The sequence below is a fragment of the Lytechinus variegatus genome, chromosome 17 (assembly GCF_018143015.1).
Source record: "Lytechinus variegatus isolate NC3 chromosome 17, Lvar_3.0, whole genome shotgun sequence".
Classification (NCBI taxonomy): domain Eukaryota; kingdom Metazoa; phylum Echinodermata; class Echinoidea; order Temnopleuroida; family Toxopneustidae; genus Lytechinus; species Lytechinus variegatus.
In genome coordinates this window covers 15,243,100-15,315,188 of record NC_054756.1, presented here as the reverse complement: position 1 = coordinate 15,315,188, position 72,089 = coordinate 15,243,100, and the positions used below count along the sequence as shown (strand labels likewise).

The following is a 72,089-nucleotide window of genomic DNA, read 5'->3' as shown; positions in this document are numbered from 1 at the left end:
CAGCTGAGCTGAGCGCGATATATTGCTCAATCAATTATCATTCACATTACGATATCCATACAATTAATCATTAACCAATCATAATTCATTACATATCCAATATCAGAATATTCCTGAATTTGATCTGAATATAATAATGGTTTATTTTAGCTAGACGGATGCGATGGCCCGGTCTTCTGTCTTCGTTTTCCAGACACCCAACAACAGGTCTGGAAAACGAAGATCGAAGACCGGGGACATGCGTTATGTCAATGGTATAAAATTTTAATGCCAGCTGAGCTGAGCGCGATATATTGCTCAATCAATTATCATTCACATTACGATATCCATACAATTAATCATTAACCAATCATAATTCATTACATATCCAATATCAGAATATTCCTGAATTTGATCTGAATATAATAATGGTTTATTTTAGCTAGACGGATGCGATGGCCCGGTCTTCTGTCTTCGTTTTCCAGACACCCAACAACAGGTCTGGAAAACGAAGATCGAAGACCGGGGACATGCGTTATGTCAATGGTATAAAATTTTAATGCCGGCTGAGCTGAGCGCGATATATTGCTCAATCAATTATCATTCACATTACGATATCCATACAATTAATCATTAACCAATCATAATTCATTACATATCCAATATCAGAATATTCCTGAATTTGGTCTGAATATAATAATGGTTTATTTTAGCTAGACGGATGCGATGGCCCCGGTCTTCTGTCTTCGTTTTCCAGACACCCAACAACAGGTCTGGAAAACGAAGATCGAAGACCGGGGACATGCGTTATGTCAATGGTATAAAATTTTAATGCCAGCTGAGCTGAGCGCGATATATTGCTCAATCAATTATCATTCACATTACGATATCCATACAATTAATCATTAACCAATCATAATTCATTACATATCCAATATCAGAATATTCCTGAATTTGATCTGAATATAATAATGGTTTATTTTAGCTAGACGGATGCGATGGCCCCGGTCTTCTGTCTTCGTTTTCCAGACACCCAACAACAGGTCTGGAAAACGAAGATCGAAGACCGGGGACATGCGTTATGTCAATGGGAGAACATGTGTAGGGGGCAAGGTCGAAGTCCATTCTAACCCGCGCACGTGTTTTGTACACACTTTGCACTGCTTTGTACACGCTTCGTGCATGAACTACAAACGCTTTCACACGAGTGTGATACGTGTCCCCGGTCTTCGTTTTCCAGACACCCTTTAAATTTACGAATTTGGGGGTAAAATTAATAGTATTTTTAACAGTGTGCCCGGAAGGCAAAGGGTTAGAGCATGGACCTACGGATCTACTACCATGACTACTCTACACTGTTAAAAAAACCCTGATTTTACAGAAAAATAAAAGAAGATTTTGCAGAAAGCAATACCAGAATCATTCTTTAAATTCATGAAACAGGAATTTTTCTGCAATTTAACAGAACAGGTCTGTTAGAAAAAGGGGAAAAGAGTGTTTTATTTAAGGAAATTTGTAAGATTACACACACCAAATACCAATTTCCTGTAAGATTACGCAATCTGGTAAGATTACAGGTGTTCTCGAGACTCTGATGCAGGAACTTCTTTTAGTTTCAGGATAAATTTTCTAACAGTGTAGGTCCATGGTTAGAGTTAGGGTTCATTATAATATACACTCCAAAAACAGATAATAAAAGTTTATCCAATATTGGATAGAAAGGGAACATGCATGTTTGAAGGGTAATTTTTCTCCCAATATTGAGCAAAATGTATGTTTGAAGGGAAATTTCAACGCAAAATTGCGTAATATTTGCATAAAATTTGGTATCTTTTTACCCAACAAAATACATAACCCCATTTAACGCTATGATATAGTGTACTATAATAGCGTTCATAAATGCCTTATTTATTATTACTATTATCATCATTATTATTAATATTGGTTAAACTTTTAGAGTGTAGGTTTTTTTGGCTCAGAATAATGTAATAGAAAAGGATTGCGGTTTGTTCAGTTTTGGAGGCTAGGTTTTTTTTGGCTTAGTGCCAGGATTTTTTTCATCGGAGTATTTGTCGCCGGAGCAATAGTCATGGAACCGGCGCTGAAGCACCCCAAGATCTTTCAAGGGGTGCTACAGCACTATTTGAAATCAGGTTGACAAGCAACAGAAAAGAAAAACAGATTACTGCTCCCAACATGCCCAAATGATGGAGATTATATATATATATATATATTTATATATAGTGTGAAGGCAATTGGGTTTTGAAGGCAACACAATTCTTTCACATAATATTCAATAAAAAAGTTGCCAAAGCTGTTGTACATGTATAACTTCACGCATTTGTATACTTTCTCCCATACGTGTACTGTATCAAAGAATAGCTTTGATCCAGCTGAGGCATGGCGGCTTGTCATTGTTCAAAACCCAACTTCACCCGACAAAGGAAATTATAATTGGTATGGTGTGGAAAATCTGTCTATCTGACGGTCAATCGGATCGGGGCCGCCCTAGCCATTAACCCGTCTCTGTGGTCTAGTGGTTAAGGCACCGGCGTTCAAAGCTGGGGGCACGGGTTCGATTCCCGGCAGAGACATTTTTTCGGCATCACCAGTTTTTCCAAATGGGTAGATAGCTCTGGGGAACCTTGATTTAAGCTACGCCTACCTTTGTTCTCTTCATCCATTTCTTTCACACAATATTTAAAGAAAAGAGTTGCCAAAGGTGTTGTACATGTGTAACTTCACGCATTTATATATTATATATATGTATATATATTTATTCATTTATTTATTTATAAATGAAGGCAGTTGCCTTAAACAAAGACTCTTTTGGGGACTTCTTGAACGATTCAATTATTGTTGGGAGTTGTCTTTATATTGTGAGGGGGGGGGGTTTGTTCGGTTCTATCTCCGGTCTGTTGAAAAAAAAACGGCCAGCACCTCATTTAAAAATCATTTCCAGGACACTGCGTATTGGCATAGTATACAGGGAACAGACGAATGTAGAGAAGAGTTCTTCCCGAAATATTACAATGATAATCTCATGAAGATTTTAACGTGATCCAAATAAAATACGCTCTTGTTAAGGTTTTTTCCATGCCACTTTTAATTACCCAGAATAGATACCATCAGCATCATATTTCAAATCGATTTGTTCATTTACATATTATTATTAATAAACAGATATATAAAAAATGATATTAAAGAATAAAAAATGGAAATTGCATTTTACAGTAAAAATTCGTTCCCGAAAAAAACTATTAATGCCATTCTAGAGGTGAAACAGGTGGAGTAGATCCAAGAAAAACTAATCCAAAAATGAGTGAGTTAACCAGATATTAACAAATGAAATCGCAAATATGGGGGGGGGAATCTCTCCAGACCATTGACTAAACTGTACATCATCTTACCCAAGATCCAAATCTAAAATTTGTTTGATATTATCTTTATCATGCAAGGTGGCATCCAATGTACTCGGGGCTCCAGTCATTTCACACGCTGTGACTTAAAAAAGTGCATTTTTTATTGATCGAAAAACAGGGCTGATTAAAATTGAAATTCCCTTAAAGATAAAAGCCGAATTCTACTTTACCTTCATCGGCAGAGAGTTCGTCATTTCGCAACTCCACTTTGGAATAATCCTCATGGGCCAACACGCCGATCGCAACAGTTAGAAGCAAGGCAACGGGTAGTGCTGATCTAAAACACATGGTTTCGTAAGTGTTTCTCGCGTCGCTTTCAGAAACCTTCAAGAGAAACCAGTTTCAAATTGGAAGTGTTTTTCATGGACCATGTTGCGTATATAGAACCCATTTTTAAACAGGGGACAACTATTATTCTACCATCTTGTCACTGTGTAAAAGGCGATGACAATATATAGATGCTAACCCTAGTATTAAATCTCTACCAGAGATTTTGTGTTATAGGCCCATGGGTAGGTATAAGGAGATTATGTCTCCTTGGTATGTCCAAATAGGTTTTATGTAAGAGGTCCCAGGCCACAAATTTGGTGAGTGGAGATGATAAGGCATGTGTGCCCCTGATTGTGACGTGCCCCTCCCTTTTGTCAGAGTGGAGCATATCTTTTCTCTCCCGTGTTTTCCATCTTAAAAACTAATACGATATGGAACCTCTTTCTTTTTTTTTTACTTTTTTTTTGGGAGGGGGATTCAAAGAATTTTGAGAGAAATGAGTGAAGCACTGCATGACCTTCTTCCCCCTCAACAATAAAAAAAATCGGATCAGCCCATATCAAATAATAATGATTATGAAGAAGATGATGATGATAATTATATTAGATAAATATACCGCTTAATGCTTTGGGTTTCTAATCCCTTTACATTGTAATTATTGCTACCCAGGTCATCGGATCCTTGCATTGCCACTCAGAATGTATAAACTTTCTCCACTCCCTGGGGAGTGGATGAGTTTGGAAGTTTGAATGAGATTAAATGCACCGGGATTGCATTAACATGATCGTAAATACACCATGCACAATGACTACAGTAAATGAATAAATGCGAATACGTTATTGTAAGCAACAGTTGGAAAATATGGGGAAAATTACAAGATTTTCTCCTTACCTATATGAATTTGAGGAATGGTAGCATGTATCTATTACAGCCTGCTCTGGTATGAATGCTGTGAGTTTGTTCGACTTGCTTATCTTATATTGAAAGTTTCCATGTTCAAAATTCTCTACCAGCATCACGAACCATACGATTTCATTTCCTTTCCGGAGGATCAAGGTTAAAACTTGTGAAAATTGATTTTGTTTTTACCCCCCCCTCCACCTCTCTTGCTGTTCTTTTGAAACGCTCAGTTTGTATCATGTAAAAAGACAATCATGTAACAAGACAATGCACACACAACTACTCATCTTTTTTATCTCCCTCCTCTTCTCTTCTTATTCGTATATATATATATATTCCTTAAAAAAAGTTTGGAAATCTGACTTTGATCGATAATCTCTCCTCGGTTTTAGTAAATATCAATGTGTAATTAATAGCAATGTATAGATCATTTATTTCTCTTTAAGATGATTTCCTACATGATATGATTATGGTTCAGACGGAGGTGAAATGCGGGCAAGGTCAAAATTCAAAAAAGTGCAAAATGACACAATATTGAAAGTCACTGTTCTTTTTCCGTGGTGATGTGTGAGTTTCTCAGCGTTTTCTTTTGTTTTTATGCACCTTAACATCAACATTAACATGAAATCAAACATACCTCTGCATAAGCAAACACATAACAAACAAATATGCACATGACTGTATTTCAAACCTAGACTCAAACCATGTTATCTCACAGGCGCGTAGCCAGGGGGGGACGGTGGGGGCGGTCGCCCCCCAAAAAGTCCCCAAAAAGAAAAAAACGAAGGGAAAAAGAGAGGAGAAAAGGAAAAGGGAAGAAAGGTAGCTTTGTGTTTTTTTCCTTTTCATTCTTTTTTTTTCTCAAAAGAGAAACTCCTTCATTCTTTCTCTATATTTTTATATGAATTTTGCTTCCGCGCTGTGCGCGGTTGACAATTTTGAAGTTCTCCATTGTTTCCCCCACCCTTTCTCTTACCCTTTTTTCCACCTAAGCTATATGTGTTTCTTGCCAATTAAAGTTCAAATGTATATAGGGCATGGATTTAGAGTAAGGAAATTAGGCCGAAGTATATGAAGTTATCCTTTTTTTTATCTCGCAACTTCTGGTCGGCTCCGGGCGGGTAAAATCTTTATATCAGTTTCTGCCGTCACCTCCATAAAGTCAACTTCTCCCGCAGCTTTTCAGCTCATTAATAAACAACCATAATTTTTGGGAAACAGGTTCCTAATTTAAAAAGAGGAAGGGATAAAATTCGTGTCGTATTGAATAAAAAAGTACAATATTTTTTTTATCAAATTATATTAAATTTCATTTCATTTCCCTGCACATTCATCTCCTGTCCTGTTTTGCGCCCTCAGTTTCAAATTTTAATGACACGTGTCTTTGATTCAAAATGAAGCGCTTCAGGATAAGTCAAAGAAATTAGGCATCCTTGTTAATATAATTTCAATAAATCAGCGAAGTTTCAACTTTTTGCGCACTTTTTGTAATGAAGTTAAATAATTTTATAAAATCAATTGAATTAGAGCCGATGTGGTACAAGATACCTGCATTTGATGAAACGTCCGCCGTTTGAAATTTCAGAGTTTCATTGCTCTGAGCGGGAAGGAATATCTTCCTCCCGACAAATATATTTCTTTTCCTCTGTTTTGCGAGTTAAAGATATGTACTGTCGCTAAAATCTTTGTAATCAATTCTGATCTTTCCAAGAGAAGTATTCAATATATCTTTGAGAATACCCTTTTCTCGGGACCCTTTCAATGGAAAAAAATTGATAAAACGCTTTAGCTTCCGCACTTCGCGCGGGGTTCTTAGTATTTTAATTTCCCCCATTGTATTCCTTGTTTGTGCATTCACAATCACTTTTGAAAACAAGGTTCATGAAAACAAGGTTCAAAATCGCCAACTGAATTGGAGCTGATATAGGTACTAGAGACAAGAGAGATGGCTCCTTTTCATTTTAAATAATGAAACACCAAAAGCTTCGCGCTTCGCAAAGGGAGGGTGAAACTCCCCCTCCTTGCACCCACTCCCTAGGGAGCACGCTTCGCGCGCTCTGTAAGTGTTGGCACGCTTTGCGTGCATTTACCGCCCCCTCCAAAATGAAATCCTGGCTACGCGGTTGTTATCTCACAGAACCATCACTACATAAACCCCCATAAAACCACAACAAAAAATTTAAAAAATGGAGAAGGAGGGGCTTGATTTGAATGGATTTTCATCTCTATTAACACAAACAAAAGAATCATGTTCTGTATTGACCCTTCATAACTATTTTTTATGCTCGTTTTGCAGCTTTTGAATAAGACCTCATCCAACACATTTTTAATCCTGTTCTTTTCGTGATGGTATGATCATAAGAAACATGGTATCATTTTCAAGAGAATTAAATGATCTTTCGAATGACATCAAATACGCGTTGTGTTAAATTGGGAGTTGGGAGAATTTAATGGCCAAACTCAGATTTCCAAACTTATTTTTATCTGAAAATGCTTAGATTATTCCCCATTATACCCCACCAGACACTCTGACGAACTTCACATTCCACTTTACAGAACTTTAATGGCCAAAAGTACATTCCTATTCAACGGTCTTAAATTCTGGAACTCACTCGCTAATAATGTTAAAGACAGTGTCTCCTTGAATTCATTCAAACGTAAACTCAAACTTATCTTGCTTAATTCCTATAATTCTTCGCGACGGAAGTAACACTTCATTATCTTGATTATAATCCTTATATTTTTTCACTTTTATTTCATTTTTTCATCTATATTGTCCAGTCATATCTTTTGTTATTTCACCAGATCAAGCTGGTTCATGGTCAGCCCTTTCCCATTCTTAGTTTTACTCCTTTTTAAAAAATAGTTGTCTTGTACTGTCCTTTCTCTTGTTTTGTCTTGTCTTCTACGTCTTGTCATCCCCTCTCTCTGTTTTTTTTCTTCTGTCTTGCGCAACATATCCTTTACAACGAAGACCTCTTTGTGTGAAAAGCGTTGCATTTGTTCAGTAATTATGTTTCCGTCAATATGATTTCTTTTTCTCTTTTTCTTTCCTGTAATACATGCATGTACGCATAGTAAGTCGACTATAATTTCTTCTTTTCCAAGGGGGATCCACAATTTTACAAGCTTTGCTTTTTAGTGGATCCCCTCATTTCCATTTCCATTTCCATTTATGCTCTATATTATACTGTTGTTTTTTTACGAAGTAAGAATGCCCTTCTGTAAAATCGTATTTGATTTGTATTGTTTTATATTACTTTGTATTATGTTTTGAATGGAAATGAAATAAAAGAATTGAATTGAATTGAATTGAATATCTGAAGTTAAAAAAGAAAATCATATGCCTAAAAAGTTCAATATCTGCTCTTTTATTTAATACCTCAATCACAGAAAATGGTCAAGAAGTAAAAAAAAAGTTCTTTCCCCTCGAATCAATGCTTGTATTTCCATTATCTCGTTAAATAAACTTATTTTCACCGTTTTCCCACAGAAGCTATCGCGCGGCTAACAAAATAGACTGTGGGATGGTCGCTAAAATTGTGACTTTCCGTGGGGGCAGCAAATGCAACCACGGTTCTTGGACATGATAATATGTAAAATATTATGTTTGAATACATGCAACATGTTGCCATCGCTGAATTTTGCTCCTGAACTCAAAATTGAAATAATAATAAGCGAAATCGTACCATCGATTCGACTGGAAATTCCGCCTTCACCCCGTGTATTAAAGTCAAACAAAAGAGGGTTCAAATAAATTATGGCCAAAGCTCATCATTTTGGTAGCAAAGTGCATCATCAACATCGATTTTTAAGATACAGAACTAAGCAAATGAATCGCTTACAACAAACAGAAAAGTTGACACTTTTAAATAATTTTTTTTCAAATGTGTTACTGAAGGTAACATAATTTATCCAGGCGACAGGTTAACAAGTAAACATTATTTTTTTTCTGTCCTTCGGAATTCAATCAAGTTTTTATTTCCTGTCCTTGCTTTTCATATGGTCTGTGGCACAGCTTCATGAATATGTGATTTATTCTATTTATTTGTATTCATCATGCAGGCGCAGATTCAGGGGAATAGGGGGCATACGCCCCCTCCCTTTTGCAATATTTCTTCTTTTCTTTTTTTGGCTTGTCACAAAGTTCTATGGGAAAATGATCTCCGTGAGTGAAGTGATAACCTATTGTATTTTTGTTTTCTCTATTTTTTTTTTGATTTTTTTTTTAAAGAACGAAGTGTAGCTCGATCCCAACCCCTCTCTCTGGTAAATTTTTGATCCGCCCTAGTGGCAATGTTAGTGGAATGCAGGCGCGTATCCATGTTTTTGCACCCCGGGGGCCGACCTTATTTTGCCGCCCCTTTGAACTTTTCGGAAAATGGCGCCCCCACGCCAGGCAATAAGTGTCTTGTTGCATGTGCATGTCGATGTCCACTCGATGACCACTTTTTTAAATGTGTTCATTTAAGAAATATCCATGAATATGTTTTATTACCACTTTTTGGAAAAATAAATGCGACCAGAAAGCAAAGAATTTTAAGCACTGGGGTTTCAATTTAGTTTGAATTCTCATCAGAGAGGTAGGCCCTACTAAAATTATGTGTGCGGAAGCTGAAATTTCTTTACCAGGGGCGGATTCTGCTTTCGCCAATAGGGGGGGGGGGGGGTATTTTCATCAATTTGTTTCCACATCGGACATTGTAAACACTTTTTACAACCGTGGACATGATGGGTATAAGTATATCTAACAATTGATGCGAGCGCGAAACGCGAGCTGAAAAATTGATATTCTGACCTCATATTTGGAAAATCTATAGCCCTTTTGGTAAGCAATAACATGACATTCTATGCACATTTTTTAAACATGAATAGGATGGGTATATATCTGTATCTAAACAATTGTTTGTTTTGTTTGTTTGTTTGCATTTATTTCTGCGTCCAAAAACACAATACAAAATTATTTATAATTACAATATACAAAATAATTCACAATATAAATAATGTGGTCATATTACAAAATGAATACAAATAAGGATGTGAGTATGAATTAATCTTTTATAAATGTAAACATATATATATATATATATATGTATAATGTAATAAATGAACGCAGGAGACCGCCATCGTGAGCGGTTAGGCTTAAATTGATGGCGGCCTCATAAAAGATTCGTGACTAAGATTGATATTTACTGGCCAAGTGTGTGAATTGCAAGTGCAGGTGCTGGTGCTGTGTATAGCAGTTGAGTAAAATCAGAATATTAAATAGCGAATGTCGATATTTGAGTGAATGTTTTAATTTGGAGCGTGGGGTTGATAAGATTGAATGATAGTTTTCTTTTGAGTGGCTTTTAATGAGTATATGGTTGAACAGGTTTTAATATTATTTGGAAGACCATTCCAAATGTCAGGACCATGATGTAAAATTGATTTAGAGGCAATTAACAGTCTGGGGGTTAGAGAGATGAAAGTTTCCGGATAATGCGCTTTGGGTAAGTATGGACAGACCTATTAAATTTGAACATGTTATCAAAAGACGAAGGGAGCAGATGTGAGCGCGAAGCGCCCGCTGAAATTTTGTGACATTCTGTCTTAAAATTTGGACATTCTAAGTATTATTGGTGATCGTGAAGAGGATGTGTATCCAACAAATACCTTTATGCGAGCGCAAAACGCTAGCTTAAAATTTTTGATATTCCAACTCAAATTTGGAATTTCTAAACACATTTTGTAACAAGAAAAGGATGGGCATCTAGTTGGAGCGTTGTGGCCCAGTGGATTAGTCTTTGGACTTCGAAACAGAGTGTCGTGGGTTCGAATCCCACCCATGGCGTAATTTCCTTCAGCAAGAAATTTATCCACATTGTGCTGCAATCGACCCAGGTGAGGTGAATGGTTACCCGGTAGGATTTATTCCTTCAAAGTTTGAGCACCTATTAATATGGCGGCTTAGCTACAGCCGGGGTAATAATATGATACCAAGTATCAAAGCGCAGTTGAGTATATGCACATAGTAACTGCGCTATTTAAATGGACATATTATTATTATTATTTAAACAATTAAGCGAGCGCGAAGCGCTAGCTGAAAAAAAAATTATATTCTGACTTAAAATTTTGACATTCTAAGCACTTTCTGTAATCATGAACAAGGTGGTAATCTAACAAAACATTATTTCAATCAGGGTCAGTGCCTGCAGACCAGTGGCGTACCTAGTGATTTTCCGAGGGTGGGGGCAAATATGTCCGCCAAAAAAGTTGACAAGCAAAAAAAAAGGTCTTAAAAAAAGGGTCTTCAACCGCAAGTAAAAGACATTTTGCACCAGAAAAAAGAAATTGACAAACTCGTGACTTGTAGTCATCGGGGGGGGGGGGGGGGCAGGGATACATCCCTTGCATGAGTTGTGACTCGTCAGGGGGGGCAGTCTACCCACCCCCTCCCCTCTTAGGTACGCTAGTGCTGCAGACTAAGTGGAGGGGGAGGGGAGAGATAGCGAGAGAGATGGTTAGAAAAGCGTAAGTATGATTGTCTATGTCGAAAGGGGGAGACAGGGAAGAGAAAGCGAGAGTGCATGTGGGTCTCAGCCCCCCCCCCCCCGCCTTCACTTTCTATCACCCCCTCCCTCCCTCCCTCTCTTCTCTCTCTCTCCCTCTCCCCCTCTTTCCATCGCAATCACTCACTGTCACTAGTCTGCAGCTGTGGAAACCCTTCACTCGAGTAAAGGGTCTGAATTGCAGCCTATACTCATGCCTTGTGTATTGAAGGCCCCCCAAACAGCAAACTTTGTATGTGCTAGTCTTTGCTTGGAGACACCCTTGTTGATCAAAGTTTCAATCACGGTCTGTGCCTGCAGACTGCATTGTCACTGTCAGACACACTTATTTTCGACACTCTCATCCAACATGCACCCACTCACACGCACGCACACACCCCCCCCCCCTCTCTCTCATATAAAATTCACATTTTCACGATCCCTTACAATGAACGGATGAAGAAATACTAATGTGCGATTATTGTAATATTTCAATTATAATTCCCATATTTATACCAAAATGACATTTTAGCATGGTAATACATGTACATAGTCAGATAGTGGTTGAGAAGTTTACTTTACACAAATTTGTGGAACATGGTAAATTTTTACCATTTATCCTATTGTTGGTCACATTCCTATACCAACAATCGAGCAGATGTTGACTAAATCATTTCTTGTAGTTTATTTATTCATATTATTTATTTTGATAACAAGTCAATTTGACAATGAGAGTTTACTTTTTTAAATTACAGCATTTTAAAGGCTTAGTAACTTGTAAGTTTTTCAAATTCGTCTAGGTATTGATGAAAATGCCTGTAGTTGAATCATTTAAACCAAACTTTTGGCTCGAAACCCAAATAAGTAACTGCCCATGCAGTTATTATGGTATTTTATAGGCACACACTTTTTCGGTAAAAGGTACTTCATTCATTTCATTGTTTATTTTTTCGAAATCATGAGGTATTTTTACGATGTCCTCGTTGTCATCAAGATAGCCTAGCTCCCGTAGCTTACTAAGGGCGAAATCGGTGATGATCCGCTGTTCCTTTAAAACATTAACTCGGTAAGTGAACATGGATGCTTGTCCTGAAATAAAATCATAGGAGAAGTATAAAGAGAATTGATATCGTATGGGGGGGGGGGGGAAGCGACAACTGATAAAAGACGCATGACACTGGGATGTCGAAGAGATGACACGACATTATTGCTCCTGTAGTCAGCGGCGTATAGGATTTTCCAATAGGGGGGCAAATTTTTTGGAGGACATTTCGTCCGCGAAAAAATTTAACAAGCAAAAAAAGAAAAGGGGGAGTCTTCAACCACAAATAAAGGAGATAAAAAAAACTAGGTCTTCGAGTTCAAAAGAGGGTCCAAAAGGCCTGTTTTTATTGCATTTTTACATTTCAAATGATTAATTTCAACTCGTCGGGGGGCGCAGGGGTACGTCGCCTGGATGAGTTGTGACTTGTCAGGGGGCAGCTAGTCTCCCCCCCCCTTAGGTACGCTAGTGCCTGTAGTAATATCTCAGTAGGCAAATAATTAGAGCATGGACCTACTACTCTAGCTCCGTGGTTATAGTTAGTGTTCTGATACACTCTAAAAACAGAGAGTAAAAGTTTACCCCAAAGTGGGTAGAAAGGGACCCGGGAAAGGGAACATGCATGTTTGCTGCATGGGTAATTTTCCCCTCAATATTGGGCAAAATGCATGTTTGAAGGGTAGATTTCAACGCAACAAAATATAATTTACAAAATATTTGGTATCTTTTTACCCAACAAACATGAATGTTCCATTTTACCCAATATTGGGTACACTTTTTAGAGTGTAAGTTTTAGGCTCAGAACAGAGTAAAAGAAAAGGATCAGGGTTTATTCAGCTTTGGCGGCTATGTTTTCATTATGTTTGGCTTAACTCGAGGATTTTCTTCATTGGAGCATTTGTCGCCGGAGCAATAGTCATGGAACCGCTGAAGCACCCCAAGATATTTCAGGGCCTGCAGCATAATTTGAAATCGGGTTGACAAGCAACAAAAAAAAGGGGGGTGGTAATGTTAACAAATGGATCGCCTCTGGCAGTCTCACCTGCATCGCGCGATTTAATATAGCAGCAGTGCTGACTTTGAAGACTACTATTAAATAATTATTCACAAAAACACCATTCATATATATTGATACAATACGTTCATTGACAATAAATGACATTTGACCTTGATCATGCGATCTTAGACTTGTCAGTGATACTCGATTACCACTATATCGACATCGATATATCGACTATATCTATACAATTTGAAAGTTATGACAGCAATCTAATAATTACCTCCAAAATGGCCAAAGTTCAATGACCTTAAATGACCTTTGAGTTTGATCATGTGACCTCAAACTCAAATGAGATGTTTAGTGATACTTGATAACTCCTATGTCCAATTTTCATGAATGAGATCCATAAAATTTCAAAGTTATGATGGCAATTCAACAGATACCCCCAACATGGCCAAAGTTCATCGACCTTTGACCTTGGTCATGTGACCTGAAACTCGCACAGGAAGTTCAGTGATACTTGATTACTCTAATGTCCGAGTTTCATGAATCAGATCTATAAAATTTTAAAGTTATGATAATTCAACAAATACCTCAACTTGGCCAAAATTCGTTGACCCTAAATGACCTTTAACCTTGATCATGTGACTTGAATCTCGCACAGAATGTTCAGTGATACTTAATCACTCTTCTGTCCAAGTTTCATGAATCAGATCCATAAACTTTCAACGTTATGAAGGTAATTCAACAGATAACCCCATGTGACCTGAAACTCAGGCAGGATCTTCAGTAATACTGGTGCTTGATTAACCTTATGTCCATGTTTCATGAACTAGGTCTACATATTTTTTAAGTTATGATGACATTTCATAAACTTAACCTAATAGGTTACGATTTTGATGTTGATTCCCCAACATGGTCTAAGTTCATTGACCTTTAATAACTTTGACCTTAATCCTGTGACCTGAAACTCAAGCAGAATCTTCAGTAATACTTGTTTAAACTAATGTCCAAGTTTCATGAACTAGGTTCATATACTTTCTAAGTATTGCTGTCATTTCAAAAACTTAACCTTTGGTTAAGATTTGGTGTTGACGCCGCCGTCGGAAATGCGGCACGCACAGTCTCTCACTCTGCTTCGCAGGTGAGACAAAAATGATGGAGATTAGGAAGAAATGTATGATTTTTCTTTTTTTATTGTCAATTTATCTAACGACAACAACCCCGGCCAAAAAATAATACCCAATATTTATAGCGTGCTTTTCCCAAATGACCTAAAGCACTCGCAATCTCATCTAATGCATGCATGAACAAATACACAATGACAAACATAATATATAAATGAAGGCAGTTGCCTAAAACACAAAAGTTTTTAGGGAATTTTTGAGTGATTCAAAAAAAATTCCCCCTTCTACAGGGTTCTTTATTAAAAAAAAACACAATTACACTATATAAATAAACATTTACAATTTTTTCAGACAAACAGTAAATAAACATGGTGTATACGCATAGTTCCTAATACATAGACATAATATAGTCAAACTGACTTATCATACAATCATTGAGTTGTCACAGCCAAAGCAAATCATTTAAAGATCGTCTTATCCATGAAAACTTCAGAGATTTAGCATGTATGAAAATATCTATCATTTTAACCCCGCCTTTATCATACAGTCGACACATTTGCCTTCTGCTCATTTTACTTATCAGATTTATTTCCCCATATAAATGCATAAAATAAACGATTCATGATTTTCATTATTGCCTGACTTGGTTCGAGAAGTGAAAGCAATAAATAATTCAGTTTCGGTACCAACAAAGATTTTACTACAGTAATTCTTTCCAGAACGGTAAAAGTTCTTTTAGACCATGAGACAATTTGACGTTTCATTTCTTTATTTTTTTTAAAGTATAGTTATGGTCGACCATTTCTACTAGATTAACAGAGAAGTCTATACCCAAGTACCTAGAGTATAGAGTATTCCTCTGATATCCAATTTAATTTATGCTCAGGAAGAAGTTGCTTTTTACATAATCTATTTTTCCCTATCCATAAGTTTTTGATATATTGACCTTGAGGCCCGACATTTTTTTAAAATGACCTAATTTTTCCAGTGCACCTAGTAAATCTTCTTTTGAACCGTTAAGTGTAAAAATTTTGCCGTCAGCGTATTGTTGTAGTTTACTATATTTTCCTTCTACATGTAAACCGATAATACATTAGCTTAGCCGGGTAATATAGGAGCGCCTTGAGCACCTAACAAGGTGGATATGTGCGCAATAATACTCTATATTATTATTATTATTATTTTCATTGGATATTTCATCTTGTCCAGTAAACACTTCCTTTCCTTTTTCTTATGTTATTACATGAAATCATAATTGTTTAATTTTTACATAAAATTGTGTCTCCTTTATAATGAAATAATGAATATCTCATGCACTTAATCAGTAACCAATCCATTTTTTCAGTTCTTGGTAGAAAAAATATGAATAAACCTAATTTAATATAAGAAAAAAAGGAACAAGTGGGGATATGGCATCATCAATCTTCTCATTGAATATTCATGAATACATACCAAGAACTGTTTCACCGGAATAATACAAAATCTTTAAAATGACATATAACTTTGTTACTCCTTGTCCAATTTTGATCAAATTTTCAGTGTTTTTTTTCTTTCTTTCTTTATCTGTTTAAACCGGAATATTCTCAGCCCGGAGCATCCCTTTAACATGTTTAAGTGATATAAAACAAGATCCAACTCTAAAGTTTGTTTTCAATTGATCATGCATGATGATACCCAACGTATACGTATTTTTTCCTCCTTAAACATGTTAAAGCATGTTTTACTGGCTTCAGTAATTTCATATAGGCCTACTGTGACTTTATCAAAGTGATTTTTTTATGACTGATAGAAAAAGGGCTAAATAAAGTTTTAATCCCCTATTTAGAAATAAACTCAGAATATGATTTACCATCACTCGTGGCATTTGGTTCATTATTTTGCAACTCCACGTAGCCGTAGGAATAACTGAAACCAGTGGCACCCCCATGCGCCAACAAGGTAGTCAGTATCGCAATAGTTAGTGGCAAGGCAACGGGTACTGTTGATCTATAACACATGGTGTAGGTGCTTCTCGTCGCTTCCAAAAACCTTCAAAAGAGAACCAGTTCCAAATTGAAAGTGTTTTTCACGGGCCATATTGCATGGAACTTTTTTTTAATAGGAGACAACTACATGTATTCTCTTACCATTTTGTCACTGTGTTAATGTGGATGACAAAATAGATTCTAGACTTTGACGGGATTTAATCTCTAGCAGTCTTCACCAGATGTTTTGTGTAATAGGTCCATGGGTATAGGCCTAAATAGGCTATAAATCCTATACCACTCACTTGGAGAGTGAAGATGGGCCATGTGGGCCCTGATTGTATTGACGTGCCCCTCCCTTTTGTCAGAGTGGGGGCGTATCTTTTCTCCCCCGTATTTTCCATCTTGAAGGACAAGTCCATCCCAACGAAAAGTTGATTTGAATAAAAAGAGAAAAATCCATTAAGCATCACACTGAAAATTTCATCAAAATCGGATGTAAAATAAGAAAGTTATGACATTTTAAACTTTCGCTTAATTTCACAAAACAGTTAAATGCCAACACCAGTTGGTATGCAAAATAATGAGGGAATTGATGACATCACTTTTGTATTTTATTGTATGGAATGTGAAATATTCAAATTTTCTCCCCATTTTCCTCTGAAGCATAGTATAATTTCTCATGAAAATGTGGTATTACTATTATTATAACATTGTATGGTTCAGTTAAGTTGGTCCATGTTGTCAAATTGGTAGAAAGTGAAATATTGTACCATTCAAACAATAAAAAAACAAAAGAAATAGTGAGTGAGGGACATCATCAATTCTCTCATTTGCACGTGACTATATTGTGCATAATGACTGCATGTTGAAAATAAGCGAAACTTCGTAATGTCATAACTTTCTTATTTTACATTTGATTTTGATGACATTTTCAGCGTTTTGCTAGTTTTATTTTTCTCTATTTATTCAAATTAACAATTTTCTGAGGTGGACTTGACCGTTAAAGACTCTCTTATATGAATTGTCTATACTACGAGGGGGGGGGGTCAAAAAATTAGCGAAAAATAAGCGACCCATTGAATGTCCTCCTTCCCCCTCAACAATAGAAAACTTTGATCAGCCCCTGCATATGTAATGATGATAATGACGATGGTGAAAAATAATAATAATGCTGATGATGATAGTAATAATAATGATGATTATATTAATAATGATAATAATAACAATAATAATATTCATAATAATAACAATAATACTAATAATTACAATAATAATTACGATAAAAATGATAATAAAATAACGAATAAAAATAAAATCAATAGTAATAGATACAGTTAAATATACCGCTTTCTAATCCCTTTACATTGTAATTATTGCTATCCCGTCGTCGGATCCTCGCATTGCCACTTAGAATGTATAAACTTTCTCCACTCCCTGGGAGTGGATGAGTTTGGAAGTTTGAATGAGATTAAATGCATCGGGATCGCATTAACATGATCGTAACACCATGCACAATGACTACAGCTCGTGAATAAATGCGAATACGTTATTGTAAGCAACAGTTGGAAAATATGAGGAAAATACATGCATTGATTCTCTCCTTACCTATATGAATTTGAGGAATGGTAGCATGTATCTATTACAGCCTGCTCTGGTACGAATGCTGTGAGTTTGTAAGACATGCTTATCTTATATTGAACGTTTCCATGTTCAAAATTCTCTACCAGCACCACGAACCAGACGATTTCATTCGTTTCATTTCCGTTCCGGAGGATCAAGGTTAAAACTTGTGAAAATTGATTTTGTTTTTACCCCCCCCCCCTCTCTCTTGTTGTTGTTTTGAAACACTCAGTTTGTATCATGTAAAAAGACAATCATGTAACACGACAATGCACACACACCTACTCCTCATCTTTCTCTCCCTCTTCTTTCTCTCCCTCTTCTTCTTCTTCTCCATCCTTCTCCTCCTCCTCCTCTTCTTCTTCTTGATCAATATTATGATTATTATTATCATTGTTATTCAAATTCTTATTCTTCTCTTCCCCTCTTCCCTTTTTCCCTCATTTTTGGGGTAACTCATTGAGAAAAAAATACTTATATGACTTTAAACATTAACTTGATGTTTTGCATGATTTCATTAATTTCTTTAAGTTGTATACAAAAATCAAATTCATTTTGAATTCATTTTATAGTGGATGGTATGGGTTCTTTTTTAAGTCAACTTGTAGACTGGATAAAGATGTTCTTAAAATTTATCCACATGTGCTGCACTCGACCCAGGTGAGGTAAACGGGTATACCGGCAGGAAGTAATTCCTCAAAAAGCTGTGCGCACCAGAATCGGTAGACTATAGCTTAGCCGGGGTAATAGGAGCGCCTTGAGCACCTAGCAAGGTGGATACGTGCGCTATACAAATCCTATATTATTATTAAAATGAACGATAAACAAACAAGTTTATGTGTTATGTGTTTTAATCATGTTTTTCATCGTGTTGTTGGTGAAGGTGAAAGATCCAGCTAGTTTAACCAAATGAAATTATTCTAATTTTTTTCTGTCCTTCAGATTGAAATTGTATTTCTCGTCCTTGCTAAACATATGGGATACATAGACATAGTATCCTATTTATTTTTGACACGCATACCAGTGTAAAAACAGGGTTACACTTCGTATTTCCGAAAATTCTTTATTCCGAAGGTTCGTTGTTCCGAATGTTCGTTAATCCGAAAACGAGATAAGATTCGTTGTCCCGAAGATTCGATAATCCGAAATAAGGTTCTTTATTTCGAAGGTTTGTTAATCCGAAAAATGAAATAATCGGTGGCGAAGACGGGAAAACCGAAAGGGTAAGCGTGGTGGAGGCAGAGGGGGGGGGGGTACACCGTTACTTTTCAATGATTATGATGATGGATAGGCAAAAAGAGGGCAACGTTTATACGAATTTTCGTTTGGCATGTTTGGGGGCAAAGCCAAAATTGGCACTCGTGTCAAAATGGGAATCTTGGTGAGATTATCATCTGCGTGAAGTCATTGTGTGTTAAGTAGAGCAAAGCCTTTTTGAAGTGATTTCTGATTATGGTTATAGATATTCAGGTTTCTTATTTCGCAAAAGAGTGTAACGAACTCGTTTTTGAATTACTGTCAAAACGGCATTCTTGGGAGGTGTTGCGAGCGTGGATAGCAAACTCAATATTTTAGACATATCAATAAGAAATGAAAATAAAACATTCTGAGCAACTTTTGCAAACATTGCAAAGATGTGCATCTAACTGAAGAATTAACACGAGCGCGAAGTGCGAGCTGAAATATACTGACCAGAAAAGTGACTTGTTTAGGATTGCATTTAGTGACTCATCAATATGATACATCGAATAATGCGAGTGCGAAGCTAGCTCACCATGCTCATGTTGTCTCTCATTGCGCTAGACTTGCAAATATCCATTTTCTCATTCATTTGATTTATCCGGTTTAAACATGATACAAAGGTACAAGGACCAAACTTACATGTTTACAATAATTAAAACCAAAAACAAAATACTGAATATCGAACAAAGAAAATGTAAATTCATTCAACGAGAAAACTACTATTAACGAAATATATGTTTTTAAGTTTAAGGGGTTGTCTGAACAGCGACTTTTTATTCTTATAGACAAGAGAAATGTATCTAATTTTTTTAATGCAAACGCGAGAAGCGAGCTAAAAGTTATAAAAATTTCAGGAATTTTGTCCAAAAACTTTAACATTCCGAGCAATGTTTGTGATAATGAACAAAACGCATATGGAACTAACTACTTCGAGAGAGAAGTGCGAGCTGAAATTTTTGATAAACTGTAATAAAGAGGAATTTTAAGTAGTTTGTTATATAGAATTCATATAGAAGTAGGCCTATATACATACTAATGAAAATGCGAGCACGCAGCGATAGATGATATGTTTTGACGATCTGACCTGAAAAGGAATATTTGGAGAACTTCATGGAAAAAAAGGAATAGAATAAGTACTTCAAACGAACCTTATTTCATTTGCTGATTAACGAAACTTTCTTAGTTTTCGGACTAACGAACCTTCGGAATAACGAACCCTTTGAATATTCGAACCTTGAAGCGTCGGAATTACCATGATTACGAATGTATGCCGAAAAGGGTTTACAGGTGTATCCAGGGTGTCGAGTAGGCATTGTGCCATCTACCTTTTTAATTTTATTGGGGGGGGGGGTGGGGTTTGTCAAAATTTAAAGAGAAAAAACTTCCATCTGTAAAAAAAAAAAGGTGATCATCTTCTGTATTCTCTTTTTATTTTTGCTTGCCGTTTTTTTTTCGGGGGGGGGGGTAAAAAGTGCCCTCCCTAACGTCTCCGTGTGGTAAAATTTACATCCGCCCCCGATGGTATACTTCCCTAAATATTGATTTTATCATTATTTAGTTATACAGAAATCGAATTTGCATGATATCGAGAAATACATTTGGCGCCAATGATTTTATTAGGCCACGAACAAAGTAGTCGAGTGCCACTTGAGAATTTACTACAAAATTTTGTAGATAAAGGGTGAACTTAAATGATTTGACTTGCATTTTAAATTTAAAAAAATCACAACATTACATAACATTATTTTAAAATGTCATCATATTTATTTTCAAAAATTGGTTTATTATTTTGGAAAGTAAAGCGAGAAAATAATTAACAAGGGGGTTTGGTAGAGTGTATTAAAAAAGATAAATCTTGTAGATTAGATAGGGATGCAGATATAAATTACTCTAATTAATAATTGGAACAGAAATAAGAAAGAATATTATTTTAAAGGAAATATGGATGCAAATGAAGGGAAAACAAATCGGTAACACATTTGCTACGGTCTTATTATCTCAGAGGGCATGTGTAATATTGTTCAAGTTTTGGTTCAGAATAATTCAAAGATGAGGATCAAGGTTTTATTTGAAGGTTAGGTTCTAGATTTTTCTTAAAGGGATGGTCCGGGCTGAAAACATTTATAGTTTAATAAATAGAGTAGAATTCACTGAGCAATGTTCAAAAAATTTCATCAAAATCGGATAATAAAATAACAAAATTATTGAATTTTAAAGTTAAGTTTTTGTGAAAACAGTCGTCATGAATATTCATAAGGTGGGCTGATGATGTCACATCCCCACTTGTTCTTTTGTATTTTATTATATGAAATTAGGTTTGTTCAATTTTTTTCCTCCAAGAACTAGAAAAATTGGATTGACAACTGATTTAGTGCATTAGATATTTATTGCTGCAACTTATTTCATTATTATTTTTCACATAAGTATGAAATAATGAAAAAAAATATGATTTGATGTAATAACATAAGAAAACGGAAAGTGGAGATGTGACATCATCAGCCCACCTAATGAATATTCATGCTAAAATTTAAAATTAAATAACTTCGATATTTGTTATCCAATTTTAATGAAATTTTCGGCATTTTGCTCAGTGAATGCTACTCTATGTATCAAGATATAAATATATTCAGCCCGGACCATCCCTTTAACGCGCACATTAATCATCGGGGCAATTGTCGCCGGAGCAAATATCATGGAGCCGAATGTTCATCATGGTCATCATCATCAATTTGATCATTAGCAACTTTAAAATACCACCACCATCGCCGTCAACTTCTTCTCCTTCGTACCCCAGTCATTACCTTCATCACCATCAACATCGGGATCACCATGTTGTAGTAGATGTATGGTCAGGCGCGGATCCAGGAGGGGGCCGAGCCGGCCCCGGCCCCCCGTATTTTTTGACAACCTGCAGAAAAATGTGTACTATTTAACTTGATAGAAACTACGAAAAACAGAAAGGAAAGTAAGAAAGAGGTATTATACCCATGATGTGTAATTTACAGCCTCGTAACGGCCGGCCCGACCCCGAAAGGAAACAAGAAAAGGGTGATGGGAAGAATTGGAAAATATACTTTATTTAAAAATCTTCGCTCGCGCTTCGCGCTCGCATTTCCTGTGTAATGAATCCCATTCAATAGGATTAAAAGACACTTAATATATCCAGTTCTGAAATCAATTTCCACACAATATTTTAGCTCGCACATCAAGCTTTTATTATTTTGTTTGATTTACACAAATTGTTATATCAATTGCGCGCTCGCATTGTTTGATTTGTGAGATACCTATCCTCTTTGGAAATTCTTTCCAAATATTGTCAAAATGCTCCTTTATCATGTCAGTATATCAAAAAATTAAGCTCGTGCTTCGCGCTCGCATGTAATTGTTTAAGACACACAGCTTGTTCTTTATTTAAATAAATACGCGCTTAGACTGTCCAGATTTAAGGTCGGAATATCAAAAATTTTGAGCTCGCGCTTCACACTCTCATTATTTAATTGGTGATTATGTTTCCTCTTCATCAATCACTAAAAACTCCTAATTGAGTCCCTTTTCACGTTACTATAATAAAATTTCGGCTCGCGCTTCGCGCTCGCATTGTTTATTTGGATACTTAAATGATCAGAATCTTCAGTTCTAAGGACATAAAATATCAAAGAATTTTAGCACGCGCTTCGCGCACGCATTATATATTTAGACCACATGAGATACCTTATCTTGTTTATAACAATAAAATCTAACATATACTTCAGTCTTTTGTTAGGACTACCCCTGAAAACCCCCAAAAACAAAAAAAAACATCAGATTATAGCGGCTAATCGAGAAATGTTGATGAAAATATTTTTCGGCCCCCCTATCGGCGAAAGCTTTATCCGCCCCTGATGGTATCACAATCAACATCAGTATCAAGATCATCATCATCATCACCACCACCATCATCATTATCATCATCATCGCCACCACCATCATCATTATCATCATCATCGCCACCATCAACTCCATCATCATCATCATCATCACCACCACCAACATCATTATCATCATCATCATCATCGCCACCACCATCAATTCCATCATCATCATCATCATCGTAACCATCATAATCATCACCACCACCACCATCATTATCATCATCATCATCTTCATCGCCATCAACTTCATCATCATCATCACCACCACCATCACCATCGGTATCACAATTATCACCACCACCACCACCACCATCATTATCATCATCATCACCACCATCAACTCCATCATCATCATCGTCTCCATCATCATCATTAACATCGGTTTTAGTCTCCTTAGTACCCTGGTCATCATCACCACCATCATCATCATCATCACCACCACCACCATCATAATCATCATCATCACCACCACCACAATCAACACCATCGTCGACATCATCATCGCTGTCATTATCATCATCACCACCATCATTATCATTATCATCATTATCATCATCACCGTCATCATCATCATCATCCTCGTTTTCATCATCATCATTAGCATCGGGTTTAATCTCCTTAGTACCCCGGTCATCATCATCACCACTAATATCGGTACCATATACGGTACACTATCATCATCGCCGTTCTCATCATCATATCATTCTCATCATCATCATCACCACCCCCATCACACTGTCATCATCAACAGCACCGCCACCACCACCACCATCATCATCGTCGTCGTCTTCGTCATCATCATCATCACCATCATCATCATCATCAACACATCATCATCATCATCATTCATCGTCATCATCAACATTATCATCATTCTCATCATCACAATTGTCAAAATATTGAAGTTATTATCGAAAAATACTTGTGTTATGCATCTTAATTTCTCATTTCAATTTTCATCTCATTTTATTCATATTTTCTTTTCCTTTTTTTAAGGGGGGGGGGGTTGGGATAAAGAAAAAAAACAAAACAGATCCGATATTCTGCCCCCACCACCCAACGTACCTCCACATCCCGGCCTAGGAAACACAGGTACACTGAGTGTAAGGACATAAATCATTACCATACCAGGAGGGAATCAATATTCATATTTAAAGTATTGTTCCTTTCTTTCACTATATTATGGTTACTGCTAGCTATCTTTCCTAAACTTGATTAATAGATTCTTCAAAATGCTCATTGTTGTAAACATGAGTTGTGTATCATGTTTCATTAACAAAATTAAAACTAATTATGTCGTTATGAATTTCATCAGAATGTGAAAATTTAAAAAAAATGCAATAAAACGTCTAAAATACTGAATTTCAGAATCATTTTACTAGTTATGAATATTCATGATGCGGGTATGTTGTATGTTGCGTTTATGAACGATTTCGTTCGTGCGTAGAATAGTCTGATATTCAATAACTCCAGAGTATCAATCGTACACAGCGCCATGTTTGGTAGTTTCTTCTCGGCTCTACTTTATTGAACCCGGACTTTGAACATGTTGAAAGCATTGATGTATATTTAAAACAAAATGGATAGCGTGCGTATGCATGGTAGGGGACCATACCAACACGTAATTATCCCGCACCCACACACACCGAGTGGTCTAAGGCGCCTTAATTGCTATCGGGGTTCGATCCCCGGCCGCGGCACCTATTCCCGCGACGTGGGCGAAATTATTTTTCCCCCACAAGAGTTCCGGACTCCAGAATGAATATTCATGACTATATATCGAGACTGCTCTTAAATATCCTGCATTCAAATAAATAGAAATGCTATACACATTCTTGGTAACTTGTATGCTTTTCACACTGCATTTCCTTAACCCCATACTATCTTTTTTTTTCGATTCACACTGTCTTTCTTAACCCCATACTATTTGCTTAGCCGGGGTTAACGCCTTAACCCCGGGCAATCACACAGCTCATGAATATTGATGATTTTACCATACAGAGCGCGATTAACATCCAATTTCGGCTTCTGTGATTGGCTATTGCTTAGCCTCACTTTTATAGCCCAGTTTCGTTTCACACTGCATCTCTTAGCACCGCAATTGTGGGTTAAGGGAAAAAAGTTCAATGTGAAAAGCATATTGGTGTGCACTTTAAAAACAAATAGAATGAATAATCAAAGGGGTGGAACTTTGTGACATTTTGAAGTACTTTTGCGTGTTTCTGGTGGTCAAGAGAGCGGTTGTTGCTCTATCAAGATTTTGTTTTTGCAAGGAGCTTCAAACAGTTTGATTTTTGTTATATCCCGGGGGGGCACTTCCATTGACGAGTGGATATCATGCCTCGGAAAGCACCCTAAACACGTTATTTTCCATATTCTGAAAATGCACCCCTTAACAAATATTGGAGAGTGAAACCTACCCTTAAGAAGCAACAAAACAATACTCTAGCTTGCAAGGTATTCCCTGAATTGACCCCCATAAACAAGACAAGTACAGCGATATGTCATGGACGTCGGTCGTCGGTTTTACTTTTACCTACATCTCTCACGTCCCTGCCTACATCATTGGGTTTAGTACAGCCCCACCTCCTACATCTCGCGCAAATCGTACCCTTAACCATGTTAACACATATAGTGTTGACTATTAGGGCAAAAAGTACATCCTTTATAAAACATTTTAGTCTTAATTTTTTACACCCTCGCAAATTTGACCCTAAACACGTAGCTTTCCTAGCAAAAACAGATACCCTTTTTCATTATTTTAGTGTTTTTGACACCCTTATTACGTTACGTACGTAACGTGCCCTATCTTGAAAAAGACATCCTTTTTGGCGTATTTTTTTGGTCGCGCATGGTATCCAATCGCCAATGTAGGTGCCCCCCTCCCGGGGGTTATACCGATGGTTGACTGTTGACATGGGATTCATTGACGAGATAATGACTTGAGTTCCACCCCCATTAGTTCTTGATACGGATGGATCTTGCTTGTGCCTAGCTATTTTCCAGATTTTGAGAGTTGTCAAATATTTTGGATAATAATTCCAGCTCAGTAGCTCCATGATCAAAATTTGCCCATTAAAACGTACATTCAATGACCACCCCCAAAACATATTCATCTGACAAGCCGTCACTTCGGCCAATTTTTCTTGATATTGATTGGCTGAGAATTAGCACAGGTCTGACTGTTACTATGGTAACTGTCTGATGAAACAGAATTTGTCGGTCAAAAAAGTCAATGTAATGAATCGCCCCTGCCCTCGACCCCCGGGAGCGTTTCATCAATATTTTCATCCGACAAGTTGTCAGATCTGACATCTTTCCTTGATTCTGATTGGCTGAGAGGCACTGTTCCTATGGTAACTGTCGGATAAACTGGTACTTGTCGGATAAAATGTCCGACAAATCCTTTCATGAAACGCCCCCCCCCCCCCGGGGGTCCCCTTGTTGCGCCTCCCATGCTTTAACCTGTGGAAACGAACACACCCATCGCGAACTTAATCAACGGAAGAAACTTGAACTTAAGAGTACACAAAGAATGCAAGAAAATTGATCTTTTCATCGATGACCTTAATACATATTAATGCCAACCTACAAAGTCGTCTTGGTTCGGGATGAACGCATTGTTTAGTGTTTACTTTCGAGCTCAGTGGCTAAATATTTACCATTGGCTTTTAACAAAGGTATTTCATGGCTTCCTACTTATTTATCTTTGGTTAGGTTATGAATTGGAAAGAGAACTTGAATATATTAGTACACAATGCCATGTGGAAGGCTGAGATTGAGCTAAAGGTCGAAAATGGGAGACAACATTGACGCTGGAATAATTGTTCTTCGGAACGGAATTTGACTTGTAATTGATAGCAAAACATTAAGAGTCTGACTCATTTTTCCTATGTACAGTTACAAACCAATTTCTCTCTTAAATGTGATCAGTGTAGGACACACACAGGAGAAGTGGTTTTATTGTTCAGCTGATTGTTGAAGACGAAAGGTCAGAAGAATGGAGAGAGGGAGTGAGGGGAAGTGGAGGGAGAAGAGTGAAAAGAAGGTGAAAAAGAAGAGGATATTTGAAAAGGAACCTTTCGAAGTCCAATGGGTTCAGAGAAGATTTGAATAAAGAGGGGGAGGAAGAGGAGGAGAAGAAGACGAAGAAGAAGAGGAAGAAGACGGATACGGAGGAGGAGGAGAGGGAGGGGAAGAGAAAGAAGAGAAGAAGAAGAAAGGGAAAGTAGAAGACAGGAAGAAAGATGAAAAGGAACAAAACGGAAGAAATAAATAAATAAATGAACAAATAAAGCAGCAAGCAAGCAAAGAAAGAAAGAAAGAAAGAAAGAAAGAAAGAAATCAAAGAAATTAAGGATGGGAGGGGTAGATGAGAGGAAAAGGGGAAGAATATTTCAGAACATATTAACACCCCCCAAAAAAAAATAAATAAATAAATAAAAAAAGGTTCAAAATCAGTTCAATTTATGGAAATATAGCACTGAACAATCGAAATGAAGAGGAAATATCACTCAACTCAACTCATAGTTCTTTCCTGTGAATTCGTCAGTCTTTCGACTTATTGTATTTTCTGAACAAAGAAGTCTTTCCCGATCAAGGGCGTTTTGTAATAAAATATTCTTCCATTGAGTAGAAGGGAAAAACCAAGCAATGATTTTTAATTTGTTCATACGCATCGCTTGAAATCCGTGAATGAAGTATTTTTTGTCAATTAAATGAAGAGGTGCTTTGTATTCATATAAAAATCTAGAAGCGCAAGAAATCGCGAGTTTTAACCTTCTAGAATTAATCTCCACAATTCCGGATGACGTCATCATCGGTTTCAATTCAATAAATTACGTGAAAATATGCAATGCTTGTCATAAGGCATTGTTAGATTTCATTAAAGTAACTTATTAAAGCTTGAGCATATTCTTTAAATCGTTATATTACTTTTGACATAACCTTATGAGTCTGTTCTTTGAGTTTACTATTATTGTGATCGAAATGATAACAGAATTGGAGATGAGTATAACAACAATTATAATGTAAGGGTAAAATAATCTGTTTACAAATTTGATAGCTGTACCGTGCGTAATCCAGTGGCAATGTTTTCTCAATTTTTATTTCTGTAAAAATATATACATTTCACTGATTTTGAAATAAATATATTTCATGAAATCTTTTCCTTCTCCTGCGGCGAATGAGTTTGGTCAAGTTTGTTTCTTGGAATCTATCTTTATTTCAACAATTGAATCATGTCTCAGGTTACTGTTGATTGATTATGTCCAATCGTAACAATTCCCTACTAAAACGAACTCTGTAAGCCTGTTCAACAATTTTTTTTAAAGCAGTTGTTTCTTGCTCTGTCGATTTCCGTTATACGTTTCAAATCACACTCATTTGATTTGATTAAAAGAAAATGATTGATAAGGCGGTGGGGGCAAAAAAAATCTGTCAGTATGGGAAGGAAATAAACAAGCAATCATTTATTTCCTCTTTATTCATCAATGGGGGAATTGCTCTATAGGGGGGTTGTGAAAATTTTCATTACATTTTCCATACTTTCTACACGTAATTTTTGCTTGTTTCACACACACACACAAACACCTTTTTTTTTAATAATGTTTTTATTTTGATTTCATGAACAAAAGAGTTACATAACATTTCAATTTAACATTTCAAGTCACATATAATACTTAACATTTCATATTTTCCCTTTTTTCACTAACTTAATAATAATCATGAATCATGTATGTCTTAAAAGAAAACAATGAAATCAGTTATTATAATATTATTATACACACACGAGCGCACACAATATCTCCTCTCTCATCTACCCCCTCTCTTTGTCAGTCTAGGTGTCAGCCCCCCCCCCCTCTTCATTTTCCTTCCACTATTCTGGTGTTTTGGTGTATAATTATATTTTGAAGGTTCATGGATCACTAGATCTTATGAATGAGTGGTTGATTTCTGCGAGGCGGTCTCTCCACTCTCCGAGGTTGAATTAGTTTGCCATGAGTCAACACAAAATAAATGAAGTGAGCCCCAAAGATTGTTTACTTCCATACCTGGCCCATAGACGGAGTTTTGGATTAGACCCTCTTCTTCGGAGCATTATCATAGCATTACTTGGTCTTCTTCAAGCTTTGTGCAAAGCGCTCATGAAGTCGGAATATGCTCGGTAGGCCTATACCACTGGTTATGGTGGGAAATTGAAGCACTAGCGTGGCGGATCAGCGCGAATGTGTCGCATCCGCCACCCTCTTCAAAGATAGGAGTTCACTTTGTGTCCATGGATCAGAACCGAATTCCCCACCACCAAGTCTCCGTTCGAACTGTCCATTTTTACTGGCGTTTTGTTTTGAGTCGGGACAACCTAAACGCTAAACTATTCTTACAACGAAAGGTGACGTGCGGGTATCGTCTATATAGGAATCTACATTATGCAAGGAAAGGGGTACCATGAGCAAATCTTTTTATTTGACAAGATTATGCGAGATGAGACCCGTCCTCTTTCTCCCCCGATTCTTTTATACTTAAACTGACTTTTTAAAAAAAGTTTTGCAAGTCACTGATCATCTTGTGAGTGTAGGTATTGGATCAACGACGAGGAACACTCTTTCGTCACAGCATCCGGATATTCTATTTTATCATTTCATATCAGCTCATTGATAACGCAACATCCTACATCAGTTATTTTTGTACTTTCAAAGGGTAATTATGATGTAACCGGATATATTGGAATAAAAACACAAAGGCGGGTGAAAAAAAATGAACCACTCTTTGGAGTTTGGGCAGCTTGCCGACCTATTTCCCATTTGTATTATGAAGCCAAAGAGTCACACTCTTTTAAACTCGTCTAAGGAATATGATGTGGAACTCAGTTCTGGAAATTAATGTTCTTTCCTTTGTGCGCAACATCTTGGAAGAGAGGCCGTCATCCAAAATGATATCAGCATAAACTTGTTGTTTTCCCCGGTTTTCCTTGTTGGCTAAGAAAACTTATGAATTATCTGCACAAGAGGCAAGCATCTATTAGTGGTTCACATCATTACGTCATTAACTACCTCACTCGGAAACGCTATTTTCTATCGGGCCTCTTCTTAATTAGTGTTAACGAATGAGAACATACAAGTTTAGACTTTTCTTTACCGTAAACATGGTAAAAATCACCACCCGTCTCTGTTACGTCTGATATGCAAACAGATTCTGGCTGAGGACTGGACAAAATATAGGCATTGTGACGACAAACAACAAGCAATTTGCGATTGCTTTTTCTGTCACTCTCCCTCAAAAGAACATAACAATGTCCATATCATTGAGATGTCATAGTTTGTGAATAACGTTTTCTGAAGAGGAATTGGCTACCATTTTGTCGTCATCTCCCAGCCACAAACCAATGAAGGTTCTTTTATGGATATTAAGTCGGATTATCTCTTTACGCTTGATCAGGAGTGGAAGCAGTATCCCTTTAAATTGGACACTTAACTCCTGACTCAGAGTTAAGGAGACAATAAGAACGATACGCTACCAGATAGGAAATGTTGGTTAAGCTCTTTAACGAACAACGACGATTTAATACTTGGAATATATCATACAAACAGCGTAACAGTTATTCGACTGGCATAATACGACAAACTTGCAATTTAAATTTAAAACGTTGCAACTAGAACAAAGATCTTGATGGAAATTTGTGTGTCATCGTTGTGACGTACGTCCTAAAGGCTGGGGCTGTTTTTTGTTGTTTTAAAACGAAGGCCTTGTTTTTTGTGGAGATATGGATCGAGCCAATATCATACACTCCTTCCTGCTGATGGCATCTACCATTTTGATGGTGACACCGGTCCTTGTTACGTCACAATTGAATTCTAGTAAGTACCCATCCCTTCCACTCTCTCCCCTCCCCACACACCCACACACATATTTAAGCACAATTTCTTTTCTTCTTATGAACTCTGTAGAGGTTTAACAGTTTAAACATGTGTTTAAAAGCTTAAACAAGAATTGTTTACATTTAAAGGACAAGTCCACCCCAACAAAAACTTGATTTGAATAAAAAGAGAAAAATTCAACAAGCATAACACTGAAAAATTCATCAGAATCGGATGTAAAATAAGAAATTTATGACATTTTAAAGTTTCGATTCATTTCACAAAACAGGGCCTATTTTTAGGGCCTATATGCACATTTCGGTCAGTGTGCAAATGAGGGAACTGATGACATCACTCACTATTTCTTTTGTATTTTATTATATGAAATATTTTGATTTTCTCGTCATTGTCATGTGAAATGAAATTTCATTCCTCACTGAACATGTGGAATTTCATTATTTTAAAAATTTTGTGGTTCAGGCAAGGAGGTCCTAATCGTCAAATTCGTAAAAATTGAAATATTGTAGAATTCAAACAATAAAAAAACAAAAGAAATAGTGAGTGACATCATCGACTCTCTCATTTGGATGTAACTGGTTCGTTCATATAACTATTTTGTTAAAAATAAGCGAAACTTTGAAATTTCATAACTTTCTTACTTTACATCCGATTTTGATGAAATTTTCAGCATTGTGCTTGTCTGATTTTTCTCTGATGATTCAAATCAACATTTTTCTGAGGTTGACTTGACCTTTAATCTACAAGAAATTAAACACGGTTGTTTAAATTGTTGAACAACTACTGTAAAGTTCATAATTGTAATAATGAGCGTCGTATAAAATATTATACAGCACATTTGTTATAAAAATGGATGGTCCGGCTGGAAATATTTATATCTAAATAAATAGAGTACAATTCACAAAGCAGAATGCTACAAATTTCATCAAAATTGGATAAGAAATATTAAATTGTAAAGTTTATCAATATTTTGTGAAAATAGTTATATGAACATCGTAATGAATATTCATTAGGTGGGCTGATGATGTCATATCCCCACTTTCATTTTCTTATGTTATTACATGAAATCATAATTGTTTCATTTTTCTTACATGTGTAAATGATGTGTCTCCATTGTGATGAAATAAGTTGCGGCAATGATTAACTAATGTTCTTAATCAGTTGCCAATCCATTTGTTTTCATTCTTGATAGAAAAAAATTGAATAAACATAATTTCCACATAATAAAATACAAAATGATGAAGTGGGGATATAACATCATCAGCCCACGTAATGAATATTCATGAAGACATGCCTAGAACTGTTTTACCGGAATAAGACAAATCTTTAAAATTCAATAACTTCATTATTTGACATCCGATTTTGATGAAATTTTCTGCATTTTGCTCTGTGGATTTTACTCTCTTTATTGAGATATAAGTATATCCAGCCTGGACCATCCCTTTAGTACTAGGCACGTGTGTTGTACTATGATTAACATTTTGATATATACACGATGAAAGAGAATTGTATAGACCACATCTTGTCCAAGGGCATTTTTTGTATTAAAGAAGTTTTTTTATTTCTCTACAGATTCAATTCATATAAAAATGAAATACATACATCAAATAAAATATCATATCTTTACAAATTAATATATAAATACATTAAATACTCATGTAATCAACACTTTACATTTTCTCTTTTTCCTTTAGTGTTACAATAAAACCCAATAAACACAACGTACTCAATTTTCTTTTCCTATTGTCAAATATTCACAACACTTAAAGAGATTTTCCATATACACAAAATAAATCATTAATACAACCTAGTTGAATTTAAGCCATTGACAAAATTTTCAATAAAAACCTCTAACACCTTGGCCACATTTCCTAAATATTTCTTTCTTACATTGGCTCCCTGTAAAACAACGTATTATGTTCAAGATTTTGTTGTTAACTTTTCACTGTGTCCATGGCTCTTCTCCCCAGTTCCTCATTTCACTGATCAAAAGTTATACCTCTTCAAGATCATTACGTTCCTCCTCTTCCAATTTTCTTGTTACCCCCAAAGTTTCCAAAGCCTGGGCATGCTGGGGGAAAGATCATTAAATTTTGTTTAAGTTATGGAATAGCCTCCCTGAAATAATCAAATAGTGCCTGAACTCTGATACTTTCAAACATTACCTTAAAACATTTCTCTTCAATTTTTCTTCATTTCTTTTATAATTTCCTAAAAAGTGCCTTGAGCACTCTACAGAGGATTTGGCTACAGGATTCGGCGCGATATAAGTCTAATTATTATCATTATTATAAAATATTTCATATCCTATAACAACATATGCTCGGCCTTGGACTCTACCTACCATCCCCGCCCCTCCCGACCCTTTGTTGTTAATATTGGAGTCTGAAGAATAGTCAAGAAGCAAAAAAAACAAACACCGAAACAAAACAATAACACAAAACCCCTTTCAAATTAACCCAAATGAAAGTATGTTTTGCCCCCCCCCCTTCCCTGCCCCGAATAAGAGTGGGGATCGATCCTCTGAATTTCGTGTCTATATCAGGTGCGATACCACCGCTCGACACCATTATGTTTTTATATTACAAAAAAAAATTATGTATACAGTCTCAAACGAGCATATCCTCACACACTGTATCAAATACCCAACCAACTTTCCACTCAACAGTATTAATCAACAGAATGTCATGTCAGTAACAAAAGGATGGCATTTTGAAACTTTGCATTACAATACATAATAAAATAATAAACCGATGATGTCATATCCAATGATATTGATGCAAACTTGAGTATAACTTCAAAACGTCAATGAATGTTTGATTTTAGGTCACTGCACTTTTAATAGACATTTCAAAGTGCGTGTGTAATTTACTTTTTTAAACTTATTAATTTCATAACAATATGACAGTGGAATTTACTTTTTATATTATACTTTTCAAACGCTTGTAAATTTCTTCTTTTTTTACATTCTAAAGTCACACGTGCAATATTACAATACGTGTGACGTCATAGGCTCTATCATATTGAAAACTTGTTTTTTTTTATGAAGCGAAAATTAGAAATATCAAATCTTCCCTATTTAACATTCGATTTTGGTTAGACAAATCTTTCTGCATTATATTTTTTCCTCACTGTCGTATAGATGGGGGGGGGGGGGGGGGGCTAGGAACCCACCAAAAAATAAAGCATTCTTTTAATTATAGATTTCATAGTTTCATTAAAGACAAGTCCACCCCAACAAAAACTTGATTTGAATAAAAAGAAAAAAAATCAACAAGCATAACACTGATAATTTGATCAAAATCGGATGTAAAATAAGAAAGTTATGGCATTTTAAAGTTTCGCTTATTTTCACAAAACAGTTATATGCATATCTCAGTCGGTATCCAAATGAGAGAATTGATGACATCACTCACTCACTATTTCTTTTGTATTTTATTATATGAAATATGAAATATTTTCATTTTCTCGTCATTGTCATGTGAAATGAAGTTTCATTCCTCCCTGAACACGTGGAATTCCATTATTTTAACATTTTGTGCTTCAGGCAATGAGGTCCTAATTATCAAATTCGTAAAAATTGAAATATTGTATAATTCAAACAATAAAAAACAAAAGAAATAGTGAGTGACTTCATCGACTCTCTCATTTGGATGTATGGCTCGTTCATATAACTATTTTGTTGAAAATAAGCGAAACTTTGAAATATCATAACTTTCTTATTTTACATCCAATTTTGATGAAATTTTCAGCATTGTGCTTGTCTGATTTTTATCTATTGATTTAAGTCAACATTTTTCTGAGGTGGACTTGATTTTTAACATTTTTAATAAGGATCAGTGGTGCATCGTGAATAGGGTGTAAAAATATGTCCTAAATATAATAGTTAACATTTGTTCTTATCCAGTAAATGAAACTGATATATAATTGATTTATTCAGTTAAGATTGGTAATCCATTGTGGATCATTAGGCCTTAAAGATATGACATCCGTAAATGTCAGATTCTTTAATAAATAGTCAAGATAATTTATGTTTACACTCGATAATCTAATCTCATGAATTACCGGTAATCTACAATTCATCTGAAAATTCTTTCTATCTACCTTCTCTTTGCTCGTAAACAAGCTTGTTTAAATTTGATTCTAAATCAATAGATGCTATGTTCAATGTAGAAAAGATGTTTAAAATGCAAGAAAAAATGTGTTGACAGAAATGCATAAAAAACAAAAATAAATACTATCAATATCATGTATATCATTGTCAATTGTATTACAAAATAAGCATTAAAGATACACACCTTATAGAAATATTAGAAGTAGAAAATAAAACTTATCTAGATACGAAATATAACGATCTCAAACTCGATATAACACAGGTAATTTTCATCATTGCTTCGTGTCAATAAACATGTTGAATTTTAATTAATGGTATATACATGTATCGATTGCATGATTCATTTATCAAGAAATTTATTGAAAATAATACTGAAAATAAATGTTAAAGTCCCTCGTACAAAGAGAAAGAACTATTGCAACTTCTTGTTACATTCCACGAAAGACGATAAAAATATTATCTGCAAATTTAATATGAACTTATGAACTTTCCAGACTGCAATAATGAAAAAGAACTCTATAAGATTTTCGCATAAAAAAGTCATTAAATGAAAATATGAAATATGATATTGCTCCACGGCCAAGCCTTCTTAAAGTCCACCAAAACCAAGAACAATATTGGCAGTATTCGCATTCATATTTCAAGTTGTGCTGTTCCAATCAAGGCAAAGTTCAGAGGATATATTATTTTATTGTCCAGGACATATTTCCTTCATTGTTCTGGGTTTTCCATGCGCTTCAATATTGAACAATCACACCACCAAACTCGCATATCAATCATACAATATGAAAGGCAATCTGAAATGAAGCGAGAAGAATAGTAATATAGTACACGGTGGTTCAAGAAAATGAGAGTAGGGTAGGTAGTAGGAAGTTTTTGCTGATTGATGTACGGAGGATTCAAGAACATAGAAAAAAATATTGTTAAATGCCTATCATGACAAAGAAGAACAAAGAGGTCTTTGTCGAAAATTGGGGAATAAAAACAGCAGATTTATCCTTGATTCTGCACAGTCTGACAGTAGAAATGCTTATTAAAATTTGATACCACGCTGGCTACAGAAAACAATTACGCTAGCTGTTTATTTAGCATGTTCAGAGTTAAAAGGATGTTCCGGGCTGAAAATATTTATATCTAAATATATAGAGTAAAATTCACTGGAAAATGCTGAAAATTTCATCAAAATCTAATACAAAAATAGCGAAGTTATTGAATTTCAAAGTTTTGCAATATATTGTGAAATCAGTTAAATGCACGTCACCATGAATATTGATTAGATGGGCTGATGACTTCATATCCATTCTTTCCTTTTTCTTATGTTATTACACGAAATTATAATTGTTTTATTTTTCATGCATGTGTAAATGTCATGTCTCCATATAATGAAATAACTTACAGCAATGAATATCTAAAGCACTTAATCAGTTGTTATTCCAATATTTTTGGTTCTTGAAGGAAAAATGAATAAACCTTAATTCAAATAATAAAATACAAAAGAACAAAGTGGTGATATAACATCAGTTTGCTCATTGAATGTTCATGAAGGTATGCCTAGTTTCACCAAAATAATGCAAATGTTTAAAATGCCACAACTTTGTAATTCCTTGTCCGATTTTGATCAAATTTTAAGTGTTTTGTTTATTTGATATTATTTTCAGCATGATGGAGTGTTTTGTTGTTTAAGATTTTAAACACTTGTTTATAAAACCGTCTAAACAACTACTGTAAGGTTTTATATGAAACAACTTTTTTTCTGCGTGGACAAATGATACGTTTTCCATTTTTCGTCAGCTCTGAAACTTACTACTGTTTTGTTTCACCGGTTTTCTTCTTTGTAATTTGCTGGTCATTTCAAATAATTCATTCTATTCTTGAACCATTCGTATTATGTCGCAGTCATACACGTCTATATAACGAAAGCGACTCCAAACGGACCAATGGCATGTCATTGAACATACTGGATTTTGATTGGTCCGGAGTCTGTCAGTGTGAATGAGTGTCACGTTATTACTATGAGTTAATTTAATCGGAAGGAAAAGACGGGAACATATGGAAGCTTAAAAGTGCCACCGAGATGTTGAGATAATTATCTTGGGAAGTCGATATCTTGATAGCAAAAGATCAGATGACGAGATCCTGGATCTCATCATGTTGACATCTTGTAGAAGAGATGATGAGATGACAAGATCCCGGATCTCATCATGTCAACATCTTTTAGAAGAGATGATGAGATGACAAGATCCCAGATCTCATCATGTCAACATCTTCTGGAAGAGATGATGAGATGACAAGATCCCGGATTTCATCATGTTGACATCTTTTAGAAGAGATGTTGAGATGACAAGATCCCGGATCTCATCATGTCAACATCTTTTAGAAGAGATGTTGAGATGACAAGATCCCGGATCTCATCATGTCAACATCTTTTAGAAGAGATGATGAGATGACAAGATCCCGGATCTCGTCATGTCGTCATCTTTTAGAAGAGATGATGAGATGACAAGATCCCGGATCTCATCATGTCAACATCTTTTAGAAGAGATGTTGAGATGACAAGATCCCGGATCTCATCATGTCAACATCTTTTAGAAGAGATGATGAGATGACAAGATCCCGGATCTCGTCATGTCGTCATCTTTTAGAAGAGATGATGAGATGACAAGATCCCGGATCTCATCATGTCAACATCTTTTAGAAGAGATGATGAGATGACAAGATCCCAGATCTCATCATGTCAACATCTTCTGGAAGAGATGATGAGATGACAAGATCCCGGATCTCATCATGTCAACATCTTCTGGAAGAGATGATGAGATGACAAGATCCCGGATTTCATCATGTTGACATCTTTTAGAAGAGATGTTGAGATGACAAGATCCCGGATCTCATCATGTCAACATCTTTTAGAAGAGATGTTGAGATGACAAGATCCCGGATCTCATCATGTCAACATCTTTTAGAAGAGATGATGAGATGACAAGATCCCGGATCTCGTCATGTCGTCATCTTTTAGAAGAGATGTTGAGATGACAAGATCCCGGATCTCATCATGTCAACATCTTTTAGAAGAGATGATGAGATGACAAGATCCCGGATCTCGTCATGTCGTCATCTTTTAGAAGAGATGATGAGATGACAAGATCCCGGATCTCATCATGTCAACATCGTGTAGAAGAGATGATGAGATGACAAGATCCAGGATCTCATCATGTCAACATCGTGTAGAAGAGATGATGAGATGACAAGATCCATGATCTCATCATGTCAACATCTTGTAGAAGAGATGATCAGATGACAAGATCTTCGATCCATGATCATGTCATCTAATCATCTCTTCTTAAAGATGTAGACATGACGAGATCCAAGATCTTGTCATCTCATCATCTCTTCTAACATGTCTAAAAGATGTCAACATGATGAGATCCGGGATCTTGTCATCTCATCATCTCTTCTACAAGATGTCAACATGATGAGATCCAGGATCTTGTCATCTCATCATCTCTTCTTAAAGATGTTGACATGATGAGATCCGGGATCTTGTCATCTCATCATCTCTTCTACAAGATGTCAACATGATGAGATCCGGGATCTTGTCATCTCATCATCTCTTCTACAAGATGTCAACATGATGAGATCCGGGATCTTGTCATCTCATCATCTCTTCTAAAAGATGTCGACATGATGAGATCTGGGATCTCGTCATCTTATCTTTTGCTATCAAGATGTCGACTTCCCGAGATAATTATCTCAACATCTCGGTGGCACTTTTAAGCTTCCATAGGAACAGGTACATCGTGACGGAGATGTGTAGGGCACCCGACAATGAAAATTCAAGTTAGAATCTTTGGCAGCAACGGAAGTTGTAAGGAAAATCGGTAATGATCGCATAATGTCGCAGTCACACTTGTCCAACGAAAGTGACCCCAAACGGACCACTTGCATGTCATTGAACATAGATATATAATTTTGATTGGTCCAGAGTCTGGACCTTGTCAGTGTGGCTGAGGTGTCACGTTGCGTACCATAAGTTATTTTCAGAAGAAATACAGCGAAGAAGTACATTGTGTTGGAGGTGTGTGGGAAATTTGACCCAAAAAAATTCAAGTTAGAATTTTTGGAAGCTATGTGACTTTTAAGGAAATTCGGCAATGTCGCCATTGTCGCCCTTCCAGTTGATTTTATGATACAGTGATTGGAATATTGTATAATTGTGATTAATCATTGAGGTTTATTCCTCCATTTCTGGAGCAAATTTTGGAAGCCATATACAAGAATTTCTATCATTGCCAATATCCCTTTGAAAAATTATAAAAATTGATTTCACGGGTCATGTATCCCTGCTTGCATATAACGAGGGTCATCCTACTATGGATTCAACGTATATGCAGGAATCGCAATAATATCCAGAATGATCGCGTTTATTCCATTTTACACAGTAAAATAAATATTAACAACATGACAGTTCACACAACTTGGTTTACTATATGAATTCACAGTTGTTCATTTAAAGTTTGAAGAGATTATTGCTGACAAATTATGTCAACAGCGATGCCAACATTTAAGCAATAGTCTAGATAGACCTATTAGAATTTGAACGTTGTTGTTTAAAACAATCGAACATTTTGTTTAAAGTTTTAACAATATCTGACAGTTCATAATGCCTCATAATTGTAAAACAGTTAAAAGTGTTTGTACTGTGCTAGGTTTAACAGTTCAAGATCGGATGACATTGATGCATTTAATACATTTAATTGTTGGTATTTTTGGTATAAAAGTTACAAAAACTTTTTATACGAGTTCCACATTGAGAAATGACTTTCCTTCAGACATATCGCTGTTGAGTCTTTAGAAAGTCTTCCCAAATCCCTTTGTTTAATTCGTAGCTCTTTACACGCCTTGAGTACTCGACAGAATGGATTTATAGTGCTGCCAAGTCCTATCGTTTTTAATATTAAAGTTTCATTTCCCAGATTCAAATATGCTTGTATGTGAATGTGGTAAAGAAATGGATGTCCATTCTAGTACCACCTATTACACTATCATTTTTGCAATTTTTTTCGATTTCAATAGATATCAACATTCATCGACCATATAAAAATGCATTGCGTTGATTGCAGCGAAGGATATTCGAAGCCAATCTTTTTATACGTGCGCTATTTTTTTTCTTCTTCCAACTCAACCCTTTCCTCAACCCAAGGCTTTGTAGAACAGAAACCCCTCTTTGAAAGAATCATTTGTAAGAGGAAAGATATTCGGCAAGAGTACAAAGCAAACAAATATTTAAGGGTTTTATCACCAATGTGGGAGGATCGGACAGCTTTTCATGAATAGTTCCAGTTTTTTTCTCCCCGTTATCAAGAATAGAATGACAATAAGCGTAATCATTGATTCAATCTGTACCTGTCCCGAGGACAAGAACTACCCGGATGTAAAGTAGATTATGATCCGAATTCAATTCAGTTCAATTCAAATAAACATGTATTTCAAATGTAAGACTGGCTAGATTATATGGGTTTACTTTCAACATAATTATTCATAAGCTTCCGTTTATCGTTTTCATCATGTTCATTGTCAAAACTTTAAATTCTAAATGTAAATATATTAATTCACAAAGTCAGATTATCATTGAACGAACAGGTAATACTTAATCAATAAGAATACAAATTATGTTTGTTATACAATTTCATAATTCTGTCTTCTCTTTCTTGAATGTTTCATTATCTGTTCAACTCTGAGGGAGGAAGTGTTTGAGGCACCCAATATACTAATTATTTCCAATCCATGCAGCAACCAGCTGTAGATCTCCGTAATTAGCGGAGGAAAAGAAAAGAAGAATGTTCGTGCATTATCGTTTTTTTATTATTTGTTTGTTTGTTATTTGTTTAATCTTACCCGGAGAGAGTCACGTGGAAGAAAATCAATTATGTGAACCCTGTATGAATACCAGTAAAGACATAGATGAATGAATAAATGAATGAATGAATGAATAAATTAATTATTCATTACATAAATAAATGAATAAATAAATGAATGAATAAATTAAACGGTGTTAAACGGTGTTATTTTATATAATTCTAGTCATGCAATTGCAAATACCAATACGATATATCATGCGATTGTAAAAATTACTTATCTATCTTGAAAAAAAATGATAAATTCTTTCTCTAATGAAAGTCCCAAAGCAGAAGTAAAATTAATGATCGGGTGTTGAAAAAAGGAAATACCAAAATAGTGTGTCACTCACAATATAATACTTTTGTGGGGGGGGGGTGGTTGTAGTTTGCGTTTCTTGTTGATTTTAACAAGATCAAAAACTTCCGTTTAATTACTTGGAAAAAAAAAGATTATTATTCATACCGAAGTAACGTCGCAGGATGAGGCCAATTATACCAGTGTGTTATATAGCACCAGTTATGTCAAATTAACACCGCGAAGTGTCTTCATCTGCATTGCCAAATTATTACCAAAAATTACCTTCCATCACCGGTGTTGGCGTATATTGAAGCTGGGCGGTGATCGACTCAATAACCTTGGTGTTAAAATCACCGTTATTTTCGCAGTGTTTAGATGTTCCTTTTCATGATATACCAGTCCTATGGAAAGCAAACCAGACCTGAGTGTATTATCATGATTATGTTTGCCAACACAATTTCGATGTTTGTTTGCAAGCAAGGTATATATGCTTGTGGGCTCTCATGTCTAAGCTATGATGCTTTAACAGTTTCGGATATAAATATTTGTTACAGTTAGCTGTTTAAACTGTATTTCCGCCAGACAATTGTTTCAAATCTTACTTCAACCACGCAATGATTGACAACGTGCAGAACCTCTATGTATTGACATCTAAGAATTATGTAAATATTTGAGTTATGACGGAATGTAATAGTGTGTATATCAGATATATAGAAGAAATAAATTATTGCTAACGAGAATCATTGTTTAGATGTGAAATTCAATTGGCAGGATTCTTGAAGCTTGGAGTGAGAATGAATCAGGGGTATACTCATCACATACCATCACTTAGTATAATGCCATTCCGTCCATCAACATTTCGTCAAACAACCATTTGGTCCAATCATCACTTCGTCTTATCATCAGTTCGTCTTTGACCATTTCGTCTCATAACCTGTTGGTTTTATTTTCGTTCATTTTGCCTAATTAACACTTACGGGGTGTTGCAAGAAACTTGCGATCAATTGCAAGTTGTTGTTGTTTTTGGTTCCTAAATCAATCGTATGTCTTGTAGTTAATTGCAAATTAGTGATTGATTGTTAATCTGCTCCTTGAAACAAGAAGATTAATATGATTTGCTACAGGCTAACGTTGACCTATCAGTTGTAAAATTGCATCATTATATTTGCAATTGATCGCAAACATTTTATTGACAGTGCACCCTCTTAGTCTAATTAGACCAAATGGTGTATGGACTGAATGGCTATTGGACCAACTGGTTAAATTATCAGACAAAATGACAATTAGCCCATGTGGATATTGGACGAACTGATTGTAGAACAAATTATAGTTGACGAGTTGGCAATTGGACGAATTGGCATTGGACCAAATGAAAGTAACCCAATCAGGGCTGATCGAAACTTTGAATTTGAAAATGTTTAGTCAGCAATCTCAGCATGGTATATGTCTGGACCCCACCTTACAAAAGTTACGATTGATCCTATCGATCGCAACTATGGACGGCCAGCAACGTCAACATGTATTATGCATGTTTGTTCAATGTATGTTCAAGCATTCATTTTTTTTTTTGAAAATTCACTTTGCTTCTCTTTGTTCACAAAGGACATTGTGTCAATTCCTATAGAAAAAAAATGACACTGATGGATTTCCATAGAATTAAGATCGATTGGATCAATCGTAACTCTTTGTAAGACGGGGCCCTGGTCACACAAACGAAACAGATTCCAACCCGATCGACCAATCATATGCCTCTCTAAATAACGTAATACATTTGAAAGGTCTAGGTCCCGTCTTACAAAGAGTTGCGATTGATTTACCACAACTATGGAAAGCCAGCAACGCCAACACTAAAAAAACACGTTTGTTCAAAATATTTCCTAGATTTGATGTACCATGTTCATACATTCATTGTTTCCTTAAAAAATCAATGTGCTTCTTTTTGTTTACAAAGGACATTGCAAAAATTTCCTAAAGAAAAAAAATTAACTTGAGGTGAGGGTAATCTGATTGGAAGACGGGGCTCTGGAGTCAGCTTCGAGTCACTTTCGACGATGTGACAGACAATGTAGAATTAACAACTGTATAAATATCTTGGTTTACAAAACTTCCAAATAGGATACCTGCATGGGATGAATTAATAATCAGGGTACAGATATCGCCGTATAATGGGTGAGAAAGAGCAAAAGTGACGAGAATAAGAGAGATTGGTGGTGGATAAGAAAGCCGATTAGTTACAAGTCTTATCCCGCATTTCCCCTCATCAATCTCGTAACAATAACTGGTGACGTATAATCAGCTTCCTCTGGTCACGCAGAACGTGTTATCGATATTCACGTTATTCGATACTTTGTCTCCAACACCTGAGTAGGATTTTTATCTCCATACTTATCTGCTCATCGGCCTCAATTTGTGTCATTATTAACTATATTTAGCGCTAATCCTCTTATGTGGTGAGTCCTGATCGCGAGGACGGGATATACGGTTCGATTCGTTACGATACATTTGTGAATCATTTGTTTATTCTTCACAGATTCATGCCTCGTGGAAAATAAAGTTTTGTATTGTCTGTTTTTGTAAGCATTATGATAACAATAAGATGTTGATAATCATTAACATTGGAGGATTATTAATTGAAAATATTTTTTAATGTATCTTAATTAACTAATGTTTTTTCATTAAGGTATGCTGAAAATAGACTTTAAATTATAACGAACGCTGTTTTCTATGCAATTAATATGAAAATGAAACGTATATGAAATGAATGAAAAGATATTCAAACATGTACTGGACTCAATCTTATAAGAGTAATCATAACTTTCCTCTTATAAAATATAGAACATGTAGAATTGTCAAAATAACATATATGTCGGGGAATGTGTGTCCGACCGATAAGAATGGTCAATATCAGTTTAATTTCTGGCAGATTATTAAATAATGAATTTGCAATCATCAACGTTCTTGACGGTCATACACAGTTATATTCACAAACACATTGGTTATTTTTACCAGTTTTAACTAAGAGTGTTTACTTTGAATTATTCATAAAGCATAATCTACAGTGCCTTCAATTCTTGTAGTGTAAACCATTCAAAAAGTAGATAATTCAATCGTAGTTCGCATTTTTTGTGAAGAAATATAGAATAGAATATCAAAGTACAATGACTCCATTCATCATTATTATACGACCAGATTCGATCGAGAGATCTTCGCAGTTCACTTGAGATAAATTCTTTCAATATTTGCATTTCGGTTTAATTGTGGTCGTCAGCCGCAGTTGCATATTTGCATTTTTTTCAAAATAGTTTAGATTTAACGATATACAGGTAAAACTATGGTTAAACCATGGAGCTATTGTTTTATAAGTCTGCCGATTATCATTTTAAACACACGTTGATATGGACAATGTTATCATTCTATTTGCTTTATAGTAAATATATAGTCAAAGCTTTTAATTTTCGATCCTTTGATGTTTAGAACAAAATATGAACAAAATTCGAAATGAAAAAATTAAAATGATCAGATTGAAATCATCTACTGAATGATACAATTAGATGTTTTCCTATAATTATGTCAAGTTTCAATCTTTCATAAGTATTTACAATACGTTTTTAGATGTTGTGTATATGATTTTTGTATTTGATTATCTCGTTATAGTTTAGGAGAACCAATACCAGCAAGGTTCTTTCAGCATTTTAAAGCTGCCTCACATTCAGGAATTATTTATGTTTATGTGATTATATATGAACTTGTTTGTATATGTATTTGTAATGTACAGGTGAAATGAATGCAAACTGAAGAATGAATTAATTAATGAAAAGTTAAATTCCCAATTCACCGAAAAGCGAAACATGACACTGTCTTTAACAACAATATACAGCAATGTACAGCAATGTCGAAGAAAGAATAACACTCCGAATGATTGTATTTTCAATACTATCAAATTCGCAATTATTTCAATCGAATTCTACTACAGATATCGTTTTTTTTTACTTTTGCTTATTCAAAGGTTAATATAAATATCTTGGACAGATTGATAAATGTGATTCCATTCGCTCGCTATTTATTTGCATTTTAGATAAACCCCTTCAAATTTGTCACTTTACCACTCTTGATCATAGTGTTGATATAATGTCAAAGTAACTTTAAATCATGTAGACCTATATTTACTCTTCAGGAACAACTTATTAAAAGGGCATTTCATCAGAACGAAATCTCTTTTCTTTTTTGTCTTACCCTATTCTACATGGTTATTCAAGCATTCAACCGTATTTTAATGTAAACAAAACAATATTTCAGGAAAGGAAATGGGAAATCGAGCAATTTATTTCCACTATTAAATCCTCTCATTTTGTTTAAGTATATTCATTTGAATTGTTTCCACTTCACTCGTTTCTGTTTTATTTTCTATGCCAAATTATTATTATCACCAAGTCATTAAGGGCAATAAAACTTAATTGTAACGAAGGTATGCTAACGTCGTGAACGTAGGCCAATAACTGCAAGTCAAATATGGTCACTATTTCAAAGCGTCACGAATGAATGTTGATTTTAGTTAGCAGGAATTGGCTTCTTATTTGGAGCATAATTTAACTGAAATGATAAACCCCATTCCACAGAGAGCAAGGCTACTTGTAGTTTGCTTGATCTTTCAATGGTCTTTCAAAGAACTTTTCATGTTCTCATGAGGTCTTACACGATTCCCAATCGGTCTGGCCTTTGTGGTCTCGATTGGATCCAAAACGTTTTGAATTGCTCCAGTCCTGGAAAATGGTCTTCCAGTGGTCTTTCAGCGGTCACGTGATGAACTTTCAACGGTTTTGTTTAGTCTTCTATCTTTCCAAGGTCACTGAGTGATCATTCAAGATCATTAAAGGACAATGGTCCGGATAAAGATTGCCCGAAAGTTCATAATTATGTTGAATAAAAGATCTCTGAAAGACCATTGAAACTTCAGCAAGACAAAAAAAAAATTATTTCGGCTGTTTTCAGAGCCATTCTACAGAGACCCAAAAGCCAAGCCAATTTTCAGATTTTTAGCAGGTCTTGTCTTTCAAGGGACAAGGGTGTCTCCATCCCGTAGAATTCGGACCTTGATAAAGCTTTGTGGATATCAGAAAGAGTCTTGAACAAAACAAAATCAGTGGTTAAGATCTATGTACAACATGCATGACATATGTACAAGCAGTCTGTCGTTTGTTCATAGTTTCGTCATGTTCATGACGTTCATATTAGGGTTAACGTCTTCTCAATCACCATAAAAAACACTCTTAAAAGGATAGATCACAGTAACAATCTGTTGGTGATTGTGTCCGACCGAAAAAGGGTCAATATTAACCAAAATTTGCATGATTTGGTAGATCCTAACCTGTAATTTGGCTACTAATTTTGACCGTTTGTGTCGGTCAGACATAATATTGACAAACGCATTGATTATTTGAACAATCTTATGAAATCTTCACGGAGTGTAATCTAGAGTGCCTTTAATTCTTGTGTAAACGGTACGAAAATCATAGATAGTTGAAACATGTCAAAGGGCACAACATAGAAGTATGCATTCCTATTGTAGTTGATTTTTATTTGTGAAGAAATATAGAATAAAATTCCAATGCAAAATGATTCCATTAATCATTATTATACGACCTGTTTCCATTGAGATATCGTTAGCGTTCACTTGAGGTAAATTCTTTCAATTTTACTTTTCGTTTTAATTGTGTCCCAAAAAATTCACGAGCCGCAGTATCATGAATGACATATTTGTAGATTTTTTCATGTTCGTCATGCTCACAGGATTAGCGCTTTTTTAACCCTTAGACGTCCATCAAGTAACCATCCCAATTTTAAAGAGACTGAAAACGTTGTTGATGTCACTGTACGGTGACTTCGGTCTTTAATCTGTACATAATTTTTATTCTTTCTTTTCTTCCTTTTTTGCAGCTTTGTTCGTCGGTAAAGGCTGCTTCTACGACAACTTCGAATACGATGTTCTTCCAGATCTCATCCAGTGCGAGGGCGCCCTTCACCAATCTTGCATTAACACCTGCACTCCCAAACAGCCGTACTGCCAATCAGATGACATGACACCTGAGCTCTGTTTTCAAATATGCACCAACCAGAATGCACGTTACTTTGGGCTCCAGGATGGCAGCCAGTGCCTATGCGGAGGAGCTTTCGCGCCATATGATTCGAAAGGCCCGCCACCGGCCGACTCGGCCTGCAGCAAGAACTGTACCGGTGACCAGACACAGATGTGCGGGGAAAGCTTTCAGGTGTCCGTCTATGAAATAAAAGGTATGGGTAATTGGCGAACATAATTTGAAGCCCGAAGATCTTTTAAATGTTGTAAACTTAACAACTTTTGTCAACTGTAAGTCGAGATATACAGTATAATTGGGCAAGTCTTCTCAGAGTTCTGTTCCCTATATAGGTGAACCAAAATGTCGATTTTTGTTGAGCACATTACATACAGGTATGATAGGGAATAGCTTAAACTAAAAAAAAATATGTTTAATCTACCCACAATAGATCCTGCATCGGATTGCTTCCATCCGGGTTACCTCAATGTCGGTGAAGACATCTACCCACCGGTCAACCAAGGAGACTTCATCATCAACGACACCCTTGACTACAGCACCATCTGTGTATCACCTAGTACTTTAACGGGTACATCCACTATCACCTGCACAGAAAACAACTGGTCCGGTGCACTGCCGGTCTGTACAATCCGCTGCTCCCCACCCGATCCGTTGCCGTACGTGGTCTTTGAGTCTGTGGCGAACAGGAGCTTTAACATCGGCGAAACGGTGTCGTACACGTGTTTGGGTAATGCAACAAATATATATAACACCGAGTGTGACAGCACAGGGTTGTGGTTACCCACGGACTGCCCAGTGGTGTGTGCAAAGACGAACTTGCCTCCTGGGGGCGCCCTAGCAACTACCTCACATTTAGACTACTTTGCCATGGGGGCGCTCGTAGATTTCGTGTGTGATGGAGTGTCTTTAATTTTTACGTTCCGGTGTGGAAGTTTTGGAAACTGGAATACATCAGCTTTTACTTGCCCAGGTAAGTAAAGTGAGGAATTTTCTTGCTAGATAAACATTCAGCCTTTTGACCAATCTGATATTTGAGTTATCTTCGCTAGTTTATCACATTTGAATGGAGGGTCATTCTCAGAAAAATGCACCAATTGATGGGGGGAAAATCGTAAAAATGAAGTCTACAGAATGGGTTGAAAGATGCATATTGTGAAAGTACCATGTATGAGAAAGTGGAAACAGAAAAGGGGCAAGTCGCTGTTGCGTCAATTTGAAGTACTGACCGGATTAACTCGAGCACTGTATATCAACGTTACGGAGGTTAATCGTTAGCATTGCCCACTTATGTTACTCGATTAAATCACTTTTGAAATGATTGGAATTGAAATGCACATAATTTAGTTTCAGTGTGGTATCAAAAATTTTATCTCTGAAGCCAAAATGTTTGAAAGATGGAAAAATATTCAATATTGTTTTTCAGAACTAGGATTTTACCAAATAACATATAACAAAATGTACCATAAAAATCATTGCACATCTTTCGTTCAGTATAATGTTCATAATTTGAATGAGTGAACCTTAAAATAAGTTTCATCCATAACCTGAGATCCTAAGCAATGCATGACCAATGCTGGGAATCCAAAGATAGTCTACCATTAAATTCTCTCGATGGCATTTAACTCTGTCAATCTTCGTTACGGAAGTTAAAATTAAGTTACAAGTTGCAATACTTATTTTGTTAGCTTAGGAACATCCATATCAAGGTATTCGTATATCATTTTTTTTTAAGATTAATGTGAAACGCATTTCTTAATTTTCCACCCCCCCCCCCCCAAATAAAAAAATGTTAAAAATAGAACAGGAAACGGACAACTGCCATTTTTGTTGTCGTTCTTGGTCACAGTTAAAATGAGAAAACCGAATAACCGGGCCACAGAATTGTAGTTCGTCTTAGAAGTTTCTGGCCTCAAGTAATCCTAAGCAAGATCCTAAGAAATGCATTACCAACTGTGGGAATCCCAAGATACTTTACCATCAAATCATCGAGTGGCCTTTACCTTTGTCAATCTTCATTACGGAAGTTAAATCAAGTTACAAATTGCAATATTTATTGTTAGCTTAGGAAAATCCATATTTAGGTATTCGTATTACCTTTTTTTTAATAAATAAAGATAAATGTGACGCGCATAGCTTAATTTGCCACCCCCTAAAAATGTGAAAATATGACATGAAACGGAAACTACGGAAACTGTAATTTTATTGTCGTTCTTGTTCAAAGTTGGAATGAGAAAACCGAATAACAGGGCCACAGAATTGCAGTTCATCTTAAAAGTTTCTGGCAATAAACAAAATAAAACAATCGTTGTCCCGTAACGGGGATGAGTTCTCTGGGTTACGAGGGATCCAGCCGCTTGCCAATAGCCAAAAAAGATAGAGAGAAAAAAAAAACGTTTAAAAGGACATGGGGAAACGAATAATAATAAAGTGAGTAAAACAAGAGGCTAAAATATCAGAAATACATAAATTATTAATGGAATCTATATGATCTAATCGCAATTTTCGTTTCATTATTTTGTTTCATCGAGATACCTAATTACGCATCCTGTTACAAAAATGATTTACAAAAATGATGAATAGCCAAAATGTTTGATTATCGAAATACGTATTTCATTAATAAATTCCAACAAACCTTGAGTGTTTGAATACCCCTTTCTACGTTTTCATGTAGGTAGACCTATATCAAATATTTCAGCTCTTTTCATGCGCATTAAAGGGGTCATCCAGGCTCAAAAAATATGTTCTGAATAGATAATAATCTGAAAAAATAAAATACTGCAAATATGATCAAAATCGAACAAGGAATAACGAAGTTATGCCATTTTAAAGATTTGCATTATTTTAGGGGAACAGTTTGGTCTATGCATATCTTCATGAATATCTAAAGAGTTGATTGATGGTGTACATACATGTAACCCCACTTGTTCTTTTGTATTCTATTGCATGAAATTATTTTTTTATTCAATTTATATCCTCTTTATTTGAAAGTGTGCTTAAAATGTCTGTATTTTATATTGGAATGACACATTTTCAGCTAGCGCTTTGCACTCGCTGCGCATTAGTTCCTTAGCAAGACACCCATCCTTTTTATGATTACAAAAAGTTAATAGAATGTCCCGTTTTGGGTTCTAAACTTCAAAAAGCGCGCGTTTTAACTTTTCAATAATTGTTTATTGGATATATATCTTGTTCTCAAATTAAAACGTCCAAAAATGATTGTTTTCAGATCAAAACTTAACAAATTTACAGTCGCATCAATTAAGATACCCATCCTTGTAATTGGTACAAACACTGTTTAGAATGTCAAGGTTTCAGTCAGAATACTAAAAAAAATCAGCTAGCACTTTGTACTCACATTAATAGTTTATTCAGATATCCTCCTGATCATTTTTACAAAAAATGCTTAGAATCTCAAGTTTTCAGGTAAGACTATACACAAGTTTTAACTCGCGCTTTGCGCTCACATTTTTGATCGGTGAAATAACCCTCCTCATCATTGCTCATGAGTCATTGCAAATAGTTTTCCGTTCTGTTTCCTTGTCCATGAAAGTTTTATTGTTTCTCCTTATTCCCTTTCTTTCCACCGTTTCTGCCGACTTCAGCATTAGACAAAGCCATGTCACATGTTCTGGAACTAGAATCGTACTATCAATCTCAGCAAAGTACATCAAAGAAGTGTATTAACTTCCGTAACAATAATTGTTACGGAAGTTAATGCACTTTATATAGCAAAGGAAGTTAAAATTGTTAAGTTCTAAAGAAGATGCCAATATTCCAAATTTGTAGTATGAATTATTTAAAATTCCAAAAGCATTAAATATCGTATATAATTCGCGGGAAATTGTTTTCGCTGGCAATTTTCCCTCTTTACAAAGTGATGTCGAAAATAAGGTGTGTAATAATAATTTTACAAGGATGAATAGCTATCATTTTTATGGGTGAGTAGGTGGAGGGTACCTTACATGATTTATATCTGTATGATCCGGAGTGATTCATTATAGCACAAATTTGTAGCATATTCAAGAAAAAATGTTACGGAAGTTAATGCGTTACGGAAGTTAATGTCTTTATGCTTTAAGGTCCAACGTGGTCCTTATATAGCAGCCCTAACTTTGCAAACTGTATTTATTATGAAAGGTGTCTCTTATTCTATATAATGCTGAATTCTCAACAGAACTGCTAAAGTGCATATCTTCTTAAGGTGCGTTACGGATGTTAAATCTGTTTAGTCATACATTTCATTTTGTAAGAATAGTCCTTTATTTTCGTGTAAAACAGGAAACACATATGATAATTCCCTATCAATTATTTATTATTGATTATCACTCTACTTGCAGACACATTATCATGTAATATAATTCAGTTTGAAAGGGAGAAAAAACTTGTGGCAGTATTCGTTACGGAGGTTAAAATAAATTTGGGACAAAGTTAAAAGTGAAATTAATCACAAAGTGATCATCAAATACTAGGATAAGCGCAGTATGTCAGACGTTTACACCATGCTGCCCTCACCAGACATCAATGTAGGTAAGAAATACAGAGTACTTATAAAAGAGAATGATAGTAAAATCTAAAACTGACCCGAGACAGTGTCTATTCTAACAAAAAGCAAAAATAAGAGGCTTTTGTAATAAAATTAGAGCTTTACAAGTCACTGGTCGCATATGCTTTGTGAAACTAGTCTATTATTGTCATTTTCTTGATAAAAATTTTGTAGAAAATGTTCAGGGTTGTGAAGCTAGCGGCCATAAGATAGTCGAGACACGTTTTTTGTGAATTGTATCATTTTTTTGAGAATGACCCTGGACAATCTATTCGTGACGCCATTACTGCAGTGTTATATTTACCATTGTTCTCAGCGGATGTCTTTTTCCAATGGAAAATATCACAGGCCTAGGGGCATGCATGGGACAACTCATCTATTGACGCATACGTCTTAAATGTAATATACCCCCCCCCTCCCGCCAGAGAGGGCTTTGTCCATGATCTACTGTTTTACCTTGCCTCCATGAATACCCCCCCCCCTTCCCACCCCTTCTCCCTTTAGCTTTCCTTTCCTCTATTCTCCCTCAATTTGATTTTCCAGCAACGACACTTGTCACTTCTTCCTTCAAATATGTATCCCGTCACCACGGCTCTAAGTGTTCGGAAAAGACCAACCGGAGGTTTCGGTTCAAGGGGGGGGGGGGGGGTGATCCCTTTTGTTGCTGAATAATATGCGATGCCATGTTATTCCCACCAGGGCATCTTCTGAATTTAGTCATAAGTGTATTTCCTCTGTCTGCTTGGTTTCCTCTTTGCTCTTGGTGGGTACATTCGTGTTTTCATGTAACATCACAGAGTAACACAGCCACACCAAACGTAAATGAATCCAAAGCAAACACACGGGGCCCGGGGAACACTTTATTTAACGTGGGTTGCTGGTTTAAAGTTGACGTGCATTAAAAAGAAGCAATGGAGTTGGATACAAAATAAAGTTGCTGTTCCAGGAAAAAAAATTGACTTGCGAGAAAAAAAAAGGGTTTCGCTACAAATTTAAGCTGATTTTGATTACATTTCTCCTCCTAGTATTTATCATACATGTATACCTACCAGATTTCCAAGGGGCACTGCCTGTTATGAACTTATGAACTTATGAACAAACCTTCGAAATTACAAACCTTATTTCGTGTTCAGACGACCCTCGTTTCTTTTTTTTGCGATTCTTGTTTCGTTTTTAGACAAACCTTATTTCGTTTTCGGAAGAACATCACTTCGTTTTCGGACGAGCGTTTTCAGGACAGTATCTTATTTCGTTTTCGGATTACTAACCATCAGAATATTGAACCGTATTTCATTTTTGGATTAACAAGTCTTCCGAAATGATTTTTTAAAGTTGTTTATATACTTGGTGTGACGGAGACATCAAGGGAAGTGGAGAAACGGAAGGTCATTCAACTTTGAATGACGTTTGCCTCGTTTGCAATTCATGTAGTTAAAATGTCAAATCTCTCTTCTGTCTGTGAGTCGGTATCCTGTTTGAGGGTCCCTCAAACAGGAGGAGATTTGCCGCTCTATGGGGCACAGGGAATAGGCATCCCCTCCCTTTCATAGAGGGAGAGAGATGAAAATGAATATACAATTTGAACCGAGGACCGAAGAACATGAAACATTGTGAAAATTGGATGTACAGAAAGGTTCACGTACAAGATCATTGAGTATAGTCTCCTAAATAATAGCAAATTACTATACTTGATTGATTGATTGGTTGGTTGGTTGATTGATTGATAAAATCTTTATTTCATTTCAAATTCTCAAACTCTAGAATTACAAGGTAAAGTGAAATAAAAGCAATATAGGGGAATGGAATAATGAAGAAAAAGTCTCTCGTTGCCGCAAATCATGCAAAACGAAAAAAAGAATAGCTTCCTGTAGTCTGCATGCGTTTACAATGGTAGCGTGACCCCATAATGTTATCAGCAACGCCAGGAAGAATTGCCTTCCTTTATCACCAGAGAAGCTATAAGAAATATCCGTAACAGTGTTAATATTATTGATGAATTTCCTATAGACATATATTGATTAACCCCACGTATATCACTTAAGCTGCGGTCACATTAACAAGACTGACTCCAAACCGACCGTTGGGCTGTCATTGGTAAAAATATGATAACTTTGTTCGTTCTGAAGTCGGTTTCGTTCGAGTGACTACATGGTACGACTGTCTACTGAATCTCGCCATACGGTAAATCATAGCCGCCTCATCATTTTAATGATTTTATCACCAAAAATCGTCACGAAACCATGGAAACACAACCACAGAATCTCCACGATGTTTTAGTATTTTCACACTGGAACCATGCACTCAAATTAATTATTTTTTTTTTACTTTACAAACGAGGTGTGTGGATCCCTATGGATCCCTTTTTCTTCAAAATTAGACGGGATGACGCATTGAATTACACTGTTAGAAAATTTGTCCTTAAAATAAAAGAAGTTCCTGCAGCAGAGTCTCGAGAACACCTGTAATCTTACCAAATTGCGTAATCTTACAGGAAATTGGTATTGGGTGTATGGAACCTTACAAATTTCCTTTAATAAAACACCCTTTTCCCCTTTTTAAACAGACCTGATCTGTTAAACTGCAGAAAAATTTCTGTTTTATGAATTAACAGAATGATTCTGTGATTGCTCTTTGCAAAATAGTCTTTATTTTTTCTGTAAAATCAGGGAATTTTTAACAGTGTACGTAATAATGAGACAATGGCGTTTACATGACTCTAGATGGTTTCAAACCGCCTCGATCATAAGAATCCCCGTTAAATTACGAGAACTTTTTTTATGCTAAAAAATACCCATTAATTATTCTTGCATTCACACCGCCCTGAAACATACCTTTCGGGATAAGTTCCTAAAGTTACGAGCATGCGCAGTAAGATCTGATATGCAAGCGAGGCGCGAGATTCAAAATCACTAGCTCAGCAGCCACCCAACACGCTGGGCCAAAAGTTCCCGTAAATTGCCAAAATACCTGCGACCTTGGAAAAATCCCCGCGAAAGTTCTCGTAATTTCGCCAAGTAAGTACTATTTACTGGGTATTTTCTTTCCGGGAAATTACGCGTAGTTTGCTTTCACATTACCAAAATACCTGGAACTGCCGAACTTGCGAGGCGGTCTCAAATTTATGTATTATTTTCTAATGGACGGGGCTTATAAACCTCTAACAAGATAATAAGTCAACAAATGGAATTACTTCTGGAATCGTTTTTTTTATATAGGGGATTTTTTCTCGGGGGAGGGTATAAATAATATACCTGTCCACTCATCCGCCTTCCAGACCTACCGCTTATTTGTTTACGGCATCAATCACATTTTTCGTGCATTATATTCTTTCCAGGTCATTTTATATATTTTTATACACATCATTGAATCCAGTTTGCTTGAGTCCACGATGGCATGTGTTCTACCTACGTTCAGCAGCACCCATCCATCTTCTCAGGGCATTCTCCCCTTTTTCTTTTCTTTTTCTGGGGGGGAGGGGTGGGGAAGGGTGGATATATTTTAGGACAGGTTGTTTTGTCCTATACAACTTATAATTTTTGATAACTTCGTGTTTATTTTGTGAGTATTATTTTTCTCTCATTATTTTTTTTTATTTGATTACATATATCTGTATTGGTACTTTGTTATTTGTTGTGTTATCTATTTTTTGAGGGGCCCACATTGTACAAGCATTGCTTTTTAGTGGGTCCCTCCATTTCCATCTTAATTTAATTTCTATTGAAAAATAGTATACTTATTTGAAACCTCCAGTGTGTTGCCCAAATTGTCTAAGTGTTTTTTTTTTCACAACATATGTATTATTATTTTTGTTTCTTTGCAACGGATACAAATACTTATGTTTATATATGGTATACAATTTGTTTTTGTTTGATGGAAGTGAAATAAATAAATTTGAATTTGAATATAATCTTGGGATCTTAGGTCGAACATGACCTAATAGACTTCAGCTTGAATTTTGAAGGTGAACATCGATTTGTATTACAAAAAATGCCAAACAATAGTTTGTAAACATTGACAATTCTCTAAGATCGGATGTAGAATATTTGAGTTATGAAATGTTAGTTTTGCGTGGTTTAAGGTGCAAAGTACACCACACACCCAGTTTTCTTATTATCTAACTTGGATCTTTTTACACCAATTAATTATTTTTATTCTTTGAACGGAATCCGGCTGGCCATGAAGCATGTAAAATGATTATTGCAACTTATTGTGATTAAAGGGGAATCCAGGAGTTGGCAGTTGGATAGGAGAAAAATAAATAAAAATGAATGGTGAACAATTGAAAGAAATCGGAGAATCAATACGAAAGTTATGGCTGACTTGAAATTGAGATTTCAAAGGCTATGTAGATTTCAAATTGACAACTGGGTAGGTAAATTATGACAAGGGGCAAGGGTAACTTTTCATTGGCCATGTACTTGTTATCAGGGATTTGTGGTATTCTAATATAGTAAGTATCCATTTCCCTCGGGCAGTAATCATGTAACACAGGTAGTATATTTGTTTATGTCCTCATGAAAGAAAAATATAATTTGAAGTAAAACTGTTGAAAAAATGCAATTTTATTCATTTTATGAAAGAGTAGTCCCTGTCTTACATTATACATCACTATGACATCACGTATGCGGCCAATTTGAAGTCTCCATGGGTATTATGATTACCAATAATACAACATTCAAAAATTCATAACTTTCTTGTTGTTTGTCCGGTATTTTTCCAACTTTCACCCATCAAATTGTCTGATTTTTCATTTTCCTTTAAAAACGATTATTTATTTGGGTTGGATTCCCCTTTAATTTACTATAGGATATAGAGCTTCATTATCACTTTCTATTATAAATGTTTGTTGTTTCTTATTTTATCACTGGCTCCCGCTTACACATTCTGCGAATGATTATTTTATGAGATAGAGAGAAAAACAAATCTTTAGCAAGTTATTATTTTCCATGTTTATATGACTTCGCTGAATTTTCAGTGTCATATATGCTTGTTTTATCTTTCTTATTTCACATTGAGAATTAGTGTTGGTGTAGATTTAGAGTTTAGTTTAAACGTATACTGCTATAATATGCGTCTGCATCAGTAAAGGCCACAGCAAGCACTTTTACATCTTTGATGAATTCACGGTGTTAGTCGAACACACATTGAAATTATTATAACACGTTCTGTTTGTTATTGCTGTTACACCCTTGGTGTTATGTCCAAGCTCAATGGTGTATTGTTACCGCCTGGGGCCTGTTGCACACAGAAAAAAAAATAAACTGAGGCATTTTTTCAATGGTTTTCAATGTGTTATCGTTAAAGGCATAATATTATCTGCCATAGTTTTTTATGGCAAAAGTTTTATGCAACAGACCCCGAGTGTATGTATTATCTTCGTGTTTTGTGCAGTGCTCCCAATTTGTGTGGTTGACCTAGCTACGCCTTCCTCGTACGAATCAGCCACATTTCTCTCTACTACAGGATGTCGAGAGGAACTGCGATTACCTTTTTTTCATACCATTATTACTCTGCAGTAGTTGAAGTACGGCTACTCTTTGGAACCTTAGTTCTTTGCCATTTTGTGTTATTATGTGGTGGGTCAAACAATTTCGTCACAAATTATTACCTGCACGCATGGATTAATACGCGGTTTTGTAGATCAGTGGTGACCAAGTTTGTGGAAGCTGTGATCGATTTTTCCGAGATTCAGGTGTTTTGTGGTAAGCTTCTTCATCGTTGCAGCATGGGGTTAGGGTCGAAAGGATTATTGGGGAGCCCCTTCACCTGTCCCCTCCCCCCCCCCTCCCGCTTGTCATTCTCTCTCCGCACTCACGCCCACCCTCAAGGGACACTTTCCATCATCTTTTTGGTCTGTATACACTTTTTATACACTCGATGCTGTCATGTAGGTGATATTTTGCATTTCTACGAGCTTTGTCTACATCTCCCATTATTTGTTTGCGCTACCTCTTCAGGCTCAGGCTGCACCCTTCTCCCACCCCTTCCCACCCCACCAGCACCCCTTTACTCTCCACCCTTTACCCCTTCCCTTTTCAACATGCACCCCTCATCGTCTCTTCAAGAGCGGGCATCGTTGTTTCATGCCCTCATCATAATTATAGGCAGATGATTTCATTAACGAAAATTCTGGATTGCCTACTATATCTCTTCTATCGGAATAATTTACGGATATCTAAGCTTGAACATGGATAACATTCTGAATTGTTTTTCTTAGATGTCATGACAACAGTGGCGTCTCCTCCGACCACACCTAGCAACGACCGAACAACGTCATCAGCGTTCGTCAATGATATGACAAGTCTTGAACCAACTGGATCCACGACAGGAGTTGGCCCAACGAGTGAGTCGAACCAAGGTATGTGAATTTGATGCTTATTCTATTTTACTGAAAACAAGTAATGTTTGGTTACTGATTTGTTTAATAAATTTGCATGTATAATGTTAAGCATAAATAGGTGACTGGATTATGAACTGCTGTATGTGAGTGTAACATTTCCTGGCAATCTGTTTGAAATGTGTTTTTTTTTCTTCTAATAGCATCGAGCTCAAGTTGTGGCAAAATACGGTAAAGTTTCATGCAATGTCACAAACGGTTTAATTCACCATTATGTGTAAATTATTCAGTGAGGCAACCGATGATGTAATAAGTTCCCTTTTCCGTTTGATAAAGAATAATTAACCATCAGGGATTTCAACAGGGGAAACATAGAAAGGGAGAGTTGGCCTGACTGTCCGTTGGGGAGATATTGTTGACCCGATTTAACAGTTGAACTCTGAAATTCATATACAGGTTTTACATGGACCACCTGACTTCGCAGGGAATGGGTTAACTCATATATATATTTCTAGCTCTCTTGGTGAAAATATCATTTCATCGTTGGCCTGCGTTGAGAGATAACAGTGTGTGGGGGAGAAGGGGATGTGTGTATAAGGAGGAGGGAATGTATTTGTAGTATTTTTATTTAGCCAAATGGGTAAGAGCTTCTTATAAGAGGGAGGTGTGATGCAAAATAAATACAATGGATATTGTTTTACATGTATAATTGTTTTGAAGACAAACGGAGCAAACCTCCTTTGAATGAATTTTAAAAGAATTATCCTGATGTCACGGATTTTTCTAATAGGTTCTCCCGGAATTAAATGCTGTCAGCTCTAGTACGTTCGTGTGTTATTTCTCCACCCTATTGTTGGTATTAGCCACTTTAAGATACATGTCGATGATCATTATCTTATTTTTACTACATGGTAATTTAACAATAGATGAAGTTCAAAAATATCATGCGAGATTCAAACGATTTTATTACAAATACACACATTTTCATTTTGGGGGAAAATGATAACGATGATGAAAATAAACGATGTTGTAATTCAACAAAGATATATATTTCTGATTATTCACCGACAAGAAACAAGTGAAAAGACTCTGTGGTTTTCGAGGTAGTTGTTTTGGAAGTCACCATTGCCAAAAAATTACTTTGAGGTCGTGTGAGTATAACACGTTGATAGTTTCTTTGAAAATCCATGACCTTGAACTTATGAAAATAAGCTAGAGAGGTTTTCATAAAAGTCTATCACAACTTGCAGAGGAATTGATAAATGAAAATAAAAGAATTTGTCTTCACATGTATGGATTGGATTTTCGATGAATGGGGCAATTTTTCAAAGAAACAATCACTCTCATAGTTAGACAGTTAATTTTCACACTCAATAATGATTACATTGATTCAAATGAAATCTAAATATGATACCGCGGATATTAAACTCTGGGTTAAGATTGACATAATTTAGATTTTATACTTGTAAATCGTTACTGATTCGGGAACTGATTTAAATTCAAACGTTTAGAATAAAATATGACTCCAGACTTCGACTAGTCACTGTTTAAAGACGATGTGGATTTATCTTAAATTCACTAATTTAAAGGGGACCCGATGCATAACATGGTTAATAATTTCTCTAAGTGTGCATGGAGCCATCGCCCAACGTACACTCTAAAAAATGAAGTGCTGATTTAGCTCTTAAAGAGCGTGTATAGTGACTACACTTCAGAGTGCTGATTTGTCTAGTTCAGAACTTTTATTTCTTCAATAACTGAGATATGTCTATATAGATTTTATATAAAATATCAAAATTCATCGAAAACTGTATTGAAATTTGAACTAGACAAATCAGCACTCCGAAGTGCAGTCACTATACACGCTCTTTAAGAGCTAAATCAGCACTTCATTTTTTAGAGTGTATATTTTCTTCAACCCCCCCCCCCCCCTTTTTTTTAGTAAAACCGAAATGCGATTGCAAAAAGTATTTGAAAAATAGTAAATGGTCATACTACAAATAGTTAGATGCATTAAAACACTATATTCATTTCCATTTCAACACTTAGCAACTGTACAATCTTACCTACTACCTCATTTCATTTACGTAAACGTTCAGTTCAATACAGTTTTCGATGAATTTTGATATTTTATGAAATAAAAATAATAAAAAGAATAATAATAACGTTTTATTTACCCAGGGTAGCCACTTCAGTTAGGAAACTGCTCTACCAGCGGGCCCTGCATAACATTATATGTTCTTATGTTAACATTATGTGTAACATTATATGTTATTAACAGTATGTTACGTATAACATTATATGTTATTATGTTAACATTATGTTATATGTTGACATTTTATTTTATATAAAATCGATATAGACATATCTCACTTACTGAAGAAATAAAAGTTCTGGAAAACAAGTTTCATAGTTTTATTTGCCTTTGCATTTCACAGCATCGATGAGATTTGATTTTCAGTTATGCTCTAATAATTATGTACAATAGTTAGGTGTTTATACTCCTAATCGCTTTTAAAGCAATTAGGGTATAAACAATCAAGCAAGTTCATTAGTATACATTAGGTCTGGCTTCCATTTATTTTTTATTGGAATAGACAATTAAGCAGTTTGAAATTCACAAAAAAAAATCCATTAATCTATGGGTTCGTCATTTCTAATTTACATGTCATCGAGGTAATGATTAGCTGTCTATTGCATCCGGTGTTTTGGATTGTTTGTAAACTGAAAAAGGAAATAAGGAGCATGAGAAACGATGCGGGTTTTAGCAGTGACCGTGAGGACAGGAAATCAACGCGGAAGTCTATTCCTGGAACCTTCCCACAATCCCACTCAGTGACGTCACAAAATTACGCGTTACTTTGTCATGTGTTTGTAGACGACTGGTCCGCGCTCTCGGGAAATATTTTTATAACCAACACCCAAATGTTGGTTTTAAAAAGACCCTATTCGTTCTATATGAAAATTATTTTTAACCTACTGTCGATAAAAGACTTATGTTCACAGCTTAATCAACTTCTAAAAGTGTATGGCAAGCCAAATTTTGTTTTGTTTTTGTTGTTGTTGGGTGCATTTTGTGGGGGTGGAGCTTTCGGCATTTTTGACAGAAGTTGCGACGTGACCAATTTCGGAGTGATATACCCCCGAGGGTTATCCTTATTTTTTGCTTGTCGAAAGTAATTCACAAAATGGAAGAAAGTCTTGAATCATTAGTGTCCCTGTCAGATTTGACACCTTGAACAATGGGCATGATTAGGAGGAAAATCACGACCGAAATTCTGATCAAAATCGAAATCGTCATACGACCAAAACATTATTGATTAATCACTAAAATATTTTTGAATCAATTTTTATCCAGAGTAAATCGGACTAGAGTATTTCCTTCAAGCGTTTTAATTGTTTCCATTCTATTTCTGTTTATCTTTCGTCATGGACAGGTTGGGTGATCGCCGTAGCCGTGGTCGTGCCTCTCATCATCATCCTCATCGTCATCATGGCCTTTTGTTGTTACAGGTAAGGAATATGTGGGTATAGTTTTCACCAAATACGCTGATTACAGTATAATGCTTATTGTAACCACGCTGATTTCAGTATAATGCTTATTATAACCGTTGTCATAGTTGTCATGTGGATAATTATACGACTGTCAAGGCGCTTCATGGGACAGTCTGTTGGAAAGTATTTCACGAAGAGATATGTTTTTGGATATAAAGAGCTAGGCCTACTCCGGAGTGAAAAGAATATGATTTGAACAGATAAAGATAAATCAGACAGACAAAACGCTGAAAAAAAAATGGACAAGGAATAAGAAATTTATGGAATTTTAAAGATTTGCATTATTCCAGTGAAACAGTTCAAGGCATGTCCTTTTCTTTTGTATTTCATTGTCTTTAATGTCTTTAATGTTAGAAGGCACTGATACACCTCGCATCTGTGCGTTTTAATAGGATGCATCTACTGTCATTGGGGAGGTTTCGTCCCGCGATGTACGGACGGTTCAAGAATACAGTTAATGCACTGAAAATGCCCGTCAAAATGACAAAGAGCAGTTGAGAGGACTTTGTCGAAAATCTTTGAACCGGAACAGTAGTTTGGTTTTAAGTTTAGGAGCTGACGAAAAAGTATGTCGTTTGTCCAGAGTCGACTACGAAAGTTCTGCTGTTTTGATTCACCAGTTCTTGACAAAGAATTCTTGGTTAATCTGTGTCATGAAGGGCGTTCGAAAATACATTTTGTATGTTCTCGAGTCCTCATTACGCCGCGGAGCGAAAACTACATATTAACAGGCTGGAGTAAGACCGTGCAGAGTTTTGTATCTTAATGACTTTGTCATCGAGTTAATGTTCCAAATTAAATCTGAATTCGATGATTGCCCAAACGTGTTTTCGTTGCCATAACAATATTTTAATCGGCTTGCATGTGATAATGAATGAAAAAATTAAATACATTTCTTTCTTTTTTAATTGCAGGAAACGGAAAGAGGAGCAAAACAAACACGTCCCTCAAGTTGTGCTGGGGTACATCAAGAAAAAAGGAACACTCGGTGGTACTCTCAGACGTAATCGTGACCCGGAAAAGGATCTCACAGATAACCCGGAAGGGGAAGCAGACAACATTAAAAAAGGTGGCACACTGACACACTCACTGAGTAGCATGAAGCAGCAATTCGTCAAGCGTGTCACACTGAACCGAAACAGGCCCGAACTGCCACCGAAAAAGAATCCGAAGAAATCGAGCTCCCGATCGGTTACGAGTCATGCCGAAGTTGGATACGTTAGTCCGAAGGGCGCCCGAACGGATAGCGAGGTCGAAATTATGCAGCCGAACCCACCACCGGTGAAAAGATTCTCGACCGTTTCAATCGTATCGTCTGTCGACAACGGCCTCGATGAGGTCTTCAAGAGTGAATTAAGAACAAGTAGAAGCAGTGAGATGCTAGACGCGCTCATGGTGGAATTCGATGGTCGGGTCAACCACGGGTTCGATAATGAAGAATCTTCGGCAAGGTCGTCACCTTCCTTGCCGTCGAAGAACTCGCCCACAACAGAGCATGTAGTCGTTCACATTGCGCGTCCATCGTCCCCGAAACCTGAAACGCCAAAGGTGAATGGCTTTGATCATGATTCAGAGCAGAATGGAGAAGTTGAAACCGTAGAGACGGGTGCCAATCTTCAAAATGGTGAGGACAATTTAAATCCAGATCCAGAGTTTCTTAAGTCTGATGATGAGAGTGATTCACACGTGAAAGGCGAACCTGAAGCAGCAGTTGTCAACGGTGGTTACCTGGATGAGTCGCCTTACGACAGTTTAGGTGAACCCAAACCAGCACCGCCTGAAATTTTAAAAGCGAACGGTATTGGAGGTGAAGGGGGTTCACCTCATGAAAGTGCTAAGGAACGGAATCGACCATCCCCGTTAACATTAACAACCAACGGCGGGTCCGACCATGAGGGAGAGTCTGGTCCTGAGTCGCCGAAGTATGCATCACTGGCTGACATGAAATCACCAAATGGCGGGATAGGTGTTATTGGTAGCCCTTCTGCGACACCAACTAAACACGATTATGTCAATGTTGGACGCGGGAATTCAGTCTCTGCTATGACGCGCATCTCGGCGGAATTCCATCATCCGCGTCCCCCATCTCTTCCGCCAGATTCCCCTTGAGTGGTGACGAATAATCCACAGGCGTTGTCATAACTGCTGCTGCTGTTGTCTCCCTGGCAATATTATGAACTTTCCGGTTCAAAAATTAAATGGTGCTTCGTCAGGAAACTGAAAACTTTATTTTCCTTACTCAACTAAGCAAGTACGCAAGGTTCCCGGACGGTGCATGAAGAGTTGTGTTTAAACGCAACCAATTTAAATGCAAGTCGAAAATGCGTGCTTCTATTTGGTTGAAAATCAAGTCACGTGTGTATTTGGAGTTGTGTTTAATTCCATCTTTTTCTGCATATGGACCCCAGAACGTCTAAATTGAAATAATGTTTAAACAATGGTATAAGCAAATGGGACGACGCTTAGATTCACAGTCGCAGAAAGGTACGAATTTGAAAGTCGAATATAAAGGAGGCGAAGAAGAATGAGAATGAGAAAACGAAGAAAAAGAAGAAGAAGAGGAGGAAGAATAAAAAGATAATGACGATGATGATGGTGATGATGATGATGATGATGATGATTAAAAAGTAGAAGGTGATGATAAAAATGACGAACATGACGAAGAAAAATCACATGGAGGAGGGGGGGGGGGTTGGTAAAGAGACGTCATGTTTTTCATAGAAAAGAAGAGGGGGAACAAATGCAAGAGTTAAAACATTGTCCTGTGGTGAATTAGAACCACATATTATGGGTGACAAGATTTAAACGATACAGACTAATAAAAAAAATATGGACTAAGTGAGTATCTTTTGCGTTGATTTGTGACTTAGTTTTGTCATGTTCGTACTGCTGCAATGATTGTGTGTTTTGTAGTTTAAATGATTTTCGTTGTTTCGGCCAGGTAATTTCCCATGCATCTAATTCCCTGTCCTGCTCCTCCCGCCCCTTTTCTCTCCACACCCTCTTCCGCTGCTTTCTCCCCCCTCTTTATCTCATACGGCACCTGTCCCACCAAGTAATCACCGACTCCATTTTTAATGAAGAAAGTGATTTCATTTTTTTGTGTGCCCACGTTTTTCTTCCTTTTAATGAACATTTTATGACATGTTAAAACTTAAGTTTTTATTATTTTACATTATTCTATGAGGAAATCGATCATTCTGACTGATGAATCTTCGAACATACTTTGGAGAAATACAGATCTTTAGCATTTATAGAATCATGTACTCATTATTTATATCAGCGATTGTTTGGTATTATGTATTTTAATCAGGGTTATAATGTTCGATATTTATTCGCATTTTACTTAATTTCTTGCATAATCATAAGCGAAATTATTGCCAAATATTGTTCGACTCAGTTACATGTATTCGTAGAACAATAAAACTAGCTTTATCATTATGTTCATATCATAGTAATAACTGGTGTATATTGTTTTTATTTATTCTGTGTCCTTCCTTGTAGATTCTAACATAATATACATATACGATATCTTAGGCATTTAACTATTATACATGTAATAGCAAACATGGTATATGGCTATGCATGGCCTATATTTCTCTATGTTCTCTATGTAACAAGCCATTCTTAATGCCACCACTTTCCCAACGATTTGTCTGCGACCAGATTTTGGAATAAAACGCAGTAGAATTTGATGCTAATGTTGAGAGAAGGAATATCTTGTGTAGCGTTCTAAATCATCTTACGAATACGTATGTTCAAATCTGTGACTCTGCTGTCGAATTTAATATCTAGTCGTAAAGACATCACGTCACGTCAGAGCAATCGTACTATTAGCTACGATTTTAGATCCGTTCTTTACTCCAAAATAAAGGTTTGCAATCATCCAAACTTGTCATATTACGGCACTGCAAAAACTCTAGTGTTAATTTAACACCAGCACAGAATCTATATAATATGTCCACACCAGAGGAGTATTGAAACAACACCAGTTTGGAATCAAACCGATGCTGTTTAGATACTAATTGGTGTTATATAAACACCTTTCTGGTGTTAGACCAAAACGAAACTGGTGTTTAACACTTCTCTTGTGTGGACATATAGATTCCGGGCTGGTGTTAAATCAACACCGGAATTTTTGCAGTGTAGTAATCTTTGATTTAATACGGGCTTCAAAGAATCCCTTTCATTCACATTGGCAAAATGCGATTTGTATAAAAATCGAATCATGGACGAGTCGTAAGGTGTGCCAGCGGTGGCCTTCAATGTCAGTAAGTCCTCTTTTAGGTATAATACATAGCGTTGTTCGTAAATTTACATCGGACTGGCACGGGGTGATAGCTCGGCTAGATCCTGATTATTTTCAAAACTACAATCATTCATAGATCTACATTACGATGGAAAAGCTTTAATATAAACGGTAAAAATCGATAAGTAATTTTGGGGGTGCAGTGTCCTTGCACAAAGTGGAAGATGACTTCAGACTAAGGAGATGATTTAATTAGTCCAGTGTAGCAACGGAAGGAGCTTTTGTTTTATAATGCAGTTCAGTGCTGAGTGTCGGGCAAGTTGCTTATGGGGTCAGATACCTTTAGGTCTATCAATTCGGCATGTTCGGGCATACATTATTCTGAAGTAATATCATCCTCCGCTCTAGAAGCGACCACTTCATCGATGTCCGAACGATTGGGGGCTTCGAACTGCTCGTCCCCCATGTAAACACTGTCCTTTACTGCAACTATTCCTTCTTCATCAGAGACCACTGACCTGTGCAATGTGCTCGAGACTGTATCCTGATCATCATTGGACGCAGAGGGCGCCATGTACTCTGCTTCCATGCTCATGTACACGCAATCTTCACCAGCATGGCCAGTGTTAAGGCCTACGGGGTCTGCATCTTCAGGTTTGGGACTCTGACAGATTTCCATCGTCCCACCTGGAGGGGACTTTTCACCTTTTCGAAAGCCTATGGGCATTGTGAATGCCCTAGCTGGCAGCTTTGGAGGTTTGGTCTTGACACCCCCAGGTTCAAGTGATCCGATGGTCTCCGATTGGAAGGACGGTGAAAGATCATCCTTGTATATTTTCTTGTTCCTCCCTATCCTACGGAAGCCCCATAATATCACAACTGCCACACCGATGAAGATCATCAGTACTAAGATGATAATTCCTAGTACAGCACCAACGATCACACCAACGTTTTTATTTGTAGAACAGCCTGTATTGCAATGATTGAGAAATGGAAATAATACAAGGTTTCGATCATTCATTTGGAAAATGGTGTGTGCATTTGACCTTCATCTAGAACAACGTTTGATTTAGGCCTTCAATTAAAAAAAAACGTTATTCTTCTTTTGCAAATGGTAGAAAGTACTTTTACAGGGACACCGGCTGGGAAAATTGAGCAAGCGGGATTGGGTTATTGATGTTTTCATAAAGCTTGCTTGGATGATGAACATGATGAACAAGACAATCGTTTTGGGGGCATAGAAAACTGCTAGATAGAACACATGGTATTGCCTTGACGCCTATGTTTATGGCAAACTCATACTTTTTTTTTTAATCAATCATAGTAGACCAGTGTTTTGAGGTTCAATCAAACACAGATGGGTAAAAAATGTGTGGTTAAAACACCAGGGCGGAAATTAGATTTTACTAGAGGGATCGATTCCCCTCCGATACTCATGTCCATGAGCAATTGGAGCAATTCATTTGTAATTCTATTCCTTCTTAAACACGTTCGGGAGTTTTGAAAGCAAAACTTTATCGCTAATCTATGATGAAATATGATATAAATAAATGGGTAAGTATACCTTTCTGGAAAGTATCACACACCACGCTGGCGTCTTCGTTGTGTGCGCAGTTGTGTTCACCTATCCCGTTGTGCTTACAATCTGTTAGACGTAACTCTGTTCCTTCGCACTGGACTTCATCCATGAAGATTTCTCCCGATCCTTTGCCAAAGTGTGCAGATCCCAGGGCCTCCAAGGCTCCTTGAAACCCGAGCATTCTGCATACTACGGTAGCATCGAAACTGTCCCATCGGTCGTGGCAAACAGTTCCCCATCTACCACCTTGTTGTATCTCAACGCGGCCTTCGGCAGCGTTCGATCCTCCCACGAGACGAACTAGTTGGTGCAGATGGAAAGAAGAAGAAGCGGTTGATGAACAGAGCACCAGAGTACGATACTGTAGGATAATAGTTTGTGATTTATCGAACGAAGTAGGTTTGCTTTATTTCATCCTTCAATAATTATGTAAATTATGTACATTATCGTATACTCACAAACAAGAATCGCTGGGATATTCAGTACTTTGCAATCCCTCGAACAACTAGTCTGCGCGGCGGGAAGAGGTGATCCTTGGGCTTACAGTTACAAAGCTTTAGATTTGAATCCCTGAATGATTGTGGACCAAATCTCAATTTTCATTTAACTTGATGAGAATTAAGGCGATACTTTGCCAGAAAAAAATGCTAGTCCAAGATTTGTAGCCCGATCGAATAAAAGTATCTAAGGTGTATAGTGGCAAGGAAAGAAAAAAAGGGATTGTAATTAAGAAGATACAGTTTATTTCGTTACTCTGTAAAGCCATGCATTGGAGGCGGGAAAAAAAACGATGATAAAATACAATATCTTGATTATCACCATTGGAAAAACAGATGGCACCCGCATCTTTTTCATGACTGCAAACATTTGTCCCGAATCCACCATGCATGCAGTATGCAAGGTGCTCCTCTGATCCTCTGCAGCGGACGCCATCCAAGATACTGTCCCCCGAACCCTTGCCGAAGTTGGCAGAATGCGTTGCTTCCAGTGCGCCATCGAAGTCTAGCATCCGACATACCACCGTTGCGTCACTGACGTCCCAGTGGCTGTCACAGACGGTTCCCCAGGCTCCGTCGTAAAGAATTTCAACCCTACCCTGCCTTCCATCAGGAGCGCCATCGGCTCCGTCGCCTCCCACAAGACGAACTTCGAACGGATCTGGAACGCGGAAAGACTCGAAAGTTAATGCGAAGCTGCGGATAAGACTATAAAGGAACTGTATAAGTTTTACTTTTGATTTGATTTGAATATGACCCTAAATTCATTGTTTACACTCTCAGGGAAGAAAATAAAAGGGTACTAAAAGACTGATTACATTTTTGTCACAAATATTATCCGCTATTATTGGCAATTTAATCAGAAGTGCTTCCGTGGCTTCAGAAGTCCTTATAAGCCTTCACCCTGTACACAACGGATCAACGATTTATATTGTATTCGAGAGGGTAAAATCCAACAAAAGATGGTGCCAATGAGTGGCGTAATGAGCTAAATATTTTTTTAGAGGGCCAGATACGGCGTATAGGGAAAAATTATTTTTTAAAAAATAAGAGCGAGCCAAAATATCGACATTTTTATCTAAAAAAAAAATAATAATTGATAGATTTTGACATAATATTCAGAAATATTCACCTTCTCTCTTTCTTTTATTTAATTTAATCGGTTGTGATTTTTGGGGGAGGGGGCGCGCCCAAGCCCCTCCCCACTCACCATCTGTATGCAACCTTTTAAAATCTTCAGAATTATGAATTTCATCGTTTTGATGTGCATCGTTCTTAGGTGGGTCCACTGATACAGATAAGTTAAGAACCACATACCCGACCCCATGTAGCATCTGACTCCTGCGTCGTCGTCATGATGGCAATCAAGGACACCAATCCCTTGATGGTAGCAATTTAGTTTGTCATCTGTGGAGTCGCAACCGAGGATCCTTCCAGACCCTTGGCCATAGGCAGCAGCACCAGGCGCGGCCAGTGCCCCATCAAAGCCGAGCAGTTGGCATACAGCCTTGGCACTCTGAAAGTCCCAGGTCTTGTCACAAACTGTTCCCCAAACACCTTCGTAGAAGATCTCCACCCTTCCTTCAGAAGTATCAGATCCTCCGATGAGACGAATCTTCGAAGAGTCTATGTGAAAAGATTAATTTAATTCGTAACGCCCAAGCTGACAAACCAATATTATGTCAGGATAAGTTTCTTTAATGATGACACCAAGTACTTCCTTACTTGATCAATCCTCTTTAAGTGGTACTTATTGTCATGTTAGTCGATATAACGTGCAATCTAAACTTCTGGGATGTAAAATTAATCCTGATCGGCTGCGGGTGACAAATCGAATTGGATTTTGACCTGAATAATTCAACATAAGTCCTTTGCGATTAAAGACATAAATCTATCATGTCTATTGAGCTCGACTGGTCACTCCAACCATAGACTATCAGAATTTATATCTGATATGATTTAAAGAGTGTGTTATAGTCGCATAATTGTTGAGTTTTTCTATAGCCTGGGGACAGTTTTATAAAGAACTTGGGATATTTATAATTACCCGCTTTAAGTTCCATGTTACATCAGAATCTTTACTTCAGTTTTATCCCTTTTCTTTTCAAAAATTGTTGTTTGTTTTTAAAAGGGCTCCTGGTATGAAGTGACTGAGAGGAAATCTAAGATTTGCTTAAAGGACAAGTCCACCCCAACAAAAACTGATTGGAATAAAAAGAGAAAAATCCATCAAGCATAACGCTGAAAATTTCATCAAAATCGGATGTAAAATAAGAAAGTTATGACATTTTAAAGCTTTCGCTTCATTTCACAAAACAGTTATATGCACATCTCGGTCGGTATGCAAATGAGGGAACTGATGACATCACCCACTCACTATTTCTTTTGTATTTTATTATATGAAATATTTTGATTTTCTCGCCATTGTCATGTGAAATGAAGTTTTATTCCTCACTGAACACATGGAATTCCATTATTTTAACATTTTGTGGTCCAGGCAAGGAGGTCAAATCGTCAGATTCGTAAAAATTGAAATAGTGTATAATTCAAACAATAAAAAAACAAAAGAAATAGTGAGTAAGTGACATCATCGGCTCTCTCATCTGGATGTAACTGACTCGTTCATGTAACTATTTTGTAAAAAAAAAATAAGCGAAACTTTGATATTTCATAGCTTTCTTACTTTACATCCGGTTTTGATGAACTTTTCAGCATCGTGTTTGTCTTATTTTTCTCTATTGATTCAAATCAACGTTTTTCTGATGTGGACTTTAAAAGCTAATCATTAACGGCAGTCTCTTCATCACATATGTGAATGTATATTGTAAATATGATAAAAAAACAAGCAAGGAGTTTCAAAGATTATTTTCTATGGACATGACAACACAGAAAGTATTTTAATATAAGAAGCCTCTTAAAAACAGACAAACAGATGTGCTTTGTATTGAAGTTGTAAAACTAGTTTTTTCAGTTTCATTTTCTTGGCATAATGATCGTGAAATAGCTTGTCATGTTATAATCACTGACCTCTAAATTCTTCGAAACCATGACTTTCATTGAAATATAGTGGACAATTTTCATTTTGATCCATCGTTACGAAAGCAAAAGCTGACAATCAAAAGTCATATCATTTACATCATGATACAGTGGCGTTATGAGAGCTAAACATTTTCAGGGGGCCAGATATGGCGTATCGGGATTTTTAAAGTTGCGAGCGAGCAAAGAAAATCATTAAAAAAAATTGGGATAGATTTTGACATAAATTCAGAAAGCAATATTATATTCCATGCTTCTATCTTTCCTTACATTTCCTTTTTTCTTGTTCGAAATTTTTTTGGGGGGAGGGGGCAAGCGCCCCAAGCCCCCCCCCCCCCCCCCTCTGTACTCCACCGTCGTAACATTATTTTTCATAGCGTGTATAAACTGGAAACCTAGACATGCTAGAAGAACTGTCAGCCAATGGTGTAATCCTGACCGATCAAGGCGTGGGGGTATAGCAATACGCCTATTATGCCTATATTGAGCTAAAAACTATATCTCATAAAAGAGCTACCGTACACTCCTAAAAAGTATATATAACCATGATAACACTAGCCCTATTTTGTGGCGACAGTTCTTATTCACTTCCATAGCTCTGCCGTGCAAAATTAGGGGTACAAATAAAGAAGCTGGAAAGGACGAATGCCCCGACGAATGCACTTACAAAAAACGAAAATGACGCTTCGGAAAAGAAAATGAGGAAAACAATAGGCGATTATCACATGCAAAAAGAGAATTTATTTGTATCCATACAAGAAAATATGACGAAGAAAAATGATAAGCCTACTACTTTAATTCCAATTACAAAAACGAAGAAAATGTAGGATAAATGAAAAAAAGACAGATTTTTAAACAATCCCTGCACTCTAAAAGGATACCCCGCAAACATGTTCCCTTTTCTCCCCAATATTGGGTAAAATGTTACTCAGTGTTATAATAAGGCGACCGCACACCTTACGATTGGTCTGCGAACCGATTTCAGAATAAAATGTAGTAGCATTTGATGCT

The 72,089-nt window shown here is 36.4% G+C and overlaps 2 protein-coding genes across 2 annotated transcripts; one reads left to right on the top strand and one right to left on the bottom strand.

Moving 5' to 3' along the window:
• Window positions 1-29,374: 29,374 nt before the first annotated feature.
• LOC121430676 lies at window positions 29,375-65,173 on the top strand. Its single transcript, XM_041628017.1, has 6 exons — window positions 29,375-30,866; window positions 47,125-47,478; window positions 47,713-48,252; window positions 58,043-58,183; window positions 61,600-61,675; window positions 62,632-65,173. The coding sequence occupies exons 1-6, from the start codon at window positions 30,773-30,775 to the stop codon at window positions 63,824-63,826; spliced, it is 2,400 nt and encodes a 799-aa protein (XP_041483951.1). The 5' UTR covers window positions 29,375-30,772; the 3' UTR covers window positions 63,827-65,173.
• Window positions 65,174-66,342: 1,169 nt separating this feature from the next.
• LOC121431263 (deleted in malignant brain tumors 1 protein-like) lies at window positions 66,343-69,676 on the bottom strand. The gene is made up of 4 exons (XM_041628771.1): window positions 69,360-69,676; window positions 68,365-68,703; window positions 67,531-67,845; window positions 66,343-66,935 (listed from the first exon to the last, which is right to left on the bottom strand). The coding sequence occupies exons 1-4, from the start codon at window positions 69,367-69,369 to the stop codon at window positions 66,343-66,345; spliced, it is 1,257 nt and encodes a 418-aa protein (XP_041484705.1). The 5' UTR covers window positions 69,370-69,676.
• Window positions 69,677-72,089: the final 2,413 nt, after the last annotated feature.

What these genes read in the sequence shown, in the direction of transcription:
- LOC121430676 (XM_041628017.1), top strand. Translation starts at nt 30,773, where the DNA reads ATGGATCGAGCCAATATCATACACTCCTTCCTGCTGATGGCATCTACC. An exon ending in GTCCGTCTATGAAATAAAAG is followed by an intron (nt 47,479 to 47,712) that starts GTATGGGTAATT and finishes TACCCACAATAG; the next exon opens with ATCCTGCATCGGATTGCTTC. An exon ending in ATGGCCTTTTGTTGTTACAG is followed by an intron (nt 61,676 to 62,631) that starts GTAAGGAATATG and finishes TTTTAATTGCAG; the next exon opens with GAAACGGAAAGAGGAGCAAA.
- LOC121431263 (XM_041628771.1), bottom strand. An exon ending in TGCCATCTGTTTTTCCAATG is followed by an intron (nt 67,846 to 68,364) that starts GTGATAATCAAG and finishes TGCACCAACTAG; the next exon opens with TTCGTCTCGTGGGAGGATCG. An exon ending in GTGTGATACTTTCCAGAAAG is followed by an intron (nt 66,936 to 67,530) that starts GTATACTTACCC and finishes ATTGCAATACAG; the next exon opens with GCTGTTCTACAAATAAAAAC.